The sequence below is a fragment of the Panicum virgatum genome, chromosome 4K (assembly GCF_016808335.1).
Source record: "Panicum virgatum strain AP13 chromosome 4K, P.virgatum_v5, whole genome shotgun sequence".
Lineage (NCBI taxonomy): Eukaryota > Viridiplantae > Streptophyta > Magnoliopsida > Poales > Poaceae > Panicum > Panicum virgatum.
This window is the reverse complement of record NC_053139.1, coordinates 24,042,348-24,114,000: the sequence shown is the minus strand read 5'-3', so window position 1 is coordinate 24,114,000 and position 71,653 is coordinate 24,042,348. Positions and strand designations below refer to the sequence as shown.

General features: G+C 46.8%; 3 protein-coding genes and 1 non-coding gene across 4 annotated transcripts; all 4 read left to right on the top strand.

The window, feature by feature from the left end:
- The first annotated feature begins 27,489 nt into the window (after positions 1 to 27,489).
- LOC120703526 lies at positions 27,490 to 30,672 on the top strand. The gene is made up of 2 exons (XM_039987638.1): positions 27,490 to 27,813; positions 30,255 to 30,672. Exons 1-2 carry the CDS (start codon positions 27,613 to 27,615, stop codon positions 30,471 to 30,473), a joined length of 420 nt encoding a protein of 139 aa, XP_039843572.1. The 5' UTR covers positions 27,490 to 27,612; the 3' UTR covers positions 30,474 to 30,672.
- Positions 30,673 to 36,101: 5,429 nt separating this feature from the next.
- On the top strand, positions 36,102 to 37,317 carry LOC120705144. The gene is made up of 3 exons (XM_039989645.1): positions 36,102 to 36,206; positions 36,320 to 36,569; positions 36,675 to 37,317. Exons 2-3 carry the CDS (start codon positions 36,333 to 36,335, stop codon positions 37,029 to 37,031), a joined length of 594 nt encoding a protein of 197 aa, XP_039845579.1. The 5' UTR covers positions 36,102 to 36,206; positions 36,320 to 36,332; the 3' UTR covers positions 37,032 to 37,317.
- A 21,109-nt stretch (positions 37,318 to 58,426) lies between these two features.
- Positions 58,427 to 58,530, top strand: LOC120705371. Its single transcript, XR_005687952.1, has one exon. It is a non-coding gene; the product is annotated as a small nucleolar RNA R71 (small nucleolar RNA).
- Positions 58,531 to 62,037: 3,507 nt separating this feature from the next.
- On the top strand, positions 62,038 to 63,900 carry LOC120702029. The gene is made up of 5 exons (XM_039985806.1): positions 62,038 to 62,085; positions 62,177 to 62,236; positions 62,357 to 62,648; positions 62,733 to 63,412; positions 63,835 to 63,900. The coding sequence occupies exons 1-5, from the start codon at positions 62,038 to 62,040 to the stop codon at positions 63,898 to 63,900; spliced, it is 1,146 nt and encodes a 381-aa protein (XP_039841740.1).
- Positions 63,901 to 71,653: the final 7,753 nt, after the last annotated feature.

Here is a 71,653-nt window from a genome sequence, read left to right as displayed (position 1 = left end):
TAGCGGTTGCTCTCAACATATGACCAGCAATGATAGCATGTTCACCACTCTTGAAGACCCCGGAGATCATGAACATGTCACCTATGGTGATAATTCAAGGGGAAAAGTTTTAGGTTTGGGTAGAATAGCAATCTCTAAAGATTTATCTATTTCTAATGTCTTGTTTGTAGAAGCACTTAGTTTTAATCTTATTTCAATTGTTCAATTGTGTGATCTTGGACTAATGTGTACCTTTGACAAGAATGGTGTTGTAGTAACTCTTGAAGAAGACAAGTCATTGGTATTCACGGGGTTTAGGCATGGCAACATTTACTTGGTGGATTTCTCTTCAAAACAAACAAGCTCCATGACATGCCTCTTCACCAAGTCGTCTCTTGGGTGGCTTTGGCATAGAAGAATTGCTCATATTGGCATGAGCAACCTCAAGAAAGCCCACAAGAGAGGGATGATCACCGGCTTGAAGGACGTCACTTTTAACAAGAACAAATTATGTAAAGCATGTCAAGCCGGGAAGCAAGTTGCAACACATCATCCTATTAAGACGATGTTGTCTACCTCCAAGCCGCTCGAGCTACTACACATGGATCTCTTTGGTCCAACTACGTACAAGAGCATTGGTGGTAAACTCTATTGCCTAGTAATCGTTGATGATTTTTCACGTTATACTTGGGTCATGTTTCTAGGCGATAAGGGTGAAACTCCGGAAGTCTTCAAGACATTTGCAAGAAGAGCTCAAAGGGAGTACAACTCCCAAATTGTGAAGATCCGGAGTGACAACGGCACCGAGTTCAAAAATATGAAGATTGAAGAATGGTGCGATGAAGAGGGCATCAAGCATGAGTTCTCCGCCACTTACACGCCTCAACAAAATGGAGTGGTGGAAAGAAAGAACAAGACACTAATCACTCTAGCAAGAGCAATGTTGGATGATTATGGCACGTCCAAGAAGTTTTGGGCGGAAGCAATCAATACGGCGTGTCATGCATCCGACCGAGTGTATCCCCACCGACTCCTCAAGAAAACTCCATATGAGCTCATCACCGGGAAGAAACCAAATATATCATACTTTCGAGTCTTTGGTTGCAAATGCTTCATCTATAAGAAGAAAAGGCTCAGTAAGTTTGAAAGTAGATGTGATGAGGGTTTCTTTCTTGGTTATGCATCAAACTCCAAAGCATATATAGTATTCAATCAAACCTCCGGGTTAGTTGAAGAAACATGTGATGTGGAGTTTGATGAATCTAATGGCTCCCAAGAGGTGATTGTTGGCTATGACAATGTAGGTGATGAGGAGATTGATGAAGCTTTGAAGAAGATGTCCATTGGGGATATTAAGCAGGAAGAGGTGCATGAAGACAATGATCAAGGGGGAGGACCTTCCTCATCTACACCAAGCACCTCCACGGCACCCCAAGTGAATGAAGATCAAGAAAAAGATGATCCACAACCTCAAGAAAATGTGCCAACGCCAACACGCCAAGTCCAAGAACAAGAAGAGAAAAATGTTCCACCACAAGCACAAGTCACCAATGATCCACCCCAACAAACATTCACGCATGAACCGCTAGTGAAGCATGGTCGCATCTCCAAGGATCATCCAATTGATCAAATCATTGGTAGTCCTTCCAAGGGAGTAAGAACTCGCTCTAAGCATGCTTCATTTTGCGAACATTACTCGTTTGTTTCTTGTATTGAACCCACTAGCATAGAGGAAGCACTTGAGGACTCGGATTGGGTGATGGCCATGCAAGAAGAATTGAACAACTTCACCTGCAATGAAGTTTGGGTCCTCGAAGCACCTCCGAAAAACAAGAACATCATCGACACCAAGCGGGTCTTCCAAAACAAGCAAGATGAACATGGGGTGGTGATACGCAATAAAGCAAGACTTGTGGCAAAAGGGTTTTCTCAAGTCGAAGGTTTGGAATTTGGTGAAACTTTTGCTCCGGTCGCAAGACTTGAAGCTATCCGCATCCTTCTTGCTTACTCTTCACATCATAATATCAAGTTATATCAAATGGATGTGAAAAGTGCATTCTTAAATGGCGTTATTAACGAACTTGTTTATGTTGAGCAACCTCCCGGGTTTGAAGATCCGAGGAATCCTAACCATGTTTATAGGTTGCACAAGGCACTCTATGGGCTCAAACAAGCTCCAAGGGCTTGGTATGAGAGGCTTTGTGACTTCCTAATCATGCAAGGCTTCAAGATCGGGAGGGTGGACACCACATTGTTCACAAAAGACATCAACGGGGATCTATTCATTTATCAAATTTATGTTGACGATATTATCTTTAGCTCAACTAATGATTTACTAAGCCATGAGTTTGCTACCATGATGTCTAGGGAATTCGAGATGTCCATGATTGGCGAATTGATCTTCTTCCTTGGTTTTCAAGTCAAACAATTGAAGGAAGGGACATTCATCCATCAAGAAAAATATACTAAAGATATCTTGAAGAAGTTCAAGATCGAATGCAAGCCGATCAAGATACCCATGGCAACCAATGGGCATCTCGACTTGGATGTGGACAGTAAACCGGTTGATCAATCCCTCTATCATTCTATGATAGGGTCATTGCTTTACCTTACCGCATCTAGGCCCGATATAATGTTTAGTGTGTGCTTGTGTGCCTGCTTTCAAGCAAACCCAAAGGAATCACACCTCTCATCTGTGAATAGGATCCTTCGGTATCTCAAGCACACCCCTAGCATAGGCTTGTGGTACCCCAAAGGCGCTAGCTTAGATCTCTTGGGATACTCGGATTCGGATTTTGCCGGAAGCCATGTGGATCGCAAGAGTACTTCCGGGGGTTACCACTTGCTTGGGCGTTCTCTAGTGTCTTGGTCAAGTAAGAAGCAAAATTCCGTGGCTTTGTCCACCGCGGAAGTGGAATATATAGCGGCCGGTGCATGTTGTGCCCAAATCCTATATATGAAGCAAACCCTTTTGGATTTTGGTGTGAAACTAGATAGAATACCACTCCTTTGTGACAATGAAAGTGCCGTAAAAATTGCCAAAAATCTAGTTCAACACTCTCGCACAAAGCACATTGATATTCGCCATCACTTCTTGCGTGATCACGAAGCCAGAGGAGACATATCTCTTCAAGGTGTGAGATCCGAGGAGCAATTGGCGGATATTTTCACAAAACCTTTAGACGAGAGTACATTTGTTAGGCTAAGGAATGAGCTTAATGTATTAGATGCGGCAAACGTCATGTAAGTTGCCATGTCATATAGAAAAATGCATACATATAGGACACTTGTCTAACCATGGTAAGATAGTGATGAGCAAGGGTTTAGCTAGAGGTGGTGGTCCACTTGTTTTCCTCTAGGCTTGAAGAAAGCCTCATCATGAAGAAGCTTCCCGTGGGTTCAAACTTGACAAGTAGAACTTAAATTATTGTTATGCATTTCTTGTCATATAGATGTGCACTTCATGTTTACTCTTCTTTCGCATGTGGTCTTAGCTTGCACCATCATTGCATGCGTAAGGGTTGCAAAGGAGATCACTTGATGAAAATGAGACTTCTTTCATATGCAAGATCTTAATTCATGAAAAGTGAAAAGAGCAAAGTGTTAGGTGCGTTATTGCCTAGTGAGTCATGTCAAAATGAGTTTGAAGCTCTCTATCTTCAATATTCCTATGACAAGGCTCATACATTTTATTTGGCGTTTTGTCTCGCTTTGCGGCTTTTCCTTGTATTCAAAAAGAAAAACTATTAAGCTAGTGTGCTATCCTATTTATCTTGAGGGGTAAAGTCGCCTATGCAAGTCCATTAACTTGAGTTTAGTTGAATTTTATAAGTTAATTGGACTTAGCATAGAAGAGTGAGCTGAGTGAAGGTTTTTGGGTTCACCGGTTAAACCGACACCTAATGGATCTATACCCATCGGTTTAACCGGCGTTACTAAGTTTCTGTCTCAGCTCAGACAAACCAGGCGTTCAACCGGCGTATACAATTTTCGGAGCATCGGATCAACCGGTGAACATAACTCAGATCTGACCCAGCAATCAACCGGTGTTAGCAGCATTCAACCGGCGAGTTCAAAATGTGTATCGTCGGTTCAACCGGCGTTCAGATGAGTTTTTGCTGGAGTCTCGGGTGAACTAAACCGATGCAATCGACCGGTGTTCTAAACCTAGGCATCGGTTTAACCGGCGTTAAGGAAAATCGTGGGCCCACCAGTCATATATCTCTTGCCCGCGTCCCCTGCTCTCATTCTTTTCCACACCGCCGCTCGTTTCACGCCCTCGCAACCGCCGCCGCTCGACAACGCCACCGCTGCCGCTCGTCCACACAGCCGCCGCCGCACGCTCCACGTCTCGCCGAGCCGCAGCCGCGCCATCGGCACGCCTTCCTCGCTGCCGCGTGCCCACACCGCAGCGTAGCCTGTGCCACCGCTGCTCGCGCTCTGCCCGCGTGCACCCGTGCCGCCCGTGCGCCTCCACGCCGCCGCCACTGCTACTCCGCGCCACCACCGCGTTCTGAGCCGCCGCTCCCGCACGCCGTGCCTCCCACGTAGCCGCGCCTCCACACCGTTCAAGCCGTAGCCGCACCCGATCAGAGCTCGCGAGGTGTTCAACAGATTGCCTGATCGAGATGGGTTGCGAGAAGAGAAAGGAAAAGGAAGTTGTGGTTGAGAAGCCCGTCCGCAAGCGGACCCGTGCAGAGAGGGAGGCCGAGAGGGCCGAGATGGTGGCCAAGGCCGCCGAAGAGCAGGCGTCAAGCCGTGCTCGTCCGTTCGCGATCAGGGATCAGCCAGCCAGGGGCAGGGGCAGAGGTCGAGGCATGGCCAGGGTCAGAGGTGCCAGGGCCACCAGGGCCACTACACAGCAGACCGAGGGTGATTCGTCTGACGGGGAGCCGGCAGCTGCAGAGTCAAATGCAGATTCAGATGCAGTGCAGTCAGAGGAGTATCAGGGGCAGAGTACTCAGGGGTCACCGACTCCACGATGTTCTGGCCGCACTCGGCAGACGTCCCCTGCTGCAGAGGCTTTGCCAGCGACCGAGCGTCGCACTGGACCAAGGACACGAGGAGGTCACCAGCCACAGGAGCCTCATAGGTCCGCAGCAGCAGCAGCAGCCCGTAGAGCCGAGGCCCTAGAGGCCGAGCGCGCAGTGTTCCTTATGGACACTGTTGTGCGTCTGGAGCTAGGTGTGCTGCTCCAGAACTTGACCAAGGCCAATGTGGCGAAGGTCAAGAGGCTCAGGTGGAGTGTGTCAGAGGAGGACTAGTTCCCCGTGACCCGTGACAGCAGAGTCGACCGTAGATTCTGGACACTTCTTCAGGCCAGCTTCTACGAGACCTACCAGAGGCGAGGGCACAGGATCTTTCCGCACAGGGTGCTTGACTAGGTTTCTTTGAGGACAGCTGCAGGGGGAGCTGATATTAGAGAGCACTTTGCCCACTTCAGAGGTCTGCCCAGGCTACTTCAGATGGAGCAGAACATGTACATAGAGGACTAGGTCAGAGTGTTTTATGCCACAGCCTAGATCGCTCCCGAGCACAGAGCCGTACACTTCGTGTTTGGAGGCCAGGTCGTTGGTTTGTCCAGGGTGACGATTGCAGGGATACTCAGAGTTGATTTGGTTGATGTCTCCCTACACAAGATGGTATATGGAGACGCAGATCCACCACACAGAGCTATGATTGGCGGGATTGCACCTTCTCACGAGGCGATCTCTCAGTGCTTCCGCCAGCCGTTTCCAGCGTCATATGCCAGAGTACCCAGCTTACTGACCCAGAAGCGTACGCTATTCACATGGCACTCCGGAGGACTCTGTTACCTAGGAGTGGCTACCCAGAGGGGTTTACAGGTCTGCAGCAGCTACTGCTTCTTCACATACTCACTCACGAGCCGTTTGACATTGTTGACTTCATTTTGGCCGAGATCGAGGATGTGATCACAGACGGGATGGGTGTAGTACGCCAGTTTCCTTATGCTCACTGGATCAGCTACATATGCTCTATGATTGTGCCAGCTGAGTCACCCGTCAGTGCCGTATACCGTCAGGATGAGGCTCCCCGGTTCCCAGTTTACCGTCCGATAGCTCCCCAGGACCGGAGGAGAGGCAGACAGGCAGAGAGAGCTGCCATGGCACAGTTGTCACCTGAGGCACAGGCTCGAGTAGCATAGGAGGACGAGGCACTTCTGGCAGCAGAGGCACAACTTCCCGGAGGAGATGATGAGATACACTGGTCTGAGCTTGAGTCAGACTCCTCCGAGGACGTCAAGTACTTTCCTGCAGCCCCAGCTAGTCACGACCACGAGGCAGGGGGGTCCAGAGAGCCAGCTCCAGAGTCACCAGTAGCTGCTATAGTCACCGAGTCCCAGGTGACCCAGCTGTCCGAGCTTACCTCTCTCCTACAGCAGCTTGTCACTCAGCAGAGAGAGGATCGGATCGCACAGGAGGAGCCCAGGAGAGCCCATGAGGCTCAGCTTGCAGCGATTCAGAGGGAGGCTGCCCGAGAGCGTGCTGCAGCCGAGGAGCGTTTTGTCGGGCTTATCGACAGAGTCTCTCAGAGGACAGACGCTCAGTTCCAGCAGATGCAGCAGGGCATGATGGCGATGTTCGGGATGATCACACAGCTGTACACTCACACCGGACTCGCCCCGCAGCAGCCAGGCCTTCAGGGTGTTGGAGCACCTCAGCTTGCAGTCACTCCAGCTCCAGCGCCCACTGCAGCTCCAGCTACTACAGCGACACCGAGACCACGTTCTCGATGTCTGCACTCCTTGGGTCTGTCAGTCGCCCGCTCTTCTCACCACTGCTAGCGACTACACTCTTCCAGGACTCACCGTCGGTAGTGCAGTCAGTCGCCCTCCCCGTCGTACCACTGACACTACCTTCAGGGGGAGGAGGAGAGGACTCTATACTTCAGCAGTCGATACAGCTGGCAGCTTCAGCACTCACTACTTCAGATGTTGACACTTCTTCTGCTGAGCCGGTTACCACGTCTACGGACCCTCTCCTAGGCAGTGCTAGTACGAGAGCCTCTACGACAGCTACACTCCCAGTCAGTTCAGACCAGCAGCTCTCGTCCGTCACCGAGGGTTCACCGTCCGACGACGACGACGACCCGGACCGCTTCCTCGCCGTACCGCGACAGCCGGACCAGTAGCTCGCCTTTTTGGTGCTTTGATGCCAAAGGGGGAGAGAGTTAGGGGGAGTTGGAGTCAGGGGGAGGGTAGAGTTAGAGAGAGCTCGTTGTTACAGGACCTTGATGTTATATCTCTTTTGGTGTTAGTTCATGGATATGTACATTTGACTCTTGAGTATGCCGTACTTTGAGACATATCTATGGATTTCGTTTGAGCCGTTGTGCTCCTTGGTTCTCTTTCGAGTTTGCTTGAGTTTATCTTGTTTTATCTTTCTCGCTCTCTCATTATATTTATTGTTGTGTTGTCATCAATCACCAAAAATGGGGAGATTGTAAGCATCTAGGCCCTCTAGGTATGTTTCGGTGATTAATGACAATCATTATTGTGAATAATGAGTTTGTGCAGCTTAATAAATCATTACCGCTCATTTGGTCATATGTCAAAAGAGGCCCCTCAATTTCGTTATTCAAAAAGGCGATCTCGGTATTCAACTCAAATATATAACAAGACTAAGGATCTTTCTAGTCCTAAGTGTCGTAAGATTGAGAAGGACACTTAGGTTAGTATAGGTTTTATAGTTTTGTAGTGATCGCACTATTAAGAGGGATTAAGGTCAAGTAACTTGAGCTTGGACATGATCAATCAAAAATGGATGCACACTATGGTCACTCAGGTTCTAAAGAAGTTCAAATAAGTGGTTTTCAACTTATATCTCAAGAATATTTGGATTTCACTCAAGACTCAAATCAGAAAAGGCAAAATCAGAAAAAAAAAGTCTATATACCGGTTTAACCGACGACTCAACTTTTCTATACGTCGGTTAAACGCAGTTATCAGAATCTGGATAGGTTCTATACACCGGTTAAACCGACGATGCTTGAATTAACGTCGGTGCATTAGTCCAGAGTTGGTTTTTCCAGGGTATTTCAAGTTCTATACACCGGTTAAACCGACGGTGTTTGAAATGAAACGTCGGTGCAATTGACCAGTGAGATGGTTTTTCCAGGGATTTCAGATGTTGTACTCACCGGTTAAACCGACGATGGATTTGAGTTAACGTCGGTGCAGTTGTCCAGAGACTTGGTTTTTCAGTTGATCAGTGGACAACTACACTCACCGGTTAAACCAATGATACGTTGGTTAATCTGCCCAAGTTGTAACGGCTAGTTTTCAGAATGGGCAGTTTACATTCATCGGTTAAACCGACGCTGACTATTGGAGGTACGTCGGATTAACCGGCGCTAAGCAGTTTTCTGGCAGCTTTTCTCCAACGGCTCTATTCGTGTGAGCTGCCTATATATACCCCTCCAATGGGTCATTTTGCTCTCTCTTGACACCAGGAAACATTCATACACTATACTATTGTTGAGAGCCACCTTGAGCTTCATCTTCCACACATTTGTTCATTCAATCATTCAAGAAGCAAGACTAAGGACTTGAGTAGAGAGAAGCTTGTGTGCATCCGTTCTTAGTGATCGATTCTTGCTCAAGTGAAGGCCCTAGCTTGTTACTCTTGGTGATTGGCAGCACCTAGGCGATCTTGGTGATTGAAGGTGTTTCTTCCGGAGCTTGCCAAGGATTGTGGGAGCCCGAAGAAGTTTGTACGTGGCTTGAGCTCCACCACGCCGGGACGGTGAACGGAGACTCTTAGTGAGTGCCCTCGTCTCGGTGACTTGGGAGGTGACAAGACTCTTAGTGAGTGTCACAACATGGATTAGGGTTGTGTGCCAACACATCGACACCACGGGGAAAAAAATCCGGTTGTCTCTTGCCCACTCTTTACTTTCAAGCACTTACTTTCATGCAATTATTCATGTGCTTGACCTTAGAGATCATAGCTTAGCTCTACCTTGCTTTGTTTCTTATCTTGTTGTATCTTTGATAGCTTGTGTAGTTTGCTTAGCTAGCCGGTTGGTGAATTGAGCCTTACTAGTATTGCATAGGTTAAGGTTGCTTTATTTTGTTTTAGAAATTTGAAAAAGGCCCAATTCACCCCCATCTTGGTCCATCGATCCTTACACCCCTCAATCAATATTTCCACCCCAATGGAAGTCGGCTCAGTTCCCCAAGAAACCAGTCAAGTGGTAATGATGATCGAAGCTGATTGGCGTACTACGTTTATCGACTACATCAAGGACAAAGTACTCCCACTGAAAATCAAAAAAGACGACACAGAAGCAGTACGCATCATGTGTCGCAGTAGGAATTACATCCTTGTCGACAACAAACTCTCCAAATGAGGCGCATGATCAGGAATCCTCATGAAATGCGTCACAACAGAAGAAGGAAAACGAATTATACAGGAAGCTCATGAAGGCACATGTGGAAACCACGCAGCTTCACGCATGCTGGTCGGTAAAGTCTTCAGATCAGGATTCTACTGGCCCACAGCATTATGAGACGCAGAACTACTCATCAAACGATGCCCAGGATGCTAGTACTTCGCCAAACAGAGTCACTTGCCTGCTCACAACTTGATAACCATACCTCCATCATGGCCGTTCGCTTGCAGGAGCCTTGACATGATAGTACCACTCCCAACAGTGCCTGGAGGTTTCACACACATATTGGTAGCAGTTGACAAGTTTACTAAATGGATCGAAGTCAAGCCAATCAAGAAATTATCATCAGATCGGGCAGTCGAGTTCATAAGTGAAATACTCCACAGATTTGGTTTTCCAAATACAATCATAACTGATCTTGGATCAAACTTCACTTCACAAGAATTCTGGGATTACTGTGGGAACTCTAGCATTGAGATCAAGTATGTATCTGTTGCACACCCAAGAGCCAACGGCCAAGTGGAATGCATCAACAGACTGATAATTGATGGCTTAAAGAAAAAAAATCTTCGATTCTACAAGCAAAAAGGGAGGTCAATGGCTAGTAGAACTACCAATGGTAATCTGAGGGCTACGCACCCAACCTAGCAAGGCCACAGGTCAAACACCTTTCTTCCTGGTATACGGCTCCGAAGCAATACTGTCGGCAGACATCATGTGGAAGTCACCTCGACTAGAGATGTATGACTCAACAGAAGCCGATGGAAGCCGACAACTAGAACTGGACTCACTCGATGAGATAAGATGCAATGCACTGCTACAATCAACCCAATATCTCCAAAACATGCGAAGATATCACGATCGCAACATCCAGATAAGATCTTTCAATGTTGGAGACATCGTCCTCCGTAGAATCCAAAATGAGACAGGCCTCCACAAACTCAACTCAAGATGGGAAGGACCTTTCATCATAACCAAAGTCACAGGACCAGGATCCAATCGACTGATCTACGCGGACGGACTGGAAGTCCCCAACTCTTGGAACATTGAACATCTTCGGAAGTTCCACCCGTAAGCTATCAGAGGCCACCCCCCGTATTTCAAATTTCAATAAAGAAACATGGTCCTTCGGAGTTCAATTCAAGCACCCAATACAGCTTCAGGAGTCGTACTCCATCGGCTACCTCGAATACCAACCTTTCTTTGTTCACTCAAAGTCAAAGGCACAGTGTATCGAGTAGTTGGGGCTAAGGGCCATGAGACTTGCGGCCCTAGAAACAAGCTCTCCACCCTCTTCAGGAGTCGTAACTCCATCGGCTACCTCGAATACCATCCTTTTTTTGTTCACTCAAAGTCAAAGGCACGGCGAATTGAGTAGTCGGGGCTAAGGGCCATGAGCCTTGCGGCCCTAGAGACAAGTTCTCAACCCTCTTCAGGAGTCGTAACTCCATCGGCTACCTCGAATACCAACCTTTCTTTGTTTACTCAAAGTCAAAGGCATGGCGAATCGAGTAGTCGGGGCTAAGGGCCATGAGCCTTGTGGCCCTAGAGACAAGCTCTCTACCTTCTTCAACAAATCGCACCTCCATCAACTTGTCGATTACTCCGGTACTCGACTTTTGGACGGGACAAGTTCTCTATCCCCCAAGATGACTCCATCATCCACGAGACGACATTAATCGACTACTCTGGTACTCGATCTTCAGATGCGACAAGCTCCCTATCTCCCAAGAGGATTTTCACGTCCATGAGACGACAACTATCGACTACTTCGGTACTCGACCTTCGGAGGGACATAATCCCTATCTCCCAAAAGGATCTCTTCATCCATGAGACGACAACCATCGACTACTACGGTACTCGACCTGAAAAGAGACAACATCTCAAGACGAGCTACTCATCCACAAAATGGAAGTTAAGGAAGAGACACAATCTCTACATCCACACAAGATGGTCAATCAAGAATAGTTCTTACAAAAAAACTCACCAACTCATTGACCAAAAAGTCATATCTACATGGCAAAGTGAAGATACAGTACATCCTACTGGTCTATCAACTTTATAATTTGGTCGGCCACAGGTTCCGCCTCCTCTACAAACTTGACAAATTGGTCATGGTCACAAGTCGAACATATGCCATCGCCAAGGACACTTATCTTGGCCCATGGCCAGTACGATTTGACAAGACCAAGAGCCTGTGCTACACAATTTCTAGGAGTTTAAGCCAAGTACTTGGCAAACTTCTGAGGAACCTTCTACACCCGATCAGCCAAACTGCCATCAGATTCCTCGGCGGAACCTACGGACTCGACCACAGTCTGAGCCGCCACCCGAAGTTCCTACAACTCCTTCTGGTGCTCCTCAGTACCGTCAGCAGCCACAACAAAAAGGACGTGAGCACCCGTATGACCTAAAAGGAAAGCCTCAGAACACAGATCAAGAGGTTACCTCGGTTCTTTTGGATCACCTCCTTCAGCATCTTGACCCTCTGCTCGAGTGCGGCTTTGTCTTTCTTCAAAGCAGCATTCTCCGCCTCTAGAAGAGCGATCTTCTGGCGATCCGCCTCAGTCGCTTTCAGCTTCTGGGACTACAGATATGACCGATTGGCCACTTGCTGCAACAACATAGTTAGCCTACAGAAAATTCCACACAAGAAAAAGTACTCGACAACAGTACTCACCACAGAAAACCTGGTGAACTCCCGTACAACGACTTGGAATTTCTTCATATTTCCAGCCGTCAACTGCGGATCATCTTCAAGCTACTCACCATGATAACATTCAAAGCGAGGAGGGGACGCTGTAATCTCCTCCAGAAGGCTATCATCTGACTCTTCCGCATCTTCAGCTACTGGCAAGGCACCTGCTGTCTTACTCGCGTGAAGTAGTCGAGCAACCGGAAGAACCTTCGAACCATTGTAAGGAGGAAGGATAGGCTCACCAACTGGGATCTCCTCTGAAGGATGCGACCCCATCCCACCAGTCCTCCTCGACGACTCCGCCATATCAGGAGCGACAGCAGTAGGAGCTCCCCCCTCCACCACTCGCCTCTTCTTGGGCGCAGGTCCAGGGCTACAACCAAAAGCAACAACATTAGACAGCAAAATTTAGAATGAAACGGAAACCACTCAACCGGTTACCTGACTTCACTACCGATCCTCCTCTTCCGCACAGTTGTCCTCAGCTTCTTAGGACAACTAGTGCCGGCTTCAGGTCCCGGACTCCCCTCACGGGAAAGAGACATGACTCCTCCCATTTTCCTCTTCACCAGATCAGCAAGGGGAATTCGATCATCGGAGTCAGAACTTGACAAACTCTCCGAGTCGGTGGGATCCAGATCAGGCCTATTGTCATGAGGCCGCAGATGAGCACTAGGCGTCATATGCCTCGGCCGATGAACCTCGGGCAGCAGAGGATCACTCCGAAAAATCAACAAGTTGTCCTACAAAAGACCCAGAATCAGCTATAAAAGCAAAAAGGCAATCCAGAAAAGCACTCGATACAGAATCCTACCTGATTCAGAGGATTATTCACATGGAATAATTCCGGAAGGACAGGAATGGTGCCGACACCCTCAAAGAGGTTATGAAGGAGCACCATAGCCTCATCTCGACCAGACTTCTCTGACGAAAATCGAGAGGGATCATGCAATCCTGTTTACTCGAACCCAAAGTGGATACGGCTCTGCAAGGGCTGGATCTGTCTCCTAAGCCAAGACGACACAACTGTAGCACCAGTCACTCCCTCCCTTCACTGCTTAGCAATCCGCGTGAGAAGCTCTCCCACCTGATCAGCATTACCAGTAGGCATACACCATTTGTGACGCTGCTTTGGAGGTCCAGGAGTCCTCTCCGGAAGAGCAGGAGCATGGTTATCGATATAAAACCACTATGCTTTCCAATCCCCAATCTGACAATGCAAAGTATATGGGATGTACTTCTCCACCATGCCAAGGCAAAACTGGAGATCAGCACCCCCCACCGTAGCAATATTCTTAAGATTGGGACATGGATTCAAGAAAAAGAGACTTCTGAAAAGATCAAAGTGGGGATGAATCCCAAGAAATGCCTCACATAGCTGGACAAAAATAGCTATATGCAAGATTGAATCAGGGGTTAAATGATGAAGCTGAACCCCCCAGAAGAAAAGAAGACCCCGCAAGAAGTCGCAAGTGGGAATGGCAAGGCCACGCTCAAAAAAGCTTTGAAAAGAACAATTTCAGAAGTTTTTTCAAATGGCCTCCCATGACCCTCGGCCGACTGCCACTGAATCAAAGTTCAGGATTGCAAAAGATGGCGGCTAACAAGAGATGAGATCGCGGCTTCCGACAACTTACTCTTCTTCCACCCATCAGCCATCGTCGCCTCCGTCTCGGACATTTGGCGCTTGGACTTCTTCGGCGCCATCCGAAAGGTCACGAGCCTCTTCTCACGCATAAGCTCGGGGGCTGAGAAATCAAAGGAACATAGAAGACAAAGCCTAACACAGAAGGCCAAAGAAACGGCCGGAGGCAAGAGAAGATGAAATCATAGATCGGATCTCTGCTGTTAAATAAATAGGACAATGGCATTTCTGGGAATACCAGGAAAACAAAATGTCACAAAGAATGGCTCGGTTTGGGAACATTAACCCTAAATCGAGGGATTTCAAGTCAAGGCTCGGGGGCTGCAAGATAGGCGTCATAAATGGCTAACTTTTTTAAAAACAAATCCGAAGACAAAAATGACCCTCAGCCTGATCCTTCGGTTCAACCTAAGGCTCAGGGGCTACTCCATATGGAGCACGAGTACATCGCGCACCATATCAGAAGAAGAGATTCGGGGCCAAGAGCACCTCATAGCCTCGATGCAGCTAGGGAAGTATTCGGAAGACTACTCGAAGCACTCAAAAGACTCCAAGCCTAAGCAACGGAATCCAGAAGCATCTGAAAGCACTTGATGATCGTCTTCAGAAGCACTCGACGCCTGCAGGACTCGACTACAAAGAGCTTGGGGGCTTGTCAGACCTAGGGCAGCAGGACTGCTCATGGGCGTGGAATATTCTAGAGTAGGGAGTACTGCATGGGTATGCCCTACCTCTACTGTAACTACTCGTACAGCAGTAGAACTAGCCTAAGTACAAGGAAACTACCCGACCCACTCAGAGTAGGACTCTAAACGTACTCGGTCGGGACTTTCCATGTAACCCTATTCCCCCAGACTATATAAGAGCGAATAGGGACCCCTCCAAACGATCGAACAATACCAGAGGGAATACAAACCACCACACAGGACGTAGGGTATTATGCTCTGGCGGCCCGAACCTGTCTAAATCCTTGTGTTCCTTGCACCATCACGTTCTGATCTCGGCGAGTCCCTACTCACAACCACTCTTCTCGGGATATCCCTCGGAGAACCCGACGGTAAAACACCGACACCCCCACCCCCACCCCCCGCGTCGCGCGGTCTTCCCCCAATCTTCGGAAAAGCCGATGCGACGAACAGCCCCGGAAGGAACAGGTCCTCCCACCTACGGGCTCCTCGACCATGGAAAACAACAGCTGTGTTGACGGTCTATTCTGACCCATTTTGACCGTCAACTTTCTCGCAAAAGTTGAGCATTAAAATGAATAAATGTTAACATAGGATGATTTATTAACATATGCTGTCTAAAAATGTGTGCCGGAGAATTTGGGCCGAAAATGCATGAAACTAGCAAACATTATTTATGCCATGAATTCCCGGCCAAGCGCAAGCAAGCCCAAGGGCCAAATGGGTCCACTTGACAGCCTCACAAGACAAGGAGATGTAGCCCATGCGCATGACACATTATTGATCCAAGGCAAACTCTTCATGATCTATCAGATGCGAGCACAAGGATCCATGGACCCACCCTTGGAATGCTCTGAGGTGAAAGCTACAACGATATCCGTGTGCTTACGGATTTATTCGTGATGCTAAAATACCCAATAGCCTCTTCGCCGTACAGAAGCTTGAATGGGGTGAATTTCGTGGTCCCTGACTCTGTTGTGTTATGTGACCAGATTACCCTTGGGAGCTCGTCCACCCATTTTTCCTTTGGTAGCTCAGTGATGTTTTTCTTAATGCCTGTGACGATGATGCCGTTGGCCCTCTCCACCGCACCATTTGACTGCGGATGGTTGTAGCGAAAATGGCCTCTTATGCCATATTTCAATATAATGTTTTGGTGATTGATATAGACAACACAACACTTGGACTAATATAATTGTTAAGATTACCTTTCTCAGGCTTTTAGGTTCAAGTGATGACAAAGAGAAGATAGGCGTAGCTAGGCCCGAAGGGCCGCCCCTACGGTGGTTCCGCTAACCGATTAGCGGACGGGGGTCGAGGGGGACCCACCCCTCACGGGTCTCAGCGCAGCGCCCTGAAACCTCTTCGGTCCAAGGGACAAAGAATTGAAGAGACCCTCAAAGAAACCAAGTCAAAGAAATCAAGACAGAGATACTTTAGTATCACCGGTTGAACCAACGCTAAGAAAATCACATACGTCGGTGCATTGACTTGGAGCACACCGAGATACTTTAGTATCACCGGTTGAACCGACGCTAAGAAAATCACATACGTCGGTGCATTGACTTGGAGCACACCGAGATACTTTAGTTTCACCAGTTGAACCAATGTTAGGAAAGTTAAATATGTCGGTGCAATGGATCCAGAAGCTGAGGCAAATTCTATACACCGGATGAACCGACGATAGGATCTTGGTGAATGTCGGTGCAATTGTCCAGAGAGTTTGTTTTCCAGAGTTCACAGGACAACTACACTCACCGGTTAAACCGACGCAGCATCAGTTGATTGCCCTTACACGTAACGGCTAGTTTTTGAGGCTGGCAGTTTAGTATCACCGGTTGAACCGACGATGGCTATTGGAGGTACGTCGGATTAACTGGTGTTAAGTGTTTTTCTGGCAGCTTTTCTCCAACGGCTATATTTGCTTGGGCTACCTATATATATACCCCCAAGGCCGGGTCCTTTGTGGGTGCTGGAGACTAAGGAAGCATACTACACTTGAAGAACCTCTCCAACCACCATAGAGCTTCATTGTACATCATATAGGCTTAAGCACACTTGTGAGAGTGCTTAGTGCTTGTAATAGGGATTAGTTCTTGCGAGAGCTCCCTTGAGAGAAGTCTTGCTGTGGCAAGCATCTTGTGTACTCGTCGTGTGACCCTCCGACTTGGTGTGGAGCGGCAACGACACTTTGTGCGGAGAAGGAGACCCCTCTTGGTGAGAAGCTCCAATAGTGAAGACGGTGCCGTTGGTGATGCTTCGAGAGAGACGGTGGCGGTGGCCTTGTCTTGGTGACTTGGGGTCACTTAGCCTTTGCTTGCCGGGAACCTTGGTGGCGAACGCAAGACGGTGATCAAGCGAAGAGACTTGGCATCACACTTGTTCGTGTTGGACAAGTGGCCGTGGACGTAGGGAGGGACTTGGTGTCCTAACCGAACCACGTTAAATCGTGTGTCTTGGTGTCTTCACGGGAGTTTGCATATTCTCTCCCTTACCTCTTTACTTATCGTATTACGTTTCCGCATTTACTCTATCTTGCGTACCTTTACTTTCCTAGTTAGTTTGATTAGGATTGGCTATAGGTTGCAAGTCTTTTAGGAGTAAGTAAAGAGTAGCATAGATAAACCTTAGTCATAACTAGCATGTGTAGGACGTGTTAGGTTTATCTCATGCAAATAGATTGAGCCCTAGGATAGAAAGCGATTAGCGACCCTATTCACCCCCTCCCCCTCTAGGGTCGGACACCCCGGTGATCCTTACAATGGTAGACCGAAGCGAAACACAGGCTTGTACCCAACTGTGTGAAGAAATCCTTGAAAGTTGCGCAGTCGAACTGCTTGCCGTTGTCTACTGTGACCTCCTTCGGGACGCCGAAGCGACAGACGATGTTCTGGCAAAAGAACTTCTACAAGGCTCCGGCGTTGATATCCCGGAGTGCCTTGGCTTCGATCCATTTGGAGAAATATTGAACTGCGACTGTAGCGTATTTGTAGTTTCCTAGAGTTGTGGGGAGCGGGCCAACTATGTCAATGCCCCATCGTGCGAGAGGCCATGCCGGGGGCAACAATTGCACTTTGTCTGTTGGAAACTTGCTGTAAGGTGCATGCCGTTGGCAGTTTGGGCATGTGAGAACCACGTCGTGAGCATCGGCTATCGCTGAAGGCCAGTAGAATTCTTCGCGAAAAGCTTGGCCTACCCAAGCTCTTGTTCCGATGTGCGAGGAGCACATCCCTGCATGTATCTCCTAGAGTAATTGCTTGCCTTCGTCGCACGAAATGCACTTTAGGAGAGGTGCGCAGACCCCCCGGTACAAGTCTGATGATTCTGTAATTTTGGGTGCGAAGCGCCATTCTCTTTTCTTCCTTCTCAACCTCTGGGATGAAGTGTCCGCGAAGGTAGTCCATGGTTGTTGCTCTCCAGTCTTCACTGATTATGGCATAGACAAACTTTGCGGGCTCTTCGACACAGTTTAAAAAGCCCTGCCTTACCATTTCGATGAACACATCTGGTGGCAGTGGGTCATTTTGTGTTGTTGCCGTCGCCAGTTGATCGGCCTGCTTATTCTGCGATCTGTTGAAACTGCGTATGCTGAACCCAAGGAAATATTTTTCCATGCTTCGGATAGCTGCTAGATACTTCGCCAACTCTAGCTTCAGTGCTTTGTTGGATTTGTTGATATGGCCTGTGATTAGTTCTGAGTCGGACCTGATGGATAGTCTTCGCGCTCCCAGCGCTCTAGCTTTTCGAAGACCCAAGAGTAGGCCTTCATACTTTGCTACGTTGTTCGTACACCTTTTGAAATCGTGCCTTACTGTGTACTTCAGCTCTGTCCCCGAAGGGGTTGTCAAGATTGCCGAAACCCCTGCTCCATCTCTCTGATACGCTCCATCACACTCGAGCTGCTATATAGTCTCATTCTTCGGCTGTTCATGCGAAGGTGTTGATGGAGTCCAATCCGCGATGAAATCTGCCAAGACTTGTGACTTGATTGCTGATCTGGAGACGAAGTCTATCGTGTGCTCTGCCAGCTGTGTTGCCCATTTTTTGATTCTGCTGGAGGCTTCTCTGTTCTCAAACATGTCGCGAAGAGGGAAAGACGTTGGGACTAATCTTGTTGCTCTGGAAGTAGTAGCAGATCTTTCTTGCAGCCATAACCACAGCATAGGCCATCTTCTCCATTTCTGAGTACAGAAGCTTAGAGCCATTCAAGGCTTCGGATACGAAGTATATGGGGACCTGAGTGAGTGCCCCTTCGATTGTACGCTCTTCGACTAGAGCTGCACTGACAGTTGCGCCTGACGTGGCAATGTATAGGAGCAATTCTGCTTTGTCCGAAGGGCTGGACATGACCGCCAAGTTTTCAATGAATGCTTTAAAGGCTTTGAAAGCCTTCATCTGTTCTTCGCCCCATTGCATGTTGACTAATCCTTTCATTGCTTTGAAAAATGGAAGACATTTTTCCGCTGACCAATCGGCCTGCTAGCTTTTGCACCCCCTTCTTCATGATAGGCGGTTTCATCCGCCTGATAGCTTCGATCTTCTCTGGGTTTGCCTCTATCCCCCTTTCAGTAATCATGCAACCTAACAGCTTCCCTCTTCGGACGCCGAAGACGCACTTTTCTGGGTTCAGTTTTAGTCCGTGCCGGTGAAGGTTTGCAAATGTTTCTCGAAGATCCTGATCTTCCTTTTTCTTGCTTCGAACGACAACATCATCAACATATACAGAGATGTTTCTGCCCAGTTGGTCTCCCAGGACAATTTTGATCATTATGTTAAAAGTGCAACCCGCGTTACGAAGGCCTTCTGGCATTCTCGCATAACAATATGTCCCGAAGGGAGTGGTGAAGCTGGTTTTCTCTTCGTCTGCTTTGTTCATGAAGATCTGGTGGTAGCCAGTGAAACAGTCAAGCATGCTCAACATCTCCGAACAGGCCACCGCGTCAACCAACGTGTCAATGCCTGGCAGTGGGTATTCATCCTTCGGACATGCCTTGTTGAGGATGGTGAAGTCTATGCACATTCGCCACTTGCCGTTCTTCTTCAGCACCATTACCACATTTGCTAGCCACTCCGGATACTGTACTTCACGGATGACACCTGCATCTAGTAACTTCTGCACTTCGGCTTGCGCTGCTTTCTATCTATCTTCGGACATTGGCCGCGGACTTTGCTTCGCTGGTTTGGCCTTCGGGTTCTCTTTAAGCGTATTCTCTATGATCCCTCGACTGACCCCTCGCAAGTCTAATGAAGACCATGCAAATATGTCTTGGTTACTCCGCAGGAACTGGATAAGTCTGGCCTCTTCAGCCTCTTCGAGCCCCTTGCCGATGGTCACTGTTCGGTCAGGGATGTCTTCGCATCATGGTACTTTCTTTGTGTGCTCTGCTGGTGATACCCCTTCCGATCTTTGAGTGCTCTGCGGGTCTTCGCAGGTGGATGCTTCGGTGTCTTCTTCTGGTGTCTCAATGGTATGCACATTTTTGTTGGCGATAGATGCATTGTCTTCGCATCTCCGAGCCTCTTCTTGATTTCCGAAGACTGTGATGACTCCTCCGGCTAAAGGCAGCTTCATGCATAAGTACGGCTGGTGGATTACAACTGCGAATTTTACTAGTGTGTTGCGGCCGAAGATGGTGTTGTAGGGGTAGTTAATGTCCACCACATCGAAGGTTATTGCTTTAGTTCTCTGTGTGGCCCCTTCGCCGAATGTGACGTTGAGCTCTATCTTGCCGAGGGCTTCGATCCTCTTGCCTCCGAAGCTAATGAGTGGGTACTATGACTTCTGCAAAGCTTTCTCAGTGAATCCCATTTTAACAAAGCACTGCCACACCAGGATGTCTGTGGAGCTGCCGTTGTCGACCAGGATTCACCCGACATTGTTTCCTGCGAAGTGTACTGAGTTCTTGCTAATGTTGGCCCTGATGACGAGGGGGTCATTATGCAGGTAGTGTTTCAGCCGAAGATCTGTCTGTGTGAATGATATCGGGACGTGCGACCACAGGGTTCGGAAGTGTTTGCCTTCGCTCACATGAGAGACGGTTCTGAAGTACTCTTTGCGTTGCCTCTTCGTCTCATGCACTGCTCATTGGAACCTCCGGAGATGGCGTTGATGATGTTGACCATGCTGCCGGAGGGTGCATCGCTTGCTCTTTCTGGTATCTGCCCCGGCTTGAGCTTCGGTGGTGGGGGTAAGGTTATTGGGTTGTAGGATTGCAGCGTGGAGATCCTCGACCATGTCTGGGTGTATTGCGGAGGGGGTAGCATTGGCATTGGTTGCTACAGAGGGACTGGCATTGACTGTGTGTATGGCAGTAGGTTGTAGTTGTAGACTGGGTATGATACTGGCCAATTTGGTGTTGGGGTCCATGTGGTGGTTGGCGCGAAAGATTGTTGTGGTAACTGCGAGGTGTAGTTGACTGGCTTCATTGGTTGAGCATTTTGGCGATCAAGCTCTTCTTTCTTCTCTATGGCGATGGGGCATTCGTTTGTCCAATGGCCTTTGTCCTTGCCATGGAAGTAATAGTATGAATTTTTTTCTCTTCGGCCCTTGTGATGGCGCTCTTCGCGATGTTATCTGTCTTCGCGGCTAGACTTGTTGTCGCGATGGTCTCTTTCACTCCTCCCTTTGCTGTAGTGCCTGGAATTCCATGGTTCCTCTTCGGAGACACTGTTAATAGTCTTCTGATGCTTCGCCTAATCAGCGTGCCATGGCTTTGAGTGCGATCTCTCACAGTTTCGTGCGTTCTTCTGCTCATTCATTTCTTCTAGCCTTCGCCTTTTCCCATGGTCGGATATGCAATACTCTTGCATTATTTCAAAGAGCTTGCTGACCGTCTTCGGCTTGCGCCGCGATAAATATTCTCCACACGGGCCTAAATTTATCCCATGAACTACTACATCAATAATGCTTTGGTCGGCAACCTCTGGCCCTCTTGCGTGAAGATTCATGATGCGCTCGAGGTACTCTTGTAGGGTCATGCTTCCCTGCTTTAAGTTGTGGAAATCAAATGACGTGACTTCGTCGGGCCTTATGGATCGGAAGCTTGCGCGTAGTTCTAACCGAAGCTGATTCCATGACAGTATGCTTCCAGAGGGGATGTTCGTATACCAGTGCTGGGCCAGGCCTCATAATGCGAGGACGAGTGCCTTCGCCTTACACGCGGTGCCTCCTCCTACTGCTTCTATGGTGGCTTCGTACTTGAGCAGGAACTCTTCTGGATTAGATTCTCCATCGAATTGGGGCAAAACTGCCGGATTGAGGTGATGGGGCCATTGCACTTCCTCCAGTTCTTCGGATAATGGTGTTCTTAAGCTGTGATGGTGCCGGCTTCGGTGATGACTCCTTCGGTAGTGCTCTTCGCCGTCCGATTCGGAGCGGTCAGAGTTCTCTTCGATTGGTATGATCATTGGGCGGACCCTGGGCAGCATGTGTTGCCACGGATTGGTTGTGCCCGTCTCCTTTGGTGGCGGTGGTGCTTGCATTTTCTCAAGCTGAAGTCGTTGTTGTTGCAATTTTTTCTGCATCGCCTTGCAGCGGAGATCTTCCTCTCTTAGCTTGTTGTACTATTCCAGTCTCTCGGCTTCGGACAACATGGTCTCTTTCCCCCTTCGCCCTTGTCACCATTTGCGGCTCCGAAGGCCCTGCGTGCAGGGCTTGTTGCTGGGCCCTTTGCAGTTCTTCGAGGCGAGCATCGATTCTTCGCATGGCTGCGATGTCTTCGGCGGAGATGCCAAGGTCCAGTAGGTCGACCTCGTGTTGTCCATCTGTGATCGTGTCGACGGAGCTATTGTCGCTGTTGGTTCCGGTGTCTTGCGCCGCAGCGGCTTCGTCTTGCGGAGGCGTCGTCATCGTAGTCATCGTCATCGTCATCATCGTGGTGTCTGCCGAGGCAGCGCTGGTGTCTCCCTTCTTCTTCACCGCTATGTGATGTGGTGTATCGAACCGACGGGTAGGCGCCAAACTATTGGTGGAGAGTGTCTCCGGAAGGGACGAACACTATAACAGTAAGGGAAATGCGAACGGAGCGAAGCGATCAACTCGTAAGTGGAAACGAAGTCTTCGGACAATCGTCCAATGTCTCTCTCTGTATTCAATGTCCCCCATCAATGTACAATGGTTCGGGTATTTATAGGCGACAGTTCATCTTCCAACCCCCATAATTTACACCGTAATGCCCCCAACGGCTAGATTCCTAGAATATACCTGGGACATACCCGTATTTTTACACCACAAAGTGAGTTACAGCCCGACACACACTTAGCCTCGTGGGACCGCCCCCTGACGTCATCGCCTGCGAGTCCGGTCTTTGTCGCTCCTGCCGAAGCCACTTGGATGGCTTCGCACCAGCGTTCCTCGTGCCCCGCCTCTTGAGATCTTCGCGGCACTCCCGATGTTGTCTTCGCGCGACCGAGCCTTTGCCGCTTGGGCGCAGGCCTGTAGACCCTTCGAAACTTCATCGAAGGCGAGGTCCATTAAGCTCGTGGCCCTCTCCTTTCACCTTCCTTCTGGGCCCTCCGGTCTTCGGTCGATGGCCGAAGGTGGCGTCCCCAATAAGTAGGATTCCTGATAGAGATGAATAATCCTGATCACCTCTAGAGTTAGTACGAGATAGCGTAGACATGGTGTCTAGGCTACCTTTAACCGCTTGGTTGTTTACACCTCTACAAACCATGGGTATACAAAACAACCAAGTGGTAAAGTCTAGCCTAGACACCACGTCTACGCTATACCGTACTGATCCTAACCCTGGCCAAGATTATCTGTCTTTATCAGGAGTCTTAAGCTAGGATCATTCGCTTCTCTAAGCAAACACTCAATCCAGTAAAAGGCAGAAGCTAGATCTTGTAATTGAACTCTAATTCTAAATAAGAAAGTCACGAACACTTACGATGACCAAATAAGCATCCTTGAGGTACAGGCAGAGAAGAGTGCCGACAAACCCGACACTTCTCCCGACACCTCCTCACTCTCTCCCTATTTTCCTACACACCTAGGTTGCCTAGAGCACCTAGGATGAGCTCTCAAGCTCCAAGTGAAGAAGGAGAGGAACAAGGTGAGGTGTTGCGTGTCTTCATTTGCACCTCCCTCTACTCTTTATAGGAGGGAGTGAAGGGGTCTTGCACCGACATTCTACAGCTAATCCTCCTTGGACCGATTTAAGTAACCACTCAAGAAGTGACACATGGAAGACTGAGGCGATGGGGCCCACTGGGCCATCGGCCGACCAGGGTGGTCGGCCGGCCACCCAATGGCGCCAACCATCCCCAGTCTTGTCCTGATGGGTTGTTCTTTGGGCCCACTTGTCATTAGCGAGTGGCATGTCTTTTAGTATGTCGGTTCCTTGCTCTGGTGGGCCCTCTAATCCATGTATTGACACATGTCACACTCTGATTGGCCGAAATGTTGTGTCTTGGATCATGCCTCACCATCTTTCTGCATTTTTAGCTCGAAATCACCTGCACATATTCTGAAACCAACATATGTGGAATATGTTAATAAATAGCCCTATGCTAACATTTATCCCACAATATGCTTGACTTTTGTGCAAGAGTTGCACTTAGCCCTTTGCTCATCCTGAGTAAAGGTTATGACTAAGGTGTATGGCATCTCCTTGATAAGACATCATGCACAAAAGTTATTTCATACCTTGCCTTCATTTGTGAACTTGAGTGTGTGTACCATGATGTCTAGAATTGTTGAAGAACAAAATGAAATTGACTCAAGTGTCGTCTTTACCATGCTGCAAGACTTGGGGATTTTTGGAAGATTTTGCATAAAGAAATCGTTCATGGTCTTACTTCCTTTTTGAATCTCTCGTTGTCGCTCATGTATAAAACCTTACCAAGGCTTGACTTTACTCCTTTCTACTTAAATAGGTGGCTGAAGTGGAGCTCGGTAGGGAGTAAGAAGCCATCCGCTTGATTCATATCTATTGCAAGATCAAAAATTATTGGATCCATAGGTATAACACTTATATTGCATAGATAATTATGTACTCCTTTCTAGACTGACTTTCTTTTTATTTTCTGGGTTATGCTTCTTTGGCATGCCATCTTTTTTTTGGGGGGGTCATACTTCTTTGGCATATCTTTTCTTTTTTTTGAAAGATTGTCAGTCAGTACTGCTGGAGTATTTATTTTAATTGTGCACATAAACTCTGATTATGAACGTAAACAAAGTATAACCATAATGGGTCACAAAATTTGATCGAGCTCAATATGATATCAAGAGACATGCAAAGGATTTTTATGTAGGAAAATCATATGGCTCTGGTAGGAAAAGGATATACGGAGGTGAAGACCATGGATTTTATTTCTCATTTTAGAAATAAATTCCCCCAACTCATAGACATGTGAGGATAAGCAACTTAGAGACAAACATATCACGTTAGTCAACAATTAAGCATCATGGGTTCCCTAAAAATATGCTTCACAAAATTGAGCATAGCAAGAAATAAAAATTATGCAGGTGTTCATCAAGCCAGAGAGAACTCCTTTTAGCAAGTTTTAAACAGTTATATAATTTCAGTAGATTGTGCTCATTTTTAAAACGCTATAGGGAGAAGACTAGTGAAAGTGCAAACTAGGGGGTCAGAGCAAGAAGTGCGTGTGACGTAGGAGAAAGATGGCATTGTCTATTGTGTAAGCGCAATGTCACGGGATTCCCCTCACACTTGATTTCGACCTGCTCATCGATCATAGACAAAAACAAAAACATTAAACATAAGGGGGCTCTACCGGCATTAACAACGAGGAGCTAAAGTTCTTTTATTCAAACCAAACTAAACCTGGAGCGCAACTAAATTACCGAACTAAGCGTAAACAAATTACCTAAAACCTAGCGCCCAAACTAAACTAATGATATTAACCTTTTTAGGAGACGAGTGCTAATAAAGGTATGCATGGCCCGTGAGCTCATATAGGCACTTCATCTTAGCGCTCAGGCCATGACGGAGAAGACGGAGATCGTCCCGAAGCTCCTCGACCCCTGTCTTACTCTCTGCAAGCTGAACAATCGCAGTAAGGTCGGCGATGGTTGGCCCGTTAGCGGCCGTGTTGCCTCTTGGCCTTGCCGGCGGTGACTGCTGGGGTCTCACCTTCTATGGGATATACTAACTGCTGCACCCTTCCCCTTCACGTTCGGGGTCTGAGCTGGAGTTACCCCCTGCCCAGACACTGGGATGTTCATCTGTGGCATAGGTCTCGTGGGTGCATCTTGAGGTGGCGCAGATGGTCCTGTCGCCGCGCCCTCCTTGAAAAGCTGCTTGGCGATTGGCTTCCATGGAGACAGGACCTCCATGGATGGTCTTCTGTAGGTGCTCTGAGCGCGAGCCCTTGACTTGGGCATCTTGAGAGGAGATGCCAAACGAGCCTCAGAACGGGGTGGTGAGTGTCGTGCCCTCTGGTTGGCCGACCATGGTGGTCGGCTGGCCTCTAGGCGGCGCCCACCGGCCCTCCGTCGTGCCCAGCAGCAGGGATCATGGCCAGGGGTTGCACGAAGGTTGTCTAATTCTCCACCATTGCGTCAGAGGTAGGGATTGGCGCGTTGGAGGGGATGGGCGTGAAAGGGCGGCGTGGGACGCGGCAGGGCGCGGCGGATCCAGGCGGACAGCGACGAATCCTGGCGGGACACGGCGAATCCAAGCGGGATGCCGGTGGGCCTTGCAGGCGGGCCTCGCGCGAACATGCCGGCGCGGCGGGGCCAGATCTGGCGGCGGGCAAGCTCACGGCGCGGCGGTGTGAGTCGGCCGGCACGAAGATGGGGTCATGATGGGCTCGACAGGCTTTTGCTTTTTTTAATTTTGATTCTATTAACTGTGGTGGTTGCATTAAAAACGCCTCGGTTAAAGGATTAATAGAGACAGGCAGAGAAACCACCTCGGTTAAAGCCACGATTAACCGTGACTTTCGCTCCGAGGTGGTGGCAAAAACCGCCTCAATTAATGTCTTTTGCCCACCTCCGTAAAGATGTTGTAGTGCCGGACTAGGAATGTAAATGGTACGAATATTTTCCGACCGACTGTCCGATCGAGGGGCATATATCAATTCGGATAGTTTTTCTCGGATATCCGGGTAGTGTTCTAGATATAAGATCTGATATCGGATATCAGATTTGGGTATAATATGTCCAATATCTAGCGGAGAGATATCCAGTGGAATAATCCGTGTATCCAATTCGGATACTAAATTCAGGTTGTTGTATTATTCTAAATATATACATTTGTAAAAATGTGATTAATCTCTAAACATTCATATCTAATTTATTTTTGATTAAAAAATATAAATTAATAACCTAAAAATACAATATATCTATTGGTATGATATTGGAGTTGAATCTTATTCATTCCTAGTTCGAGAATTAATCTTGAACTCTGAAAATAATTCAGCAATAAAAAATAGATTTGTTGCATCTTTTTAAAAACCTTAATATCGTATAATATTTCAAACTCTACCAATAATTTGACTGCTTCTACATATTTATGCATGTAATAATTTAAAATGTCAATATCGTGTAATTGAGTGCTCAAAATGGTATGTGATCTTTTCTTAGTTTATTTAATCAAGCACGATTTTAGTTTGAATCTGACCTCCTTGAACACATGAATTGATTTGAGTGCTTGTTAAGTATCATCAATGTGATAAATTATAATGTTGCGAATTGAGTGCCTCCAACCTAAGGTATATTGTAAGTTAAAATGTCATGTAATCGAATCTCTCACATCTACTTAGTAAGTTGGAAATGTCATGCAACTGTTTGTTAATTTATTTTGTTAAACATAATCCGGTTAAATTGGACTCGTAGAGCATTCCAATGTGATATGAGTAAATGGCGCCTTCACTCATATCTGAAGAATATTCGTATCCGATATTAACCGTGTCCGGTTCATTTCATATTTCATAAATTCATTCCGTATTTCATACATGTCTATTTATTCATAATCAAGTAATTCGTATTCGTATATACATCTGAGTCTGTTCATATTTAAATCTGATCTCTTCTTCTGGTTGCTAGCAGCAGTACTTTTTCCTCACAGTAAATCAACATCTGCCATCAGCCAGCTGGGCATACTTTTCTCTAGAATCAGCACGAGCCGGCCACGGCAGAACAGAGCGCGAAGGGGAGGAAACCTCCAGGCTGAGAGCCGTAGAGGAGCATCCCGTGGAAAGGCGGCGGCGGCGGCCGGTGGGAGATGTCGATCCTGTGGGAGAAGAGCGCTGGGTGGCGGTGGCTGGTGTGGCGGATGCGTGACTCGAAGCCCTTCTTCTTCACCTTCGCGGCGCTATGCGGCGTCGTCCCCGGCGTGATCGGCTATGGCGTGATGCAACTCACCAGCTCCCGCAACGAGCAGCTCGAGTCCCAACTCCGCTCCACCGCCCGACCCGAGACAACAGTGCGTCCTCGCGCTTCCTTCGCACAGATCCCGCCCTGACCGATCGATGCTATTATTGACTATTACTGCTGGGAATTATGTTCTGCGATTTGAGATAACTAATTGGGCATCTAAGTGGATTGGTCGATCCAGTTTACGCGTTCGATCAATTTTTCACTTCAAATTCAAGAACTCGAAAGCCGCGGCAGCATGTGTGAGCGATTGATGAAACTGAACTAGGGTTTCGGCCTTGTGTTTCTAAAAACATTTGGAAGAAGTCTATATCACCCCCTCAACTTTTGGGGATGGACTACATAACCCCCTAACCTAAGAAACGGTCTATATCACCTCCTGAATTTTTCAAAACCGGTCAAATTATCCCCTAAAGTAGTTTTAAAAAATCATAGTAAATCACAGAAAAATCATAAAATAAAAAATCAAATTGTGTTGGACTCCAAATTAGTAGAGCTACACAGTGAACATATAATATGGTATGCTTCAGTATATTTTTTTATAGCTACGAAGAAAAACATAGATCTAAAGCTACAGCAAAAAAAATACTAAAGCATACCATATTATATGTTTATTGTGTAGATCTACTCATTTTGAGTCTAACACAATTGTATTTTCTATTTTATGATTTTTCTGTGATTTACTATGATTTTTCAAAACTACTTTAGGGGGTAATTTGACTTGGTTTTGGAAAGTTTAGGAGGTGATATAGACCGTTTTATAGGTTGGGGGTTATGTAGTCCACCCCCATAGTTGAGGGGGTGATATAGACTTTTTCCAAAAACATTTTGAGGGGTAAATAGAGTAGCTAGCTTCTTTTTACTTTTTCTTTTCTCGCACAAATCAGGATTTGATGCTCACGTCGCAGAAGGTACTAGGAACCCATGAGATTAGGATATCTGGACCAGATTGATTACATGATCTGACTGGCTGGTTCTGGTTTCCAGACCAAAGATCCTTCGCTGTGAGAAGTAAATTGACAACTCTTAGTTGTATTGATTGGAATGGTTGTATCCATCCCATTTACAGCTCATGGCAATAATAGCTGTACCCTCCAGCCAAAGCATTGGTTGTGATTAGAGGGAAACCAGCTGGCTTTGGTACACCATGTTTTTGCTCTTGTTTTCATAATTGCTGATGCTTACCCATGTTCAGTCAATATCTGTCAAAAGCACCATAAGCTTGCCTTATTTCTCCATACCCTCTGTAAATGCAATTCTTTGTTGCAGTATAACACACCTATTATTGGCATCAAAGTGCAACAGTTATGCAATTATAGTTAACTATGAATAGAAAGGGACTGAGAGGCTTTGTTGTTGTTGTATAAATAGAAAGGGAATGGACTAGACAATGATGTTAGGAATAACAATCAAATGTTAATCGAAAGCTTTTATTGTTAGAAATCTAGTCGATATTCTTATCACTTCTAGGATGATAAATGGTTATCTTAATAGGTATGGGTGTTAGTAATTTTGGTAAAGGCAGTGTTATGCACTTATGCTCATATTAAAGTCATGCTGTTGCTCTGTAGTTAAAATACTTATTCCCAATAACCAGGTCTTCTATGAACAAAGTGCTCATTATCTAAAAAAAATGAACAAAGTGCTAATAATACTGAAAAACCAATATATCAAGTGGCAAAACCACAAAGTCCAATTTATAATTATTGTGTTGTTTCGGTAGTTAATTTTCTTCATTCATATGTTAGTTGAAACTTGCTTTTAGAGCTATGGAAGCAGTTGCTTTTAGAGCTATGGAAGCAGTCATTAGTCATTACCCTACTAGTGGCTGCTGGAGGAAGACACTGGTATTCTGCTGAGGGTAAACTAATACACCTACCAACTATATTTTTGTTGAATGATTGTTTCTTCCACTGCTGGTCAGTCCATCTGACAATTCATTCTATTCTTATTTTTTTATGTTGTTTCTGTTTTACTAATTCACCATCTAGTAATAGTTACTATGCTTGTTGTTTGCTAGTAATAGTGAATTGGTGGCTTAAAGTTGCCTGTCCATGAATCGATCACTGTATAACATTTGAAAACTAGTTATTGAACACCTCCAGCTTGTACTCATCACTCAATGTCAAATGTTACAAAGTAAGTTGTCTGTACAATGACCTGACTGTGACAAACTATTTCTTTCCTTTGCTCATATGCTCTCTGCAGTACGAGCATACAGTGCATGCTTACCTGGTGATGCCTGTATAAGACACTAGCAGAGATGTACTTGACAGTTGCCTTCTGGCTTCTCAGGAGGTGTTTATGGCATTGCACTACTACTGGTTTACTTCTTGCCAAAATAGTTCGAATTTACTATGCTTGATTGCTTGCTCCTTACCTCCCTTTTTGTGTTCCTGGTGTTATTGTGCATGCAGTTTTTTCCTAATGTTTTATTGTGCTTTTATTTGTGATCCCATTTTTCACTGATAATGAACTCTTGGCAAGCAGATGATGGGGCAAGTCAACAGGGAGAGACTGGCCGAGTTTCTTGGCGAGCTGCAAAGGAAAGAGGACACTAACGACAGATACGTCGCCGCTCTGAAAGGGGAGACGCTGACTAGGAAACGCTACGAACGCATCCAGCCCGTTCCTGCCCCTGCCCAGGCGCAAGCGAGCCAGGAGACCGCCAAGGCTGCTAGTGCCGAGGAGAAACCCAAAGCCAAGTGATTCGCAATTAGTGTCACTAGAAATCATCGAACATAAACGGAACTTCAGCTCCATGAGTAGCCAGAGCTTGCAAACGTCGCAGTTGTGGAGTCCTCGAGTAACATCGCAACTGCTGTTAGCTCTCGTGGACGGTTTTGATCTCTGTACCCATACTGTGATCGAATATTTTGGCTGAATGAACACGGTACATTTCTGCGGCCGTGCGTGGATTTGCGGCTGGTGATGTTGGATTGTGGATTGCTTTTGACCCAAGAGAGTAGAATATCTGGGATGCACATGCCCGTGCTGTGTTCCCTAATGACTTCAAAGCAAGCATCTTTGGGGCTTTGGCAGTTGAATCTTCTTCCTGTGGTGGCTGGTGAGGCTGAGGAGGCACTTGCTTGGTCCACGTACAGACGTAGCACTGGTACGGTCATCCGGTGAGGCAATCTGGTACGCTTGACGCCCAGGCCGAACGCGCGCTTGCAATGGCCTGATGGGGGCACGGACGGGAGGGGGAAAGGGGAGGGGCATCAGATTCGTGGCCGTGGCCCGTTGGGTCGCGATCTGGTCTCGAAACGTGGCATGGACAGGAGCATCAGGTTCGTGTGATCTCTGATCTGGTCTTGGTTAGCCTGGCTGCCTCTGAAGATTGAGGCGCATCGTTGGACGAGTCTGGCTTTAACGTCGAGGCGCGCTGCGCGTGTTGCCTCCCTCAGGCCGAGGTGAACCTCGTGGGAGGCTAGCGGAGGCGTGGGTTACAGGATCAAAACCGATTGAAGTTTTCGTGATCCGCTTTTATTGTTGGTTTGCTTGCTTGGCATTTTAATCTGTAGGCCGAGGCTCAATATAATGAATGATGAATTGCTTTGTGAGAGGGCCCGGCAGCGTGTGGATGTGGGCGCCTGAGAGTGACAAATATGGGGTCACCTGTCTTGGCAAAGGTGGAGACAATGGTCCTCTGGAGAAGATAAAGGCAAGGATTCTGCATCAAAGAGGGCCCCTTTGCTCATTGTATGGTACTAGCAACCACTGTGACAGATTCGATGGTGTCAGTGACGCCACCACACCAACCAATCTAGTACAACCGCAGGCTACTCATAAAAGATAACCCTACGCTATGCTTGGTTTGATAATCCCGGGCTGTGTTCTACTAGTTTTGAGGTTACTGAAACCCTATTTTACATTTCGATGCCTTTCTCGAACCAATTTAATTTGATCAACACTGCAAATAATCCTAGGCCGACATGGGAGGCACCACCGCAAGCCATGGTGACAACTGACAAGCAAGGAGCAGACGAGGCATGAAGCAAGCTGGGAGAGCATGTCAATGTTTGGCTCGTGAGCTCGACCGAGCTAAGCTGAGCAGGCTTTTCTGCTCGTTAAGATAATAACCAAGCTCAGCCAGCTCGCTATCTTAATGAGCTGGACTGAGCCGAGCCGAGCCCTAATTTGCACTGTACCAATCGTACTTTGTATAGAATAAACTACGAATCATCGCTATTGGTTTCTTTTTTGCAATGTGGCATTAGAGCTTGCACTTTTTTAATAACTTGAGGTTCATTTATTTGGATTAGAACAAAGGCTATATATTATTGAAAACAGTTGTGAAGTCCACCAAAGTTTTGGTGATGAATAGTGTTTTCCCTTCTTGTAAAGAGTGATAAAGATATAAAATTTGAGGTGACTAGAAGGCCTTCTCACAATGTAAAAGAGCAAAAAAAAAAAAGTAACCAGGGCTTAGTTTGTTGGAAAAGTCCATTTTATCCACTTAACCCTCTCACCATCCAGTTTGTATGTTTAACACCCTGAGCAAAATTTAGGCAGGCTAATGAAGGGTGATCATAGAGAGATTTTTAAGTGTGCTTGCGTGTTTGTGAGTGTATTCACAATAAAACTTAAAAAGTTTGTTTAGTGCAAACAAATCAAATTTGTTGCCATCAAACAAAATATAGTTTACTTGGAACAAAATGAGTATGTTTTCTTGAATAAAAATTTGAACACTGTAGGAAAAAAAATTAATATTAGTTTCAAAGGAACAAATACTTTATAAACAATCATAATTCATCTACCGATAAATAAACTATAGAAAAAAGAATAATTTCTTTATGTTGAATCTAAAATAAAGTTAGCATGAATAAAAAAATATTTGTTTACTAGAGACAAACATGGTATCTTACCTCTGAACACATGTTGAACCGTAGGCGAACAAAAAAGTAAAAAAAAAATTAAGAACAAATGTATATTTATTTAACATTTATTTTGTACAGAACTTTTTTGAAAAGTTCATTTTATTTTTCCATGGGCGGAAGAGTATGAAACAAATTTAGTTTAATGCAAAGAAATCAACTTTGTTGTCATGCAACAAACTTTGTTTAAGTCAAATAAATGTATATTCATTAAATTTGAACAATAAAAGAACTAAATGAAAATTATTTGTTCTCGTGTAACAAAATGTTAGCAATATAGAAAATATAATAAAATGTTTAATGCAAAAAACCAATTTTAAGTATAAATAATAAAAAATGGAAACGAGAGAAGAAAGAGAAAAAGAATAAAATATGCTAACTATGAAGAAAAAGGAAGAATACTTGAAGATTAGAAACGGAAGAGATAAAAAGGAAGCACAGAAAAGATAAAAAAGTTGGAGCACGAAAAATATGAAAGGAGTGAGAGGTAGGAAGAAATAACAAATAGAAGAGGAGGAAGAAATAGAAATTAGAATGAAGGAATAAAAGCTAATATGAATAATGGCTGCCCACCGAAGTGCTCAGCTTAGGTGGTGTTTAGTTGGTGAAAAAGTTTGAGTTTGGAGTCTATAGCACATTTCCGTTGCTATTTGGTAATTAGTGTCCAATCATGAATTAATTAGACTTAACAATTTATCTTGTCCTAATCAGTTAAACTATGTAATTAATTATTTTTTCAATTGTATTTAATGCTTCATGTATGTATCCAAAAATTTGATGTGACAAATACTATGCAAACTTGTTTTGGGAACTAAACGCTGCCTTATTGCAGACAGACAGCAGTTGTAGTAGAAAGGACGAAGATAACGCGCGACGGGTCGCGCTGGGTGGGAGCGCGCGACTTGTCGCTGTCGGGAGAGTAGCGGTGGTGTGTTGTCCGAAGGAAGTGGGGTCCATGTATTTTTTATAGAAAAAAAATGATTTATCTCCATCATACGATCTCGGTTTTTGAAACTGTTTGCACCATTGCGTTATGTGCGACGAGGGGAACAAAACTAGATCCCACTTGCATATATTTTGATGATATTTTTCACTCATGCCAAGTTGCTATATGCTATCACATAAGTTATCAAGGTGTCTACACATAATTTGCCACACTTGTAGAGTAAGAGTTGCAACAAAAAAATAGCATTTTTTGTGTAAGTTGTCAAGAAAAAAAGAAATTTACCATGAAATCATACTTTCTTATGCACAGGAATTGTCACAAAGACCAGAAAAAATGTTATGCACACGAGTTGGCAAAAAAAAAATCTTATACTAAGTTGTCACACTTGTAATATAGAAGTTGTCAGAAAACAGGAGGTGTCTTACACATAAATTGCTACACATATAACACATAAGTTGACACAGTCACAGAAGGGTATCGTAAATATAAGTTGCTACACATACAACACATAATTTGCCACACAATACAGAAGGATGCCCTACACATAAGTTGATACATGAGTTGTTGGTAGACAATCTGCTTTTATGACAAACTCATATAAATAAAATACTATTTTTTATGGCAACTTGTATATTAGAAGTATGACAACCTATGTATACAACACTGTGTAACTTATATTATAGCATATAGCAATTTGACACTATTGCAAAACGTGGTCGAAACATATGTAAGTGGGATCTATTTTTGTTCGGCTCGTCGAGTAGAACACTGTGGTGCAATCGGTTCTCAAAACGGAGCTTATATGAGTGAGATAAAATATTTTGTAGAGAGAAAAAGAGATGGGGCCCGTGAGCTGGTTGCTGGGCCGCGGGGGCACGCGATCGATGGCTGGCGTGACTTGTCGTCTAATAAATTTTATTTTTTTAATCTCAAATAATATAAAAATAGGTAGGCCACGGCAGTCCAATTTCATTCGACGAGGGACCGCAGCAGGCCGCGCTGGGTCGCGCGCTCCCGCGTGAGAGCGACAGGTCGTTATATAGCTTTTTCCTAGTAGAAAGTCTGTCAGTCACATGCGAGAAGTCGAGAACCGCAGGCCGCAGCAATTGCAGGCCCGAACCATAGCAGCAGCAGCAAATAAAAATCAGCCCATTTAAGCCCACCACGCGCTTGTGCGACAGCGGTATTCCCACCCACGCGCGCGGCTGCGATTATCGGCGGGGGAAATGTTCCTTCAGCATTATTCATTTCTTCGACAACACATCACACGACTCGTCAACACGACGGCCCAGCCCAAAAGCTAATAGCCGATCCGGCCCAATCACGCTTACCCACTAAGAGTCTTGCTCTGCTTCCTTAAGCACAGCAGGAGGGCCATGACATGAATGTACTTCTTCTCTCTCTCAAAAAAGAAAAAGAAAAAAAAAAGAATGTAGTTCTGCTCACATGCGAATATCTTTCTTTCATACGGAGTTCCTGACCTAGCCTGATCGAGACCGATCGAGATGGCGGCGAGCGCGCGGCCGGGGACTAGCTAGCTTAGGATGGCACGGAGAAGTCCAGGCATCGCAGCAGCTCAATTTGGTACGCAATAATTGGTATGAATCGTGGCAGCGAGTAAAGCAGCAGTGTGTCATGCCCAAATAGGTTACCATGGGTGGTTTCGCCGAAGCTTCCTGTGCTGCATTGAAATTGAATCATGCATTATATGTATTGATGCTTTATTTTCACTGGAATATACCTACATTTTCACTTGTGCCTCAAGTCTCAAATCTAAAGCTTTTACATCCAAAAGCTGAGACGCGTATGGGCGCACAGCAGCTCAGGATGGTGAGAGCAAGTTAGCTGAGAATAGCCGAGCTGACGGCTGATGAGCCATTCCGTGTTGGCGCCCCCACCTGCCATTTCTTCACAAAGAACACCTAGCAGTGATCATTCATGGGATTCATTGGCAATAATGCAACCTAGCTACCTCCCTGCTACAACGTGATTTGCTTCGTGGCTAAGGCAGTACATGTATACATACTATTCTGTTGAGGTCAAGGCTAAGTATTCTTTTTTCCATTATCTAAAAAAACATGTACTTCCTCTGTTCCAAATTATAAGTCGTTTGACTATTTGGACATCAAATTTAACCACTCGTCTTATTCAAAAATTATAAGTCAAACGAGCAGCTTAACGAGATTGAACCCGGAGTCCCGGATACTACATGATACGGAGTAGAGTAGAAGTATACAGTATAATGTGAGGCTGAGCTGGAGAGTGGAAACAAGGAATTCATAAATACTAAGATCCATGAAACTAGCTGCTAGCCACCGGCGATTGGCGCCGGCTCGTGGGAAGCGAGATACCACGGACTGTGATGGCTCATGAGTTATAGCTTCAGTTAAGATTTTTCTTTTCTTCTCTCCACGTGTCGGTGTGCAGACCTGCCATGTTGCATGCATGTTAGGTCGCGGGGCATGAGCCCACAGGCTCCATCTCCCTCTTTTTATCCCCGTACGTCCGTCTCCCCTCAATCGCTGCTCGTCTCTCCTCTGGTCACCTCCCCCAGCGCCCGGCCGGCCGTCGCGCAGGACCAGAGCAAGCAAAGAAGCGCCAAGGCAGCTCGCTCCGGCGGTGAGTGCTCTCCTTTCCCTCGGCCCTCGATCCCCTCCCCCCTCCCCGTCCCCACCGTTCCCCTCTTTGAGAACTTACTTGGTTCACTTTTTGCACGCGACGGCGCTGGCTAGCTTGGTTGGATCCATGGACGACAAGGCCAAGGATGCCGCCGCGTTGCCAGCAGCGCCAGCCATGGACGGCAAGAACCTGCTCCCCGTGTCCACCGGGGACACACGCCGCCGCCGAGGAATGCATGCTCCGTTCCCGGCCGTGCTGCTCGTCTGCCTGTGGTCGCTCGTCAGCGCAGGTCTCTGCACCACCATGGCTGCCATCTTCAACAGCGACGACCAGACTGACTGCCCCACCCCCATCGTCAACAAGGTATGTACTCATCCAGTTCGTTCTTGGGTGTGATCGATCACTGCTCCGTCCTTCCATATTGCTAACCTACCTACCTACCAATGGTGAATGGACCACGCATGGCAGTCGTTGTGGTGGTCCGAGTGCTACGAGCTGACGGGCTCCAACGACGTGGCCGCGCGCGCGCTCCTCCACGGGCTCACGCGGGGCAGCGTCCCCCAGGCGGCCCTGGCGGTGCTGGCGCTGCTGCTCGCGGCCCGCCGCCGCGTCGCCCGCCGGGCCCTCGCCCTGGCCACGCTTGCGGTCACCGTCACCAACCACTGCATGCTCGCCTGGTTCGCCGGCCTCCTCTTCGTCGGCACCTCGGGAGACGCCCTCGGCATCCTCCTCGTCGCCGTCGTCGGAGCCTACGTCTTCCTGGCTGCGGTGTTGGCCCTGTTCTTCTTCGTCGCCCTCGTCCTGGGAGGGGACATCGTGGACTAGGACTACTGGCTAGCTATACCTTAGCTTGCTGTTGATCGGTGGAGCTCATAATTGGTACCCTCAGCTCGAGCTCCATATATCGGCCAGCTTAATTAATTAAGGCTTGCTTGCTCGATCGTCATGAGGTCATGCATGATCCACTGCGTGACGAGTAACTAGTACGTGATCGGTTGCTTAGTTACCTTATGTGCCGCGATGAATTGATGACGAGTACTGTGTAATTACCTACTTCATCGAGAATTCGACTCTAGCTAATTAATCTGTCAGTCAGATGTGTGTGGTTTAATTCATGCGTCGTCTTTGCCTGAGGATGATATTTACTGACCAAGTTACTCACTATATGTAGTTTTGGATTGATTCATCATGAAACTTCATTATACATGATCCATCAGTTTATGTTCCATCTTGTTCTCTCTTGATGAGAGATTACTGCCATCTGGCTAAGCTAGTATCAACAAAATGGACTGATGGCAGTCTAGCACTATATATACCTGCTGCAAATTGTGTTGCAAGTGCTGAATATTGGACATTCCTTTCCCCTACTGATCCAACTATCCAAGGTCGAATCGTTGAATGACAACATTTCTTGGACCTGATCGATCGATCGAGATGGACGGCTTGAATTGCTAGCCGTTCATGGCCACATGCATACCGATGATGATCACTCTGGCAGGTGATATGATGGCGCGTCAAGTCCGAGAGTGACGTTGCACAGCTTTGGTAGGATAGGGTAGCAGCGTCAGGTAGTGTGTGTTTTGCCCAAATAGCTAGTCTTCTGGTTGCTATGGCGGTTTATTTCCGTCAAGTTTCGTGCGCAGCTTTGCATTAACTATTTCTGCTTATTTTGCTCATCGCCTCAAAGTTTTCAGTTTTCACTGTCGCTAATATGCATCGGTCGATCCTTCCGGTGCAGTGCAGTGCAGTGCGTTCTTACTACAAATCGGCGGTATATATGTAAATCAAATCTCATGAATGTTGGTTAAGGTTCTGTTTGCATCCAATTGCTAATGGGGAAAGTACTAAGCTTTAGCATACACTGGCTCATTCAAACGGAACTGCTAATGGGATAAGCCAAATTTTAGCCAAGACTTAAAAAAATTAGCTTATGTATGAGTTTAATATGTGCTAAAGTTTAGCACCTAACTTTATCTACTCCAAACAGAAGCTAAGTATCCTGAATGAACCACCTCCAAATCTCGGCGAACAGTGTGTGGCAAGCTAGCTGCTTTCCAATCACAAGCAGCATGCATGCGTTTCTGACTAGCTCTATGAGACATAGGCTGTGCATTGCATGCATTTGGTAGGATAGGGTAGCGCGGGTGTTAAAGAGTACTAGTGTTGTTTTGTCGAAATAGGCTATCCAGCATGCTTCTTTCCTCGGGACTAAAAGCTTATTGTTGCTTTTCATTTAGTTCCATACCCCACTCTCAATATTTTCTTTAACTAAGAATGCTTTTCACTTTAATTTAGCATATGATGGACTATTCTAGGTAGCAGAGGCACAAGGACTCATCCTCCATACTAGCTACATATATACTATCACCAATCCAAAAATAATCTAATTCCATTTTGGCCATTGTATTAGTACACAAAACGGCATAGCTTGAACACATAACGTTCAAGTAAACTTCAATATACCTCCTTGAACTCGTTCTTGTTTTTCTTATGGGATTAGGAATGTCCGTTACGCACCAAATCGGCTCAACAATTCCTGCCGTGTGTTTTCTACCTTCTCAACATCCAAAGACACCATGAGATCCACAACAATGATCTCAAGTCCCTTGTCACTAGAAGAGAAAGGGTCTTTGGTCCAGCACTTTAGTCCCAACCACCGTTGGATCCAGAACCAATAAAAGCTTTAGTCCCGAGTTCAACGCCTAGGCGGCTAGCCGGGGGGAGACAATAACACCTCAGTGTTGTTCATTTCCTGTGTTAAGAGTACACTTCCTGTTGGGAAGGTTGATGATCCTAACTCATTTAGGGAAGTAGTATCATGTGAGAACTCTGCTAAATGGGTTGAGGCCATGGAAGGAGAACTTTAGTCCATTTAGTAGATATTTCTGATGGAGTTAAACAGGAGGCTGTAAATGGGTCTACAAAACTAAATGTGATTCCAAAGGGAACATCAAATAATTCAAAGCATGGATTGTAGCCAAGGGTTTTGCATAAATAAAAGGGTTGATTATAACGAAACTTTCTCCTCTGTGTCTAAGAAAGATTCTTTTAGAGTTGCCATGGCGCTATTGGATCATTATGACCTGTGTCAAATGTATGTCAAAATTGCTTTCCTTTATGGTGAGTTCAATGAGACCATCTTCATGACACAGCCGGAATGTTTTGTCGTGAAGGGCAAGGAACAAATGGGATGCAGACTAAAGAAGTCCATCGACGGACTTAAACAAGCGTCAAGAAAATGGAACCTTAAATTCAATCAAGTGATTAAGAAATTCGGATTTAATGATGTGGATAATTGTATCTACACTAAGATAAAGGGTGGTAAATTTATAATTCTAGTGCCTCATGTGGATGCTATCCTATTAGCTAGCAGTGATAAGCTTATGCTGCATGAGACAAAGGTTTTTTTTTCTTTCATCCAACTTTGATATGAAAGATCTTGGTGAGGCCTCTTATATTCTGGGCATTGAGATACATCGAGATAGGACCAAAGGAACACTAGGTTGTCTTAAAACACATATATTGAGAAAATGCTTTAGAGATTTAATATGGATAAGAGTAAGGCCAGACCTATTCCATTAGCGATGGGTGATAAGTTAAGTGAAGTCCAATGTCCTAAACACCAACTAGAATGAAATGAAGGACATCACTTGTGCTTTGGCTATCTGGAAGCCTGATGTAAGCACAAGTGTGTACACGTCTAGACTTGGCATTTGCTACCAGAATATTTGGAAGATATCAGAAAAATCTAGAGAAGGTCCACTTGGTAGGTATCAAGGCATTATACTATTGCCAAGGTACCAAAGACTTCATGCTCACATACAAAAGGTCAGATAATATTGAAATTGTGGGTTATACTGATACTGACTTTGCTAGTTCTGTTGATAGTAGAAAATCTACATCAAGTTATGTCTACACATTAGCTGGAGGAGCAACATCATGGAAAAGTTTTAAGCAAGGTTTAGTTGCAGTGTCGATGATGCAAGTTGAGTATGTGGCATGCTTTGAAGCAACTGTACAGGTTGTGTGGCTTAACAATTTTATTCTGGGCCTTAAGGTAATTGACAACATTACGGAATCAATAATGTTATACTACGATAGTCAGTCCGCACTATTCTTTTCAAGTAACAACAACTCAAGTGGTGTTTCTAAATTGATCATCCTTAAATATCATGCTGTGAAAGAAAGATAACCAGATTAAACCATTAAGATTGAGCACATAAGAACTAATGCTATGTTAGCAGATTTGCTCACTAAAGGCTTACCACCGAACGTGTTTGAACAACACGTTACAGATATGTATTTGGCTGATAGTCTTTAGGTTCTAGTTTATTGACCGTTACGAACTCCAAACTAAAGAATAAGCGTTCCAATGAGGTGTTTTAGTGAGACTGTGGGTGATGGGGTCCTAGTAGTGTATCAAGCTGTTGATGACGCATTGGTCCAGTACTTACTGTTATGCTGAGAGTGAACATTTGTGTGATGTGAACATTAATAGCTAGTAACAGTTCGTTCAAGTGGGAGAATATTAAAATCTTTTCATTAGCAGTGTGATCTTCATTGTTAAAAGGAAATTTAATGCAGCTACTAAAGGAAATTAAAGGCACATTTACCACCGGTAGTGTATTAGGAAAGTTGTGGCCGTGATTGGCAGGTCCACCATCAAGTTTCCATATATATGGACTGTGCATTTTGACTACAAGAAACCCTAAGTCGAGCCACCTAAACTCTAATATTAGAGCGCTGGAGGGGTGGAGTAGCACGATTTCCCATCCAGGACAGTGCCGGTGGCGCTACATCTACACCGACAAGCACGATTTCCTAAATTTGGGCTGTCAGTGGCTCTATTGTCTCTAGAAGTTGAGATATGGAAGGCTGAACCTATTATACCATTCATTTTTAAGTGTCTAGCTGGGTTTAGGATTCACCATTAGATACTTCGATTCCTGTTATTTCCTTTGCACTCTGTTAAGGAAGCTTTATTTTGGTTCAGCTTATGTACTAATTAAGATCTGTGGCGTTAGGAACCCCTAGAAATAATATAACAGATTAGAGGAGGTACCATACCGTGATGTATGTATGTATGAGCACAGATGTATAATATATGTATGTATATGTGATCAAAGAGGCACTATGATGTATATATACCTGATTTTTTATTAAGTTTTGTCACCTATTTTTTTTAAAATTGTTAATGGAGACGCATTTTGATAAAATGCCTCACCTACGAGGGGTCATTGGAGCGTTTTGGCAAAATTTGGACACAATTTGGAGACTTTTTTTTTCATCTCCAATGAACTTTCAGCCGCGTCTTCAATAAAAATTTCTGACATAGTGAGGCGTGATGGGGCGCGCGACGGTGGCTCGCGAGGGGCGTGCAGCCGAGATCCAAGCATGATGGGGCGCAACGTGGGGCACCACGACGATGGTGTCGCGACGGCGGGCGACGATGGTGTCGCGACGGCAGGCGGGGGCTGTCGCGGCCGAGGTGGAGGCGTAATCCCCCGACGATGCGACAGCGGGCGAGTGCGACGGCGGCTCGACAGGCGGGTGAGACCCATCGCGCACGAGGTGCAACCGTGATCCCCAAGAGCGCGCGCGAGTGAGGGGTGTGATCCCCGGCAGCAGGAGAGGGCAGCCGTGCACGAGGCAAGTCTGGCGTGATCCCCGGCGGTGAAATTAAGTCCGGTTTAAAAATTGAATCAAGGGCAGTTTGCGCTGGGAGAGACGACGTCCAGATCGCACGGCTGCTACGTACAAATTGAGCAGCCGTGGATGCTCAGTGGTGAGACGAAAATCACCACTCACAGGTGAAAGTACCGTGATGTCGTCTAGAGGGGGGTGAATAGGCGCGCCTACAAATTTTCACTCAAATACAGCGGATTAAATTCACTGTCTGCCAAATCCGGAACTTCCAGGTTTGCAAATCCGGAACTTCCAGATTTTGGCAGGACAGCAGGTGAACTCGGAATTTCCGTGTTTTGCAACCGAGAACTTCCGAGTTCACTCAGAGCAGAGTGAACACAATAAATCTAGTGCGAGTAAATAGATACAAGTTCAAACCCCAAATGTAGAGTATGTTCAGTGAAGCTCCTTGGGTAGGTCCCCAAAGTCCCTGTACATAAATATGCTACCAAACAAGTACATCAACCAAAATCACAAAACTCACAAGAGTGCAAAGGAAAAGTAAAACATCGGATGCACAAGAATTTGTTTCACCGAAGTTTAGATTCACCACATGTGAATCCTAGTCTCCGTTGAGGCACCCAGAAGAACACCTTCTTCTTGAGCTATCTAGCCTCGCCTTAGTAACCCGAGTTACTAAGGGTTCTTTCTCGCTGTAGAGGTGGTACAAACTTCCCAGGGCACGCCACAAACCGTTGGGTGCTCACGGACAACACCTAGCCGTCTAGGAGCCACGCTCCAAGAGTAACAAATGTAAAACACAAGATTTTGGCTAAGCTCAAGTGCTCAAGGTTTGCTGTGCTCTTTTGTGCTCTCTAGCAATCTCTCTCTCAAACCCAACTCAAGGATACTATAAGAATCACACAATCTCACATAGAGAGATTGGAGAGAGCTCAACTATGGCTACCAAGCTTCTTGCGACGACCAGCAAGCAATAGAACAATGCCTGTAACAGCAACCCACCAAGGAGGGGGCTAAAGGGTATAAATAGCCGGTCCCAAACAAACTAGCCGTTAGGTGACAGTTAGAACCCGGAACTTTCGGATTCAACAACCCAGAACTTCCGGATTTTCAAACCAACTAGCCATTAGTGCCACATGTACCAAATCTGGAACTTCCGGGTTGGCCCTGGCAGACAGGTCAAATTGTGCACATGAGGTTTTTTGTGTCTCTCTCAACTTTCTTAGGTTACTTGAGCACTGAGACTAAACCAAAGGCTATTGTGATGCATCCCTCTTGATAGTACGACATACCTATACTCAAGATCAAAGATAAATTACATTTCAACTCCTTGAGCTTCTCATTTCTATTTCATGCCATACGTTGATCAAACCCAATAAGAGGATTGCATCCAACTTTGCTTCTTTACTTTGAGCACATCATTTTTTGAGCTAGTGACTTGAACCTTTATCTTTGAATTAAATTCACTTCTAGTTTAAATCGCCATCTTCACAATATAATTCTACAAAGATTTGATACTTTGCCAATATAAACACCATACGTGATCAAGATTCCTCAAGCTGAATCCAAAGAACATTTCTTCGCCCTAGCATTGGTCCTTCGGCGCAACCCAATTGCCCTTCTCCAAGCTTAGTCCCTCGAAACGCTTTCTCAAATTCCAACTCTTTATCCTTGCATCACATAGAGCTTCATATACGCTTGTATCACATTTAAATCAACAATGAAATCCAATCTTGATTCACAAGTCATTTTCTTCACTAATGAATGACACCTTTCAATATGAGATTCTCCATTTCTCTTAGAATTCTTGGACTTGATCATTATCGGTTTCTTTGCTTACGCCAAGCCACCGCTTACGTAGCCTCTTGAAACTCGCCTTTCGATCTCATCCATTTGTTCACAAGAGCCCTCTTGAACTCACATTGACTTGTGCCATTAGAATGAAAACCATTTCTTCAATTGATTTGATCATCAGCAAGCCTTCTACATTGAGACCTCACATATGAATTAAACCAAACTCCTTTTTACTTTCCATGCTTGCTAGATCAACATATATCATATACATTTTTTATAACAAGCTTCTCCAATTTTGAGACTGTGCATAAGCATATAACTTTATCTCATTCACAATACCTTTGCTTGTCACTATTTTCTCATTTGATTATAGCATAACACACGTCTTGTTGTATGAGCCTTTTGTTGTTAACCATTAATCCATCTCTTCACATAGATAATTGATATGATGATTAATTCTTGCTTAAATACTCAACAAGATGGTTAGTCCTTTAATCATGGTGTCAATCAATCCACCAAAACCCACTAGGGGCCTAGATGCTCTTTCAATCTCCCCCTTTTTGGTGATTAATGACAACACCGATTAAAGCTTACAAAAACATATAACAAATGAAGCTTTTGAATTCTCAGATTTAGCAAGAGCTCCCCCTAACTATGTGCATTGAATGGAATTCAATCATTTTGGCCTCAAATGCCCTTTCGCACATATTTACAAGAAAATCCATGAGCTCCCCCTAAATCTCAGCATCCGTGGGGTGCAAAACAAGTGTATGAACAAATAATATGTGATGCATATAATAGATATCTCACACAACAGCAAGATAAAAGAAATAGGTCAGTTCTGTCTGCCCAAACCCGGAACTTCCGAGTTTTCAAACTCGGAACTTCTGGGTTTGCCAGATAGAATTGGCATAAACGCAACAAATCATCACACCAAGTCATTTTAACACGTTAACATGCATCAAGCCTTAATTAAAGCATAAAACATGGTTCACCACACAATAGCACACATTACACATTGTTCTCAAGTCCATAAAAATCTAAAATGATAAGGTTACAAGGCATGTGGCATCCCACACCCAATCCAGAACTTCCGGATTTGGAAACCCAAAACTTCCGGGTTTGCCAGGACAGACACACTAAACACAGATCTAAAGCTTTAATCCTTGACATCTTCTCCCCCTTTGTCATCTATCACCAATAAAGGGCTGGGGAAGTTCATTTGAAAGTTTCTACTCCTGAGCATTACCTCCATCATTATTTCCACCAAGATTTTGTCCAAACATCCATGAACCGAAATCACCAAGACCATATGATGATGAAGCAGTAGATGTAATTTGAGCAGCAGAAGGATCCACTTGAGATGGATAAGTATTTGATCCATTGAGCTGTTCCCAATAATCTTCTTGCTGATATCTTGCACACATTTGCTCCAAATTTTCAGGGTCACTTTGCTGTCCTTCAGAGCCAATGGGTGAAGGAGGACCATTTGGACAGCTAGGCTCTTGAATTTTCTTGAGCCTCAAAGTGTCTTTCTTCCTCCTTTTCCTCTCCTTGTGCACAACATCATGTGTGGACTTGCACATTCCAAAAATCATATTAAACATTTTCCTAATTGGAGACGGAGGCTTTTCCCAAGATTGTGCTCTAGAGCCACCACGCCTAGAACGAGAGAGAGAGGAGGTGCATGTGGGGCACTATGAGCATGTGATGCTACTCCTTCATCACCTTGGGCTGCAGCTTGCTGCCTTGCTTCAATGACTTGGGAAAGAGTAGGTCCGGGATGAAAGTCTAATTTGATGTCAATGGGAGTATGCACATAATCACACCCAAATCGTTTATTTGTCTTGTGGTCAATCATATATATAAGATAAGCACCATAACCACAATAATTTTGAGGTGTTTCTGAAATAGACTTGTTTTCCTCCCATATGTAATCAAACACACTAAACTCTGGCTCACTAGGAGTTAAAGCAAACAGCAAATTCCTTCCATATGCTGAAATGTTGTGAGCATCACTCTCTCTTGGAGCAAGTGTCTTTCTAAAGAACTTATTGAGATATCTATAGAATGGAATAAGTCCTTTAGGTCCTCCATAATTCCCCTCACTACCAGGCAAATACATGTTCTTCATGTCTTCTTTGGGTAGATGTGAGCCAATGTGAATTCTTTGACGCTCAAAATCAGATTTTTCAAATCCAAACATGGCAGCAAACTCAAAATAGTTTATCTTGTGCCTTTGGTCATCCAATGAACCCATCTCACATCTTCTATCGTCTCAAAGAAACAGGTGGCATAAAATTGAGCAATGATCTCACTGTTCCAATTATAATTAAAGCCAATTATCCTGTAAACATGTTTTGCTTTGCATGCAGCAATGATCTGATTAAAGATAGGGTCCTCCATATTTTCAAATTTCTTTCAATCCACATATTGTGAGCGTGCAACCTTGTATTTCTTACTGAGGATAGCACTCTCATAGAAATCTTGATGGAACTTGGTTTGGAATCTATAGTCTGTGCTTCTCCCTTTTCTCACATGCAAAGGATTTTTCTCTCTTTTTTTTCTTTGTCTTTTCAGTTATGCCCCTTTTCAAGTAGTCAACTTTGATATAATCATGAGCAACACCAGGCCTTTTAAAAACAACGCCGGTAATGAGAGCAGGCTGACCAGGCTACACACCCACTTCCTCTTCATCACCTTGTTGATCACCACAATTTCCACTGCCCACACCATGGCCACCACTACTGCTGCTGCCTCTCATAAATCCGCCACTCCTTTTCTGTCCCTGAGGAGAGATTTGATAATTTTCATCACTTTCCTCCCCATCATCACTAGAGGTGTCACTGCTATTTTCACTATTTTCCTCTTGAATTTCTGCAGCTGGCTCATCATCGATATGCAAAGTCCCTCTCGAAAGTTGTCTCAGTGATCTCCTTGTTCCAATGGGAATATTTGGATTTTTGCTGCTCCTCCAATGAACAAGCCTTTCCTCATCTGAATGATCTGAAATCATGATAGGATGATAAGGTTTTTAGGGCAGGAATGATTTGGGTGACAGAAACTAGAGAATTTGGATGATATGAGCAAGTTTCAAGTATTCTGGGCAAATCTGGAACTTCCGGATTTAGCCCAGAAACCCTAGGTTATGGTTTTCCATAAATCATCCAAGGAAACTTGAATTTGACATATGGAGCAGCATCTAGGGTCTAAATGTAGGTGTTCTACCAAAGGAATTGAAGAAATCAACCCTGGATAAAGAAATCAGGCAAGAACATCGATTTTATACCTTGGCTCATGGTGAAATAGATTAGAACTCGAATCCGGAAGAGAGATTCGGAACCTCTGGATTGGAATCACCAAGAAGCCACCTTCACCCCTTGGAAATCTTGGCCAAATCGCCAAATTGCCTCAAACTCGCCTCTCTCAAACAATGTGGTGTCGAGCTGTGTTGTGGGAGAGAGAATGGGAGATGAAGTTGTAAGTCACGGGCTCAACAGGGATATACCCGACGAAATCTGAAACTTCCGGGTTATGAAATCCGGAACTTCCGTGTTTCACTCAGCCTTGGCAAAGAATTTAGAAATGAGAGATTTGGCTGGTGCTGATTATAAGTTCCAAGTTCTTAGGTATCCATAATTATTTTGGAACTTGATCCAAGTCTAGATCCATCAGGATTTGCAGAGGAGAAATTTTACCCACATAAATCCGGAACTTCTGGGTTTGAACTCAGAACATCTGGGTTTACACTTGACCTATGGGTAAGAACTGAAATACATCCAGAGTATCCGAACAAGTATCCAAAGAATCCGACCATGCTCGGAGTATCCGGAGATATGTCTAGAGTATCCGGATCTCCTTGAATTTGAGCAGATATAACTTGAAGGATATTGATAAGACTTGATTCCAAGGATAGGACAAGTTGCATGAGATAGTTTCTTCATAGAAGAGAAGATAGGTTCTATTTTCTTAGATATCCATTAGAATTGAAACCAAAACTTAGATTTGATGTGGGATAGAATTTTCAACGATATAACCTTTGAGATAAGATATGAATCGATCCTATGGAATTGAGAAAGTCTTGTCACTTGTGGTTAGCCAACAATCAAACAAGGATAACTATAACCACAAGGTGACTTGACATGGTCATAAAGACCAAAAAGATAGATTTTTTCAAAAGGCATACTACCTAGCATACTAGTTGGATTTATGAAATTTCTATCCTATGTCACTCAAACATGCAGCAATTCAAGGTTAGTCCCATGTTAGCATATTTAGCTCATACCTTACACTTTTCACAGACCAATTTGACACTAAGTCAACTTAGATGAAGGTATCAACCAAATATCTAAAGGACACACCAAACTTGAAGTTGCTTCATACAAAACATACACACCGGTAGTCAGGATTCAAACGCAAGGTCAGAAAGCATAGATCGCACGGTTGCACCCAGGTCAAGGTCATGTAACCCTTTCCTTGTTTCCCCTCACTCTTTTGGTCTCCGGGCAGTTGTCGAACCCTCTGACGGGCCAACCTTCGAACCCTAGAGAGGTCGCCTTTTTGGCTTTTACTTGGCCCAGCTTCATTTACCTGAGGGTAACTCTGTCTTTTGACCCTGTTGCCGGTTCACACATTCCCCAACGAGCTGTGACTGCTGGAGTGGTGGGCCCGTGTTCCGACGGGACGCGGCGCGTTGGGCGCAGTACCGTCATGATGTGGCTACGGGATTTGAGGGGGCGGTTCGCTTGTTGCTCCTCTTAAATCGAGCCAGAGGGGTCCACGGCGGCGTACTCGCACCTGCATTCGAGCAAAAGACCGCAAAGTGAGAACAGGATAGGGAGCAAAAATAAGAACTCCTCACCGCCTTCGCCTCCGCGCCTTTCACCGCCGTCCGCAGCCACCGCTATCGTGCAGCCCCGAGCCCTTCCCTCTGCTTCTGCTCGCTCGCCATGTCGTCCTAGATGCGATCCACCATCACCCAGGTGGGGTTGGAGGAGCTCGTGGCTAGGGGGCTGTTCGCCACGTACGGCGGCAGAGGAGTGGATCGTTCCCCACGGCGAGCGGTCGCCGTCCCCTGGCTACATCATCTCCTTCATCGACTTGCATGAGCGGGGCTTCGCGACACCCGCTCACGACTTCATCCGAGGACTGCTGTGCCACCATGATTTGGAGCTGCAGCACCTGAATCCCAACGGGATTTAGCACATCTCCGCCTTCGTCGCCTTATGCGAAGGCTATCTTGGCGTCCCCCCCGTCTTCGACCTCTGGAGGTATTTTTTCTCTATCTCCATCTATTGGCCCAGGATCCGTGGTGTGCCCATGGATGTCCTGATGGGCTGCGTGAGCATACATTTGTGCAATGGAGGTGACCACCGCGAGCGCGAGTGCATCGAGATGGGAAAATTGAAGGGCTCGAACAAGGGGTGGCACGCGTCGTGGTTTTACCTGAAGAACGACAGTTCGGCCCCCCTGCCCAACTTCACCGGCCGACTTATGATGGAGGCACCCAACTCTTGGGTATGGGGGGCACCGGACAAGGAGAAGAAGAGGTTGAAGAGCCAACTCAAGGCACTCCGGTGGCTACGGGAGGCCAGACTCAACGGATGCGGAATCATCTCCACCTACCACAAGCGAAGGATCGAGCCTCTCATGGCGCGGACCTTCCCACTCTATTGAATAGTCATCGACGCCGACCTCTCCGGGTCCATGATGTCGTCTGAGGAGATCGACGAATTGGAGATATGGCGGCGACTAAAGGAGACGTTCGAGGCCCCGCTGCCGTATCCCGACCCCCAGCAGCCAGTGATGCTACCGAACACGGGGGCCCACATTTTTGTATGTTCCGATTCTCAACTCTCCATCTCATCCCTTCTACTCCGTTCTCATTCCTGACCTCCATCGTTGTTGCACTTTCGCAAGACAAGACCGACTTCTTTGAGTCCGTTGCACCGCTGCCAGAGGACGGCGCCCGGCGCGAGGCAAACCGCCTCGCCGCCGAGGCAAAATTGACGAAGAAGATGGAGAAGAAAAAGCGCGAGCAAGAGAAGAACAAGGAGGGAGAGAAAATCAAGAAGCGCAGACAGCAAGGTCTTATCTCTTCCAGTGATGAGGCGAAAATTCTCAATCAGCTGGAAGAGAGGTGCGATGACACCAGCAGTGGCGGCAAGGAGGCTGTTGATGGTCCTTAAGTGCTAAAATCAACCGTCAACTCCTGCAGCTTTTCATGATAAATAATCACCAAACTTAGTTATAGGGCTTATGACTAATCGGATTCCACGAGTTTTGGTGAATTATCATTTTCAGGCACCCACATCTGTAAAATGAGGAAAACACAAGTGAACACAAAAAAATGCACAGAATATCTTGCACATGTGTTTCACTTACAAGAAGGGCCCACAAACCAGATGAAATGGGCACGCCAAGCAAGATGCACCCAAGGATCAACACCAGGACCCACCTATCAGTTATCCAGAAGAAGACAGGCCCGAGGGAGTGCCATTTGGGCACGGCCGACCCCCTGGGTCGCCCGACCCCCTAGTGGGACAAATCAGGCCCATCTTTCTTCTGCAAATTCCCACGGCTCCTTTACATCTATTTACAGACGTGCATAGCACCACCTCGTGAGTCTAACCACGGATCCACCCTTGGAGAGGCTACATAAGGAGGAGGACAGCCCCCCCCCCCCTCAAGACACACCACCATCATATAGAACTTGTGCTCCATTGCAAAGGCGGGGCCCTGCCTAGGCAAGTGCTTAGAGTAGGAGGAGGGTGAGGAGTAGTTCGGGGAAGCGTCGGGCCTATCGGCGGTCTTCTCTGATCTTATACCTCTACGGATGATGGCTTCCTCTAGTATGAGTAAGTTAGTATTTATGATACCTGTATTGCATAGTACTTTTGTATGAGTGAGATTAGTTTTCTTCCTCGCGGGTTCGCCGCCCCGTATTTATATGGAGTGCTATAGTCTAATATGGGATATCAGACGTAATTAGACTGTAGTAGTAATCAGTAGCGTAGACGTGGTGTCGAGGCTAAGGGTTACCTTTGTTTGCCTTATATCCCATGGTTTGTGAGGTAGGCCGCAAGTGGTGACAGCACGGTTGGTCCTTAGTAGCCCTCCACGTTCGGATATAACGTAGAGCCATTGGCCGGAGTCTCCTGACCATTTCAGGGGTAAGCCGATGCCCGAAGCGAGTCTTACCCGAGAGATTGACCTTTAACTCATCTTTAGTGCTACCGCAGGAATCCTCCCCAGCTTTACCACTTAATCTTGGTGTGTCCTTGGACCGACTGAGTTAAGAGTTAGTGCACACACACATTCCCTGTGGAAATGATACCCTTGAATACTCACGGGTGAAATCTACGACGGTATCCTTGCGCTTGCAGATTCATTAAAATACCCAACAGAGGCAGAGGATGAGGACCCATATGCGCACGTGCTGCCCCGTCACGAGTGTCGATGGTGGAGTTTGCTCGTCGGCGGTGGCGGGAGAGGGCGGTTCCTCTCTGTTGTGGGAGGCCCGCACGCCGGACGCGAGGAGGTCGGCGTCAGGGAGGCCGAGCGACCCCCCTCCTCGGAGGTCCGAGTCAGGAGAACAGAGTTATTCCCCTCCTTAGAGGTTGAGAAGGCCGTCCGATCCCCGGAGTAGGACGGCTAGCTCCTCTCCCGCCGCGGGGCAACTGCCTCAGCCGTCGTCCCACCGAGAGTGCTCGGGCGGCTTCGCGCATTCTGCCCGATCATCTGGGCGGCATCTGGCTGCGAGGGCATCACGGAAGCGTTTCGGGGGATTGGCGGCAGGGTCGGTCCTAAAGCGGCTTCGCTTTGATTCGTCTCGGTAAGGAAGTTTTTCAATTTGATTGGTTACATCCTTTTTATGCGTCTTGTTTTTAACAATTGTCATTGTCATCTGCAGTTTAGGCAGCGCCTCCCATGACTTGGTGCTTGCTCCATGCAAGGTCCTCACCAAGCAGCTATTGACATTTCTTAGCGTAATCACTAGGAATGGTTAATTCCCAGCAATGGCACCAGAAATGCCTATTGGCGGTCCTTAGTGCAATCACTAGAAATGAGGGCGCCGAACCCATCCTAGCAGCTGCACCCAAGGGGTGCCACTCTCATGTTATAATCAATACGATTACAGATGGATCCGCAAGCACACGAATATACCGTTGTAGCATTTCACCAGGAGAGTAAGGGTATCATCATTTATTTGTATCCCAAAGGACGGCAGCGGCAAAGGTATTGTACTCAACATTAACCATGACATTGTGCCTCAAGTAATAGGCAATTCTATAACAGGGGTAAGTACAAATAAATAATATGTAAGGGTAATGTGACATAGCACACATCCACACTCCAAGAGCAAGGAATAAAGGAGAGAAACTATAAAATAAGGAACTACTCTATCCTACGTCAAGTTAGCTGGAGCTTAGGCTAGGTTAGGTGTCCTAGTGCTTCTATCCAAAGCTGGGGTCATGTTAGATCATGGTTAGGACTTCAGGTGCAAGGAAAATGGGATAGCGGGGAGAAGGTCCTGCACTGGAGAACATTCAGTTCCGTTACCTCTTTGCATGAACTCCTACACCGAACCCGAACGTCGGGGAGTACGCTAAACGCAACACCGCTGTTACACCGGACGGACAGGGCTGTCACCACCAGCCGTCTACCCCAATCACACAGTGGAGCACGGTCATATCCGAAGGATCCCACATACCGAGCACCACGCTCGTGTATGAAGTCATTACTCTAGTGCCCCCAGGTCTCCCACCCTTCGGATGGACGAGTAAAACACTAGAGCAAGCCCGAAAGCACAACAAACCTCTATCCATACCCGTACCGTAGCATAACTTATGAACGATCTAAGCATGGATTGATAAACTATCAAGATAGTAAAGCAACCATGGCAGAACTCTATATTATGAATAGAAGTCTGACAAGTTGGATACAAAGCCATACCAGGAGCCGAGAATTGCTCAGCGACCCCGAGGACGACTTGCTCACTAAAGAGAACTAGCCTAGCTCCACTACCTAGCTAAGAGAGCAAGAGAGAGGAGAGCCTTCTTGGAGAGAATGGAATGAAGTGTGTGTGTGTTGAGAGGGGGGAGAGAGGCCCTATTTATACTACTTGGAGGTCGGTTTCCCGCCAACGCATAAATGGAAGGTGATCAGGTGCCTTGGCCGTGACTTCTCCTCGAGATGAACCTGGACGCGTTGCAGGCCAAGTTCAGCCGACCATAGGGGTCGGCCGACCCCACCTATCAGCCGTTCGTGCTGATCCTTTGCTGGGTGGTTGATTCGTTGGATCTTATCCTTATCCTCTAGTGCATCTTGCGTGGAGGCCCCGTTTCCTCTGACATGTGGGCCCTCTTTGTAAGGGTGTGACGCCGGATGCGATATTCTGCGTAGTTATGTGGCGTCTGCTGCGTGTTTTCGTCTTATTCCACTCTTACTCATCTGAAATGTACAAAACTCGAAAACAACTGTGGAGCGAGGTTAGTGATACAAATATGTGAGTAAGGCATGTAGTTTTTCTTTATTATTGAGTATAGTTGACGGGTAAAAATGGCACTTAAGCACCATCAACAACTCCCCCAAGCTAGCCCTTTGCTCGTCCCGAGCAAAGTTTTAGACTTAGGTTGTTGAACAGGTGTTGCTACAATGTCGCATTCCTGACTTATGCCCAAGGCACAACCGAGTGTTCTTACCTTTATTCTGAATAAGTTGGCCTTGTTCGCACCTTTTACCTTACTCCTGTGGGGCTTATAGCATCATCCTCATCTTTGGCGGTTGAGGGTCAGAATGGCTTGTAGAGTACCACTTACCACTCCTTTGTTCAACCATCAATCCGGAGGTTTTATAAAGTTTTTGAAAAGAAATATTGTAGTTCCTCGGGTGATCTCCCGGATCGCTCAAATGTGTATCATTCCTCACCAAGGCCTTTTTATGTGCCTTTGTTTTTCCATCCTACTTCTAATGGCTCTTTTTAGTGGATCTGTAGGTATGGAGGATATAATGGCAAACTTGCTTCTCATATTTTGCTAAGTCAAAGACCGGATCCAAAGGAGAAACAAGTCATAAGCCTTGATCAAGATGTGCAAGTGTGTGGATATTTTTTTTTGGTGGATGGTGGATGAAACTCGTTTATATGATTTCTCTCTCCCTTGTAATATTTTTGGTATGGGCTATATTTTCTTTTTCTCCCTTTTTTTTGACACACCTTGTGGGTGTGTGGCACACCTTCTTTGGGTATGCATCTTTTCTCTCTTTCTTTTTTTTTGACATGCCTTGTGGGCATGTGGCATACTTTCTTTGGGTATGCATCTTTTTTTTGTGTAGTCCATACATTATGATGATAACTTTGGAGAGAGATAAACATGGTACAACATGGAGTTTTATTTGTGGATGAATAGGGGATGTACTTGCTATCTTCCAGGTGTAGAAGTATAGCATGTGAGTGGACGTGTACGTGATCTTGATCATGGGCGTATGAAGTGATTCTCACAAAGGGTCACAACAATTTGACAAAGCTCAATGAGAAGACAAGTTGCATATGTAGAAAAGGCTTTTCAAACTTGTAACTCATATGGCTCTGGATAGGAATTGCATATCACCGAGGAACTTTATTCTATTTTTGTATTTTTGAAAAGAAATACTCCGGATATCAAGCATCACGTAGGAGAAGATCATAGCATCTCTTTTCAGCCATATCATAACCCACAACAACCTAGATTCGAATTCTACTTTTCGCTACTCACAAGTTTCAAGCTTAAAGTTTGAACATCTAGCCACCAAACTCAGAACTTAGTGAGAGCACAAGGTTGTAACTAAGCATATGAAAGGAACTAACAGAGCAACTATTCATCATCTCAACAAGAAAAAACTACACATGCTTACTACACATACTGGAAAGCAAGTAAATATTTTTGAGTTTTTAAAGGTTTTGTCATTTTTTATTTGATTTTAGTTATGCATATTTTTATGGATTTTTAGAATTTTACAAATTTTTGTTTGGTTTCACGCAAGGTTTTGGAAAGCGGTAAAGATAGAGTTTGATACAAGGTACCTCTCATGGGGGTCCTCCCCCAAGCTAGCTTCAGGCTCACTACTGCTAGTTGGGATTAAACCCAGCCCAACGGTAGTAGGCCCTCCACTCCTCCTGGGATTGCTGCTGTTGCTACTCCAGGTTGCGGATCCTCTCACCTGTGTATCACTGCAAGTTCTATGTTGACTCGATGTGCTGGCCCAGTGACTCATCGATGTTAGTGGTGTGCACGTTCAGCTCGCCCATCTGCCGAGTCAAAGTGGCGACACTTCTGGACGAAGCTGTACGTCGTGGGGGTCCGCTGGAGCTGGAACTGGTGGACCAGTGCCCTGAGGCCTGTTGTGCCCACTCGGTGGAGCTGGCACTCTGCCATGACGAACCTCCAGCCTCATATTGTTGTGGTTGCGGTTGAGGTTGCTGCTGCATGAATTTCTCCCTTCTGGCCTTGCTTCTTGTAACCCTGTCAGGAAGACTAGAAATACTATGCCGGCGGCTCTCCTCTTGTGGAACAAGAGGGATGGTTAGCGAACGGCAGTTATACAAATGATACCCCGCATTTGGCAACGGGATTTCATTTGCATAACCAAGCGAAAAGAAAATCAAGGAGTCATCCGGGCCTTTCTTGAGTGTGTGGCCTTGAACCAAGTATGCCTCATCGATCATAACACGGGGCTCCTCAATGAAAGGAACGGGGTTCCCGTCTAAGATTCCCATGTTTGATGCGATGCGGGTAACCAAAGAAGTGCATTCAATAGGACACGTCATCCGAAAATTTGTGAGACATTGCTCAACCATTGCTTGTGCGGGGGAGATTCGGATATTGTTAACCATGGCGTATAATATCATCAATTCATCATTGCGCACTGGTCGTGGATCATCTCTTGGAAAGAGAGTGATAGCCACTCACTTGTGCATCAAACGAAGAGTCGGGTTTTGAATATCATTGCACCGAGGTGCAAATTTGCCATGAACAACTTGACCCGAAATCAAACCCCAAAACTCATGTCGATCAAAACCGCGGCAAGCTTTTGCAAGGGAAACTGGCAAGCCCGTACCAAAACCAAGGAGGTGACTGAAATTTCTCCAATAAAAATAGCGTTCAACTCCAAAAAGTCGGAAATAAACACCATCGTCCACCTCCCAAAGAGTGCAAAGAAACTGGATGGTGAGGAGACGAGAACCATTCTCCTTAACGGGCACAAAACCATCCCATCCAACCGCATGCCAAACACGAGCGAAGTCAACGTCCATACCTGTTTTTTTCGAGAAGGTCCGGATCGAAGGCTCTGGTATGGCCAAAGCTTCGATTCTTGATCATGGCATAGGCTTGACGCTCGAGGTCATCTTGCAAGTCGAGGTATGGTGCATCGTCTTCATCTATCTCCATGTCCTCGGCTTGCGATTCTGCAACTTGCTCCTCGAACAGTTCTTCTTGTTCGTCTTGCTCATAGTCCATCGTGGTTGGTGTTGGTGCAGGTTCGGGGGAATGATGAGAGCTCAACTCGCCCTGTGAATGGGACGAGCCCAACCTCGTCATCATCTTGAGAGCTCTGGAAATTTTTTGTCCTGCACCTCTCATGCTTGCAACAAGAACGAACAAGAACAACTCGATTCGGGTTACGTTAGTGAAATGAAAATGAAACTCTTACCCGAAAGTTGTTCCTCCAAATATGTGATCAATCTTGCAGCAAAGAAATGAGAGAGTGTGTGTTCTTGCAATCAAACTTGAGTCAAAATCCAAAGAAAACCCGAGCAAAAATGTGTGAGAGGGAGTGAGACTGGAGAGAGTGAGCATGAGAGCTCATCACTCCTCTCTCGGCCTCTATTTAAAGGGAAGATGGCACGTGCACTATGGAAGAGGCCGGCCACAACGGCTATGGAGCCGTTGGAGAAGGTGGGGCCCGCCCAACGGTCACCTAGGGGCGGCCAAACTGTGGGGTCGGCCGGCCCCATGGTGGGCCCGCTGGGTCTCCCCTTTGGCCAGGCATCTCTTCAACGGTCAAATATTTTGAAAATTTGGTGCACGGCCAAAGTTTGCTCGAAAAGATGTTCAAATTTATTTTTCCCAAAGGATTTAAAAACTCAGAAAATATTTTTGGTATTTTTGTAAAAAGGAAAAAGTGCTAGAGAAAATTCCAGCATGCAGAAAACAATTTTGAAAATTTCAAACATGCAGTGGAGAAAAACAAATAAGGTGCAAAAAATGTTGAAAAGCGGAGAAAGCAAATATGAGATAAATACCAAATTACCTTTGGCAAGGGCTCGTCGTTTAAACTCCGATGTGAATGACTTTTCTCCATCGTTCTTACCATTCGTCGGCTTGTCCTGGAGAACTGGACGAGGCCGAACTCTCGACCTTCCGCCACACCTTTTCCTTCTTCTTTCTTTTAGGTGCGGAGGGTCGTTGTTCTGGCTGGGGTTCTAGTGCACCCCAGAGTGCTTGCCTTTCACTATCTTGTTGGATCATGAAGCACTGCTCTTCCATCTTCTTGAACCTGAAAAACAAATCCTCCCTTCCGACACAGAAACGGATTTCTCCCTTTCCGACATCGATCCTTGCCTTGGCAGACCTTAGAAAAGGTCGCCCAAGTACGAGGTCGACTCCGAGGTCGCCCTCCATATCTATTACCACAAAGTTGGCAAGGACGAAGGAGTCTTGTACTCGTACGAAAACGTGTTCGGCTATCCCTTCGGGATACCGAATGGTTGAATCTGCAAGCTGTACCAGCATAGTTGTTGGGGAAAGAGCAGGATATTCAAGTGCTTCATATATTACCTTGGGCATTATATTCACGCTTGCCCCCAGATCGCATAGGCATCGCTCAAAGTGTTTGATGTAGATCGAGCAGCTGATCATGGGGACCCCTGGATCCCCTTGCACCGCTGCCACCATGCCATCCCAAACGTCGTTCCTTGGGGGATAGTACCTACCTGCATGGTTATTGCGTGGTAGCCTCCGGGACGAGTTACCCCGTCCGGTAGACACCATGCTGACATTTTCAACGGGAGACTCGGGTTGCCCCGGGATCTTCCAGCTCTCAACAGCAGGTAACGAAGCAGCAATTTGTGCAAGCTGGGTTTCGATCATTTTGTTAAAACTTAACTGGTTTTTAAGAGTTGAAGATAAAGCTTCAAGCTTGACATTTAAACTTTCCAGGGATTTGTCATTGGCCAAAAGTTTTTATTTATATTTTCGTTGATTTTAACTTGGCCAAGAACAAGTTCTCTCAAGGGAGGTTGGTTTGAATTGAAATTCGAATTATAAGAAGGATTGTAGTTATTACCTCCCTGAAAAGGTGGACGTGGCTGGTTCCACCCCTGGCCTCCTTGTTGTGGACGGTACCCGTTGTTGTTGTTGTTGAGGTAGGCGCAGTCTTCATGGGTTTCGGAGCAGTCATTCCTCGAATGTCCATCCTTACCACAGACTTCGCACGTGAAGTGCGAACCCATGGTGTAAACGGGAGCATGGATCGGTTGTTTGCTCCCTTCCTCCATCTTCTTGATTAGGAGGTCCAGCTTTGCGGCAATCATATCCGTCTCCTTGACGGTATGCATGCCCTTGGTGCGGGGTTGGAGTCGTTCATCGCTCCACCCCTGATTGGAGACCATCTTCTCGACCAATGCTTTTGATTTGGCTATGGTCAGGTCGAGGAAGGCTCCTCCAGCAGCGGCATCAATATTCGCTCGAGATGTCATTGTGATCCCGTTGTAGAAGCTTTGCAGGACGAGCCACTCATCTATGCCGTGATGAGGGCAGGCCAGGATGTATTCTTGCAGCCTCTCCCAAGCTTCTAGGATGGATTCCATCCCTGTCTGCTAGAAGCTTGAAATTCTCCCGCGCAGGGCATTTGTTTTGCCCAGCGGGAAGAATTTTGCGAGGAATGCCTTGGAGCATTTGGCCCAGGTGTCGATGTCATTTTCTTTGTAAAACCACTATTTTGCCTTCCCCAGCAGGGGAAAGGGAAACAGGCGAAGCTTGACAACGTCGGCGGCGACACCCCGTATGACAACGGTGTCACAGAGCTCCAGAAAATTCTACAAATGTGCATTTGTGTCCTCATTTGGCTTGCCACAGAATGGGCTAGCCTGCACCATATTGATGAGGCTTGATTTGAGCTCGAAGTTCACATCCCCGACATTGATGTTGGGGCCGTGGCCACATTGTTGGTGGAGGGGACGGAGAACTCGCGGAGAGTCTTTTCAGCCATAGCCTCAAGAATGAGTGCTGCTTCCAAAATGGGTTCCTGTGCCGGGAGGATAGCGAGAGGAGGAACGACGCGAGGTCGTGCCCTTCTCACGAGCCTCTCTGGATTGTCTGTGTAGTTTTTCGGCAGGGAGGAACCGGTCATACACTACCCCTGTCTTCTTTCAAATCAAAAATAAAAGAAGACATGAAGTGACATGAGCCTAAAAGAGTAAAGACTATATCCTGAGTACAAGGTCTAAGTTAATATCAGTACAATATCTTTGTTCACATGCCGTCCCCCGCAACGGCGCCAGAAATACTTGTTGACATTTCTTAGCACAATCACTAGAAATGGTTAATTCCCAGCAATGGCACCAGAAATGCCTATTGGCGGTCCTTAGTGCAATCACTAGAAATGAGGGCACCAAACCCATCCTAGCAACTGCACCCAAGGGGTGCCACTCTCGTGGTATAATCAATACGGTTACAGATGGATCCGCAAGTGCACGAATATACCGTTGTAGCATTTCACCCGGAGAGTAAGGGTATCGTCATTTATTTGTGTCCCAAAGGACGGCAGCGGCAAAGGTATTGTACTCAACATTAACCATGACATTTGTGCCTCAAGCAATAGGCAATGCTCTAACAAGGGTAAGTACAAATAAAGAATAAGCAAGTGTAATGTGACACAGAACACATTCACACTCCAAGAGGAAGGAATAAATGAGAGAAACTATAAAACAAGAAACTACTCTATCCTACATCAAGTCAGCTGGAGCTTAGGCTAGGTTAGGTGTCCTAGTTCTTCTATCCAAAGCTGGGGTCATGTTAGATCATGGTTAGGACTGCAGGTGCCAGGAAAATGGGATAGCGGGGAGAAGGTCCCGCACTGGAGAACGTCCAGTTCTGTTACCTCTTTGCATGACCTCCTACACCGAACCCGAATGTCGGGGAGTACGCTAAACACAACACCGCTGTTATGCTGGACGAACATGGCTGTCACCACCTGCCGTCTACCCCAGTCACCCCGTGGAGCACGGTCATATCCGAAGGATCCCGCATACCCGAGCACCACGCTCGTGTATGAAGTCACTACTCTAGTGCCCCCAGGTTTCCCACCCTTCGGATGAACGAGTAAAACACTAGAGCAAGCCCGAAAGCACAACGAACCTCTATCCGTACCCGGATCATCTGGCCTAACCAAGACCGTAGCATAACTTATGAACGATCTAAGCATGGATTAATAAACTATCAAGATAGTAAAGCAACCATGGCAGAACTCTATATTATGAATAGAAGTCTGACAAGCTGGATACAAAGCCATACCAGGAGCCGAGGATTGCTCAACGACCTCGAGGACGACTTGCTCACTAAAGAGAACTAGCCTAGCTCCACTACCTAGCTAAGAGAGCAAGAGAGAGGAGAGCCTTCTTGGAGAGAATGGAATGAAGTGTCTGTGTGTGTGTGTTGAGAGGGAGGAGGGGGAGAGAGGCCCTATCTATACTACTTGGAGGTCGGTTTCCCGCCAACGCATATATGGAAGGTGATCAGGTGCCTTGGCCGTGACTCCTCCTCGAGATGCACTTGGACGCGTTGCAGGCCAGGTTCGGCCGACCCTAGGGGTTGGCCGACCCCACCTGTCAGCCGTTCGTGCTGATCCTTTGCTGGGTGTTTGATTCGTTGGATCTTATCCTTATCCTCTAGTGTATCTTGCGTGGAGGCCCCGTTTCCTCTGACATGTTGGCCCTCTTTGTAAGGGTGTGACGCCGGATGCGATATTCTGCGTAGTTATGTGGCGTCTGCTGCGAGTTTTCATCTTATTCCGCTCTTGCTCATCTGAAATGTACAAAACTCGAAAATAACTGTGGAGCAAGGTTAGTGATACAAATATGTGAGTAAGACATGTAGTTTTCCTTTATTATTGAGTATAGTTGACGGTTAAAAATGGCACTTAAGCACCGTCAATAGCAGCGGATGGCGGGCCCAGCCATAACCCTGATAGGATCCGGTGGGGTGAGGAGCGGTTTCCCCAGGCCTGATGCCGGGCGGGACATCACACCACCTAGGGCTGGAAACGAGCCGAGCGGAGCTGAGCTCGGCTCGGCTCGGTTCGGCTCGGCAAGTGAACGAGCCGAGCTCGGCTCGGCTCGCTATTTTTGCGAGCCAGAAAATCAGGCTCGGCTCGGCTCGGTGGAGGCTCGCGAGCCGGCTCGAGCCGGCTCGCGAGCCACACTAAACAATGTGAACTAAACTCAAAATAAATTAATTTACTTTTTTTTAATGATAACAATAATTATGTGGCATATATTTCTTATGTACATACAAATTGCTATGTTATGTGTATAAATATTAATTTATACCACTAATGATGAAAAATTAATTCATCAAATATTAATTTATACCACTAATGATGAAGAATTAATTCATCAATTATCGTGAAATTATTCTTAAACTGTATTGGGTCGAGCTCGCGAGCCTGAACGAGCCGGCTCGGCTCGGCTCGCTATTTTTGCGAGCCAAAAAATCTGGCTCGGCTCGGCTCGTTTGAGGCTCGCGAGCTGCTCCGAGCCGAGCCGAGCCGTTCCGAGCCCGAGCCGAGCTACGAGCCACGAGCTATTTTTCCAGCCCTACCACCACCTACTGAGCCTGTAAACGAGGAGCGTCCCGCCTCTCCGCCTCCGTCGAGCGTGATTGTGCTCGATTCACCTGAGGACCAAAATGCCGAGCCGCTAACAGAGGCCCTGCCCTCTAACGCAGAGGTCCCCCCTCCAAATATGGAGGTCGGGGCGACTAGAGAGGAGAGAGGTCCGTCCACCGCTGAAACCGCAACGACAGATACCGCCAACGCCCAACCCATCCCTGAGACAGATCGTTCCTCGTTGGTTGATGCCGGCATTTTGTCATCTGACCCCGTGATCAGCCCTTTGCCTACATCAGATGCTGCTGCTCCACCACCCGATCCCAAGATCGGCACGGCCACCCGGTCTTCGAGGGGCGCGAAGGCGACGGCAGGATTCGGTCCGTCCAAATTAAGCAGCGTGGAGGCCCTCGGCCTTCTTGCGGCTGAAGTTACGGCACAAGGAGGCGTAAGTTCGGAGCTTGCCGCTTGCACGCAAAACGTCAAGCGGAGGGAGTTCGAATTCGGGTGGCTTCGCAGAGTAGCGATGGACGTGGCGACAGTGATGCACGCCTTCGTTGGTCCGTCGTTCGTGGTGAGTCTCTTGGTGCCCAGCTCAATTCCCAACGGTGTTGTCGACTCGTTTTTAATCCCCTTCCTCCTTCGCGCTTGTCAACGTATCTCAGGAGATGGAGCTTCGGGAGGAGTGTCAGGCTCTGCGGGCGCAAGATCAAGCGTTCGCGGAGGTGCGCCAGGGCATGGATGAGGAGTTGGCCTCAACCCGTCGGGCCCTAGAGGATAAGCGTCAGGACAGAGCGGCAGATCTCCGTAACACCAACCAAACTCTCAACGATGCATACGCCTAGTCGGCCATTGTCGTCGCAGAGCTCGAGCAGCTTCGAAAGGAGTGCGACGAGCTGCGCGACGAACATCAGGCGACCGAGTGGGAACGTGAAGTCGCGGTGCAGGAGCACGATGCGGCTATCCAAGAGCGCGATGTTGCAATCCAAGGACGTGACGCCGCCATCCAGGAGCGCGACATTGCGATCCAGGGATGTGACGCCGCCGTCCAAGGGCGTGACTCGGCGATCCAGGAATGCGCCACCGCGTTATCGGCCGCGGAGGAGGCGTCGGAGCGGGGGAGGACCGCACTCTCCAGTTTGCAGAGTACTTTTTGACCCCTTTTGTTGTTTGATTTGCTTGTTTATTTTGTCATGATGCCAATCTGGCTGTTTTTCTCAGACGCCTGCAATGAGTCTGATGACCTGCGCCAAGAGCTTGTCCGGATTGAGGGCCAGAAGAATGAAGCGGAGGCGACAGTGGCCTCGTTAGCCGTCGATGTCGCCAGCCATCGTGCTACACAGCAGAGGTTGGAGACCACCGTTGTGCGACTCCAGAACGAGGCAGCTGGTAAGTGTCCTTGTCGTGTGATTCTTCTTTGTCCCTTCAATGGATCGTTTGATGAGGCGAAACCTGTTTCTTTAGCAGCTGCAAAGTCTCTGCGCCAAGAGGCGGAGTCGAAGTGGATGGAGATGAAAGAGGCGCTCGAGAGCCAGATTACCGGCTCCGATAACCTTCGCCTTGCGGTGGGGCTTGTGCTGGATGATCTTGGCATGGATGCAGCCGGAGAGCCGGGGCAGGAGGCCGCGCAACTTATCAACAGCGTAGATGGCGTTCGGAAGGAGGCCCAGGCCGCACGTCAAGAGGTCGAGTCCGCACGGGAGGAGGCCGAGTCTGCGCGGCAAGCGGCGAGGGACGCACTGTTCAATGGAGTGCATCGTGCCTTCGCCGTCGCGCGCAGCCACTACCTCAATATCGACTTGGCCGAGTTGAGCAAGGGGTACATGGCTGACTACACTGATGCTAAGCTTGATGCCATTGAAGAGGAGGCCGCTCCGTTCGCCCGAACCCTAACGGACAAGGTGCTGGACGACGACGGTGAAGAAGATTATTCGAAACATTTGGGGTTGGATTATATTTTGTTTTGTGGCATTTGCTCGAAAGTTATTCTGTTTTTTGTTCGAGGAAGGTTTTTGCTTTTGTTTTTTAAATATCTGAGAGGTGAACGCGCGTTGGCGACTGTTAGAACAAGAAACCTTTAGCCGCGACCTAGTGCCGCGATCACCGAGGTGTTGGCGCTTTCGCAATTTGAATGGTAGTTAGGGATCGTTCTAGGGTCGGCGGGCTCGGCATGCCCGACCCCTGAGGGGGACCATCCCTAGCAGTCCCCAAGCGGCTTCTGACCCGCGTTTAGGCAAGGGTTCGGAGCAAATCAGAGAAGAAAGGAAAACAGAAAGGAAAAGAGTGTTTTTGGGGAAAAGCTTTATTTCATTAACTATGACAGGCTTGTACATTAGATGAAGCTAAGGATAAAAACGACGTAGCTGTTCGATGTTCCAAGCGTTCGTGAAAATTTGGCCATCGGCAGTCTGTAGCTTGTACGTGCCAGGGCGAAGTACTTCCGCCATGATGTAGGGGCCTTCCCATGGTGGTGACAACTTGTGGCAGTCCTTCGTGCTCTGGACTCGCCGGAGCACCAAGTCTCCGACGTTGAAAGAATGTCCCCTGACGCGGCGGTGATGGTAACGACGCGGCGGTGATGGTAACGACGCAGCGCATGCTGGTATTTTGCCGATCGTAGTAGGGCGATGTCGCGTGCTTCATCAAGCTGGTCCAGAGCATCCTCCATGGCGGTGTCCGACCCCTACTCACTGTAGTCCTTCACCCATGGAGAACAGTACTCCAGGTCGGTAGGTAAAACGGCCTCCGAGCCGTAAACCATAAAGAATGGCATGAACACAGTCGCCCGGCTCGGGGTAGTTCTCAGGCTCCATAGGACAGCTGGGAGCTCCGCGACCCAGCGTCTGGTGAATTTCTTGAGCTTGTTGTAGATTTTTGGCTTGAGTCCTTGCAAGACCATGCCATTCGCGCGTTCGACTTCTCTGTTTGTGCGCGGAAGCACGACCGCTGCCCAGTCGACACGGATGTGATGATCGTCACAAAATTCAAGGAAATGTTTTCCTATGAAGTTTATCCCGTTATCCGTGATGATGGAGTTCGGGACTCCAAAGCGGTGGACAATGTCTTGAAAGAAAGCGGCAGCCTACGCTGATTTAAGCGACGTGATTGGCTTTGCGTCGATCCATTTGGTAAACTTGTCTACGGCGACAAGCAGATGAGTATAGCCTGAAAAGGATCGGGTGCTCTAGCCTAAGAGGGGGAGGGGGTGAATTAGGCACTCTAAAAAACTTAGACCTATGGCTCCAACTAGTTTGCACAAAACTTAAACTAAAACAAGCTATCTAGATGTGCAACTATGGTTGTTCTAGTGTGAAACCCCTATCCCAAAAGAGCTTAGCAACCTATAGTCTTTCCTATCAAGAAACTACTCTATGAATGTAAAGGCATACAAATTGCTAGTATGAAATGCGGAAGCTTAATGAGCGGGATAGGAGATAGCAAACTCTTGACGCGGGTGTTTATCCCGTGGTTCGGTTAGCCACAAAGACACACCTACATCCACGTTGTTGTAGCACTCACTAAGAGTATTGCTACTCGGCCACCAAGTCTCTTCCGTGAACACAATCACGATCACCTTGGCCCCGGGTTCTACAAAGGAGCTTCTCCATAAAGGATGGGGGCCTCCACGTCCCCCGCACAAAGTGTCGTCGCCGCTCCACACCAAGTCGGAGGGTCGATGACGTTGCCGGCGATCTTCACAGCTCCAAGGGGATGGCGCACCAAGCTTTTCTTTTGGTTCACTAGAGAACCACAGTACAAGGGCTCAAAGCCTTGCAATCTCACTCACTAAGAGCTATTCCTTTACACAACACTCTCAAAGTGTGCTAAGGTCTAAGGATATGAACACTAAGCTCTTGGATGGCTTGGAGTGGTTCTTGGGTGTCTATGTGACTTCCTTGAACTCCAGCATACTCAAAATGGCCGGGGTAAGGCGTATATATAGGCTACCAAGTCTTGTAGCCGTTGCTTCAACGGTCAGCAGAAATCTGCGTATCATCGGATGAACCGATGCCTCTGGCTGGGGTAGCGTCGGTTCATCCGGTCACTCTAAGATCCGAAGTAGCTGTTGAACTCCTGACAGCTGACACAGTGACCACCGGTTGAACCGATGCTTAGCCGTCGGTTAAACCGGTCACTCACAGCACTCAACTAGCCGTTGTCCCTCTTCTCTTCTACTGACGTCATTACACCGATGGTTTGCACCGATGCTTCACCGGTTCAACCGGTGCTGAAGACTTGGCTCTTGCGCAACTTGCATCGTCTCTGGAACACAGTACGTCCAATGCACCGATGCCTCTCTTGACACCATCGGTTCATCCGGTGCTTCACTTGTTGCTTCACTTGATGTCCAGAGGCGCACAGACTTGTGCTTCCCAATAGGGCGTCGGATCTTCCGACAACCGTCGGATGCACCGATGCTAGGGGCATCGGTTCTTCCAGTGCTACTGGTTTCGGTAGAACTCGTCCAATTCAGCGTTTCTTTGAGTTCTTTCTTCGTGTTTTGCTTGGCATGGCCTTTTTACTTCATCCATGGGATCTATAAATGTTCTGTTAACAAAACCATTAGTCTCATTGATTGCGTTGTCATTTGATCACCAAAATCACTCGAAATGGCATAAATGGTGCCATGTTCGTTACAATCTCCCCCTTTTTGGTGATTGATGACAACACAATCAAAGCAAGCATAAAATTTGCAAGAATTGACAAATTTAACCATCTGATACCAATTGAGATCACTTACACTTGCTTGGATGCTTACCATCATTGTGCCATGTTTGTTACAATCTCCCCCATCATCAAATGATGGCTTGGCCTCCCCCTAAAACCATGATTTCCCCCTTTGTTCCTCCCCCTATCTTGTTACTTTTCCCTCATGACTTGATTCACTTAGGTATTTCTCTCCCTTTGGGATATGCTTCTTCTCCTTGAGAAAATACCTTGCTTTGATCCACATTTCTCCCCCTTTGGAATCAAATCACCTAAAAGGTCTTGCAAAACAATATAGCTCAAGAGAAGATTACTAGCCTAGGGAGTTAGTTCCATGACTCATGATCCAATTGTATGATATCAATGAAGATACCAATTGAAAATTTTCACTATGGTGGATCACAAAATCACGAAACTAGCATGACATGAGCTAAGCTCTCCTTAAGTATGTGTACAAAAAGATAATGTGAAAAACAAGTGCACAACTAGATGTTGTAACTAGAGAGCTTAGATCATATCATGCACGGAGGTAGCTCTAAAAAATATAAAGAATTGACAATGATACCAATTGAATGAATTTAGAACATTGCATACCTCCGGGGGATTAATTTGTTTACCTTGCATGTACCAATTTTTAGGTGACTTGCATATGGTACCAATTGAAGTTGAAAACCAAATGAAAGTCTTGGAAAGAAGAGCACTTGGTACACCAAGGTTAAGCAAATGTATGAGCACATAGCCTATGAACTTAGATATGAGCATTTAAGTTCAATAGAGCATGGCTCAATATGCATGAAAGCACAATTTATATAATCACTCTTATAGAGTTGTTTGTTCACATTGATCGTGAGAAACATTCTCTTAGAGTGTTAACTCCATCGTGAGACTACAAAAGATAAACTTGGAAACATGTTAGTCTCAAAATTACAAACCATAGGATGAACTCCCCCTAAATGTGTGCATTTAGTGTTTGAACCATCAAGCAAATGTATGCACATTGATTTTGACACAGATGGGAAGTTTACTCTATAGCTTGTGCTCATGGTACACATATGAAATACATACCTTATGAAGTCCATGTACCATGAAGGGTAATCTTGTGTAGCTTTCTACACACTTACCAAACCATGTAGGTTGCTCATGGGTTAGAGTTATGACACAAGCAACCCACCATATATTACACTAGGTGATGCAATGCAAACAACCTAGAAAGAGCAATGGAGCTATATGATGCTTGAATTGAAATCTAGCTACCATTACCGTATGGGGGACTTGGGTAACAAATGTCCAAGTTATAAGCTTAGCTTGTTTGGCTTGAACTTTCACTTCAACTTAAGCTAAGCATCCAAATCCCCCTTAGCCAATTTTAGGCTTCAAGTCTCCTTTGGAACCCACACCATTTGAGGCCTGCTCGATGGGGATGCAACGCTGTAAGATTCTGGTGTGGCTTCGTTTGTAGAGCTCTCCTCCGATGAGGACGTAAGATTTGGCTGTTCAGGCCAACCTTCATGCCTCTGCTTTTTCCCCCTACTGCAAACATTTGAGTACAAGAGCACGAGAGCTCAAAGTGGACGTAGGAACGTTCCGCCCGAACTAGTATAAAACCTTGTGTCTTTGCTTGTACTACCATCTGATCCTGTGACGCATAAATAAATTCACTAGCCGGTGATCCGGAACACCGACAGTTGGCGTGCCAGGTAAGGGTTACAAACGGGCGAGAGAGGGAGCAAGGGTCCCAAGTCTCCTGCGAGGGGCATGCCTCCCCCCTTCTATAACCCAAGGGGTGAGGGTTTACAAAGAGAGACAGAGAGGCAGGGGTTGGGCGACTCCCGACCCCTGTTTGCTAACTCTTCTGGGGGGCTGTTGACCTATTTTGACCCAAGTTGTCGGAGACATCCCGTCTGTTCATTCTGACACAATAATCTCCATATCATCGTGGGAAACGGGATTTCCGCCTACTAGCCGGATCCCCGCCTGGCTGCCGCGTCCTCCATTTGTGGGGCATGGCGTTGTGTCCTGTCCTAACGTGGCGCACGTTTCTTGGTTGGTGTCGATGACTTCTGACAGAGTGGCAAGGCCGTGTCTCGGCCCGAATCCACGCAGGCCGATCTGCAACCAACTCTGTGTCCGTACAGGAGTGCAGGGCAGTTTGCGTCCCTGACTTCTCGGGGCCACCTTGGTGACCAGCTTTTACTCGAGGAGTCCCCCTATTTCCAAGAGACCCACGTCCACGGGTCGCGTGGGCCCTTCTGTGGGAGTCGGGCGAGGCGGATCCCGCTTCATGAGGGTCGAGCGAGGCAGAAGTCCTCCCGTGAGGGTCGGGTGAGGCGGAAGTCCTCTGTGGGAGGGTCGGGCGAGGCTGCAGAGATTGGTCGTGTCGGGCCCCCTTCTTCGGGGGTCGGCGTCGGGTAAGGTGGCATCCCCTTAACGGGAGTGGGCCGTCTCCTCCGTGCTGGGCCTTCTAGCCCATTGGTTGTCGTGCCGAGCTCTGGCTGTCTTGTGTCACTTTATTATTATTTAGCCTCATTGACCTTAATGGACTATGTTTGGGGTATCCGTAATCCTTATCCCCAACACTACGGGATTCCACTACTTTGTCGTGTGCCTGATAAATGGCACACGACAAAGGTGGCTTTGCCGATGTCTGTTTACCGTGTGTCATTTATGTGACACACGGCAAAGAGTTTGCCGAGTGCTAAAATTTTTAGAAAATTAATTTTAAAAAATAAAAAAATAAAAGATTTAATTTGAGAAGGACCCCACCGGCTAACCACCCACCCTCTCCGCCGAAGTCGCAAGTTGCGGCATTTTTTGCGCACTACGCGGCCGATGAGATTCGGACTCGTGACCTCCCCCTCACATGTAACCTTCTCTACCACTGCACCACACACTAACTCGTGTCTATATTCCATTTTCTTTCCCCAAATATCATACTAAACCGAGTGCAAACTACTTGTTTGAGGCCCTAAATGAGTTCAAATTAAAAAGTTGTCAACTACAAAGTTTCATAACTTTTCGAGATCTACAATTTTCATTTTGCTAGTTTCTCCATCCAAGATGGTTTACAAAATTTAAATTTTACTTTGCCATGTGCCAGATTAAGGGAACACGACAAGTTTGGTCATTTTGCCGTGTGCCTTGATCTGGCACACAACAAACCTTTTTTTATTTTTTTGTTTCCTTCTTATTTTTTGTTCTTCTAAACTGATTAGGGTGCACTTTGAATATACCTTGTCAAATTCACTCAACTATAGGTATTTAATTTTTTTACTCATATTATTCCATTATTTTATGTAGTTATAGATCAAATTCAATTTATATGAAATCTGTAATTGCACTTGATACATTTAAACTATCAAATAATTCCAAAATGTTTTCAAAATTTTATGCAAAACAATTTATATTGTCTATTGGCTATAGAAAAAAATTGAAGTTAAACCTAAATTTGATCGCCACTTTCATTCCAAACCTAACCGCATCCTTTTCTACACTCTTATGTTCAAAATTGTTCTAATACACGTTCCTGATCGTATTTCCTGAACAAGATGTTCAAAATTTCTTTTCATTTGATAGGTAAGGCCTCAAATTATGTTAAATAACATGAATATCATTTTCCATTCATTTAAGTCTATTATTTGAATCACTCGTGGTTCAAATTTGACTTAATTCAAAAAATTATTTGAAATGCAATTAATTAGTTAAATATAACAAATAAATACAAAAATGTACCAAATTTTAACATGGAGTACGGCATATTGTATGTCAAGAGTAGAAAAGTTTCGAGGTTATTTGCCGTCTGCTCGATAGAAAGCGCATGACAAACTACCGAGCACACGGCAAATAGCTGGATTCAGACAGTGAGACCACGAACGGATGGTTTCGTCCCCTTCCATTTTTTTAGAAGTAGAGATAGAATTTCTTCGTGTGTCCTTGTTTAGGTTTCTTTTTCTAGATATTTGCCATCATTTGGATAACCTAGAAGACTTGTTTGGATTTTTATTATGGCCCTGTTTGGATACTCTAACTTGGTTAGAAGTTAGAGTTAGTTTCTAGCTCATGACTAACCCAAAACTAACTCTGACTAAAGAGGTATTTGGATGCAAGGGTTAGATTTAGATTAATTGCACTTTTCTAATCATTTGGTCTCTCTCCAGCCGGATTTAGTGTGGCCAGCTTTGTGTGCCCTCCTCCCTAGATCCTCTCTCCCTTCCACGCCGCCCCATCTCACTTCCAAAGTTCACTCTCTCACGCCGGAGCAGGGCGCTCGCCACCGTGCTCGTCGCGGCGTTTGACGGCGCCTTCCCGGTTCGCGCCGCGGTCACCGACGCCTCGCTAGCTCGCTCGACGCCGAGCTCTACTTCGTGGGATGGCGCTTCGGAGGCGCCCGCCTGGCTGGCGCGGGGAGGACGACCGCGCCGCGGGGGCGGAGGAGCTCCGCGTGGTGGCCGGTGCGCAGATGGCGGCGAACGGCGGTGCTCGGAGCGGCGGATCTTGGGGGTCGACGCGGGCGCTCGGAGCGGCAGCTGGCGGACGAGCGCACGCGGCGGCAGCGGCACACAATCGCGGCAGCTCCAGCGACCGCACACGGTGGCGGCACTTGGAGGGGCCACCGGCACTCGGAGTGGCGAAGTCCGAAGGGGCGGTGCTCGGGCGGTGAGGGCGACGAGGGTCGGGAGGCGTGGACGGAGAGGGCAAGGAGGCGAGCCGCGGATCTCGGCCGGCGGGATCTGGGGATGCATGGTTCAGATCCGGCGGGGGCCGCCGGCTGGGGACGTCGGCGACGGGGGCGGCGAAGGGGCGACGGGGGCGGCGAAGGGGCGTCGGGGGTTGGGGGGCGCTGGCGGCGCACGGGATGGGGGGTCAGGGGGTTGGGGGTGGCGTTGGCGGCGCATGGGATGGGGAGGGGTCGGGGGGTTGTGCTGGCGGCGCGTGGGCACAATTGGATCCAGGGAGGAAAAAACATGTGGCCCACCACTCTAATCGAAATAAGCACCTCTTGGAGGGGATTGTTTTTTGGTGGGTTAGATGCATCAAACCCACTCTTTTTGGATATTTTTGGGTTGGATGAGCCCAAAAAAACCAACTCTGACTCTAATCCTGGTATCCAAATAGGGCCTGTGATCTTGATGCCATCATTTGGATAACCTAATCTTTCATTTTACTATCATTTAGGTGCCCCAGTCTATCTCTCATTCACATGTCTTATCTCCAAATCGATAAGATCAACTATTTCACAAGTCAGTTGTGTGCATTCAAACTCTAACCCTGATCCGGACCACATGTGTGGAGGGGTGCGAAATAGCGCAATCTCTGTTCCTCGTCAGATCAACGGTCCCGTCCAAGCAAGCTAGCTAGCTAGCGGCTAGCCATGAACCTTCACGTAACCTGTAGTCCATTCAGAAGCCCTCTGTACCTGATCGATTCACATCTCCATG

Excerpts from the sequence above, each read along its gene's own strand:
- LOC120705144 (XM_039989645.1), top strand. The coding sequence starts at position 36,333 with ATGGACGACAAGGCCAAGGATGCCGCCGCGTTGCCAGCAGCGCCAGCC. Across the intron at positions 36,570-36,674 it reads CCACCCCCATCGTCAACAAG|TCGTTGTGGTGGTCCGAGTG; the intron begins GTATGTACTCAT and ends CACGCATGGCAG.
- LOC120702029 (XM_039985806.1), top strand. The coding sequence starts at position 62,038 with ATGGACGTGGCGACAGTGATGCACGCCTTCGTTGGTCCGTCGTTCGTG. Across the intron at positions 62,237-62,356 it reads AAGATCAAGCGTTCGCGGAG|TCGGCCATTGTCGTCGCAGA; the intron begins GTGCGCCAGGGC and ends GCATACGCCTAG. Across the intron at positions 62,649-62,732 it reads GGGGAGGACCGCACTCTCCA|ACGCCTGCAATGAGTCTGAT; the intron begins GTTTGCAGAGTA and ends TGTTTTTCTCAG.
- LOC120703526 (XM_039987638.1), top strand. The coding sequence starts at position 27,613 with ATGTCGATCCTGTGGGAGAAGAGCGCTGGGTGGCGGTGGCTGGTGTGG. Across the intron at positions 27,814-30,254 it reads CCGCCCGACCCGAGACAACA|ATGATGGGGCAAGTCAACAG; the intron begins GTGCGTCCTCGC and ends CTTGGCAAGCAG.